At 29.2% G+C, this 72,089-nt stretch overlaps 2 protein-coding genes and 1 long non-coding RNA gene across 6 annotated transcripts; 1 reads left to right on the plus strand and 2 right to left on the minus strand.

Annotated features, from left to right (window-relative positions):
* The first annotated feature begins 500 nt into the window (after positions 1 to 500).
* LOC111309206 (histone-lysine N-methyltransferase ATX4-like) lies at positions 501 to 11,891 on the plus strand. Of its 4 annotated transcripts, none has more exons than XM_022908178.2 (23): positions 501 to 2,337; positions 2,450 to 2,505; positions 2,588 to 2,801; positions 3,199 to 3,327; positions 3,420 to 3,488; positions 3,589 to 3,657; positions 3,767 to 3,858; positions 4,058 to 4,150; positions 4,607 to 4,742; positions 5,155 to 5,260; positions 5,359 to 5,458; positions 5,893 to 6,017; positions 6,299 to 6,444; positions 7,141 to 7,245; positions 8,553 to 8,617; positions 8,716 to 8,926; positions 9,361 to 9,447; positions 9,570 to 9,626; positions 9,707 to 9,796; positions 10,693 to 10,779; positions 11,155 to 11,229; positions 11,381 to 11,481; positions 11,594 to 11,891. In XM_022908178.2, the coding sequence occupies exons 1-23, from the start codon at positions 1,372 to 1,374 to the stop codon at positions 11,682 to 11,684; spliced, it is 3,270 nt and encodes a 1,089-aa protein (XP_022763913.2). In that variant the 5' UTR covers positions 501 to 1,371; the 3' UTR covers positions 11,685 to 11,891. The 4 variants fall into 4 exon arrangements, 3 of the variants coding, with proteins under 3 accessions (XP_022763913.2, XP_089621816.1, XP_089621817.1); XM_089765690.1 differs by having other exon boundaries at positions 793 to 2,337; positions 9,570 to 9,649; positions 9,739 to 9,796; XM_089765691.1 differs by lacking the exon at positions 4,058 to 4,150 and having other exon boundaries at positions 793 to 2,337.
* Positions 11,892 to 12,959: 1,068 nt separating this feature from the next.
* On the minus strand, positions 12,960 to 20,617 carry LOC111309220 (uncharacterized). The gene is made up of 5 exons (XM_022908198.2): positions 19,621 to 20,617; positions 16,192 to 17,092; positions 14,563 to 15,931; positions 14,394 to 14,477; positions 12,960 to 13,726 (listed from the first exon to the last, which is right to left on the minus strand). Exons 1-5 carry the CDS (start codon positions 20,144 to 20,146, stop codon positions 13,046 to 13,048), a joined length of 3,561 nt encoding a protein of 1,186 aa, XP_022763933.2. The 5' UTR covers positions 20,147 to 20,617; the 3' UTR covers positions 12,960 to 13,045.
* Positions 20,618 to 57,242: 36,625 nt separating this feature from the next.
* On the minus strand, positions 57,243 to 58,791 carry LOC149516751 (uncharacterized). The gene is made up of 2 exons (XR_016345381.1): positions 57,935 to 58,791; positions 57,243 to 57,826 (listed from the first exon to the last, which is right to left on the minus strand). It is a non-coding gene; the product is annotated as an uncharacterized LOC149516751 (long non-coding RNA).
* Between the last annotated feature and the right edge of the window lie 13,298 nt (positions 58,792 to 72,089).

Consider the following 72,089-nt stretch of genomic DNA (forward strand, 5'->3'; position numbering starts at 1 on the left):
ACCAGTGGTTCAACATGGCTGCCTTTATTTCATCCTTTTTCCTGTATTTCATTTGCAGACAACTTTTTCAAACAAACCATATGCATCAAGTCATCAACATCCTCCTGGTTACTTACTCTGTCATTATCAAATGAACAAAAATTTTATGCATGAAACCATCATCGACCGAGCATTGGATGACCCATCGCATCAAATTAATTACGCTATGATGAATTACATATTTAAATTCATTGAGCTTACGTGAAATAATATCTAAATATAAATAAACAAAAAGTGAAGCAAGAAATTCATATATTAGTTGTATGAAATCGCTTGAAGCAACAGTATCCGCAGCGTCCAACCTCCATCTGCGAATACCCGAAGCACCCCTCCAAGCAAATTGTGGTTATATCAAAAACCAATTCCAGAGCTTGCTAGAATTACCAATTCTTGATGCGCCATTGAAAAAAAAAAATCAAATCCAAAAACCCAACAAAAATCTATTACTACAATTAAAAAAAGGTACGTACATATTTACAGTAAAGTTCCAACTTTCTTGGAATCAACCTTCCAAAATCCCCTCTGCTCAGAAAATCATACAAAAAAGCTTGAAAAAACGTAACAGGAAAAAAAAGGGTGTTGTTACATGTTAGCCATAACCAGAATGAACTGCGAGTCACGAACCGAAGGAGGAAGAAATCGCACCCAACATTATGCAAAGGTGCAAGTTAGCCATCCCTCACTCGCATTGTACACCCCCAGCCCACGTATTCACACAAAACAAATATTCCTCTCTCTCTCTCTCTCTCTTCTATTTCACAACATAGATAACGCCGACCCCGCTTTCCTTTCTCCCTCTCATTCAACTCTCACAAATTTTTTTTCCAGAAAACAAAAAATTGTCTCCAATATTAGATAAACTTGTTTTTCTAATAATGTTTGGGAAATTTTAATTAAGATTATATATCTTCTGTTTCTCTCTTACTCTAATACTCTGAAGCAGTTTTAGAGAGAGAGAGAGCTTAATCGAAGTAGATCTCCATTCCATCCAATCGAACCCACCCAAAAATTCTGATATTCTCCTCTCCAATTTCTGATTGGTTTCTCGTTAAATTTCCCCTCCTCCTTTTATCTCTTCATCTCTTTTCGATTCCTGCGTTTGTTTACAGGGAAGGGAAAAAGAGAAAGGAAAAGTAAAGGTCCAATTGTTTTCTTTGTTGGTGGAAAATTGAGTTTGTAATTAGGGTTTATGGGTGTTTTGGGAATTGGGTTTTCCATGTGAAATCTTTGCTTGGTCTAAGCGTTCCTGAACTGGAAGAACGAAGAACTGAGAGTTTTTTTTTTTATATTTTTTTTAAGTCGATGAGAAGGGATTGATTGATTAGAGAAAATATGATAATCAAGCGCAACCTCAAATCCCAAATGCCGAGTCTAAAACGGTGTAAACTCGGCCACTCAGTAGGTGAAGATGATGATAACCCGGGAACAACTCGCAAGAAGCGAAAAATCAACGGCTATTATCCTCTGACTCTCCTCGGAGAGGTTGCCGCTGGCATAATTCCATTTAGCCTCCATCATACTATTGCCTCCGGCGAGGCCGAGAAGGGTTTCGCGGCTTCAGGGTGCACCGAAGTCTCGTACTCTCCTGATGAAGTGGAGTCCAAATCCAAGGGCTCAGACTTGTCCAAGTCCAAGAACCGAACGGTGGAGATTGCTCGGCCACCGCTTGTAAAGACGTCGAGAGGGCGAGTTCAGGTACTTCCTTCACGGTTTAATGATTCTGTTATTGAGAATTGGAAGAAAGAAAGTAAAACTAGCTCGCGTGATTATAGTTTTGACGACGACGACGATGATGATGATTATGAATGTAAAAAGGATAAATTCAGTTTTAAAACACCTAAAAACTGCAAGCAAAGGATGAAAAATCGGAGAATCAAAGAGAAGAATGGTTTTAAAGGGAGAAAATATACTACATTGTGTGTGGAAGATGAAAAAGAAGCAGGGCATGGTAGGACTTTTATTATTAGGAAGTACTCGAGTTCCAGGAGTTCATTAACTTCAGTACATGAGCAATTCATTGAGGAGGATGAGAAGTACGCGAATGGGGTGGACATTGTTGATTTAAGAGCTGAGGAGCGAGTTTCGCGGGAGAATGTTGAAAGGAAAGATGGTTTGTACGGGCCAGAGGATTTTTATTCGGGGGATATAGTGTGGGCAAGGACAAGGAAGAGGGAGCCGTTTTGGCCGGCTATTGTTATTGATCCAATGACGCAAGCTCCTGAGCTGGTTTTGAGGTCTTGTATACCTGAGGCAGCGTGCGTGATGTTCTTTGGACATTCTGGGAACGAGAATCAAAGGGTACGGATTACTTTCTATAAAAAGTTTGTTTATGTAAGTGAACTTGTGTACTTGTGTGGTGGAACTTGTGATGTGGTCATTAATTATGGTTACTTTTAATGATCATGGACAGGATTATTCGTGGGTCAGGCGGGGTATGATTTTCCCATTCATAGACTTTCTAGACAGGTGTGTTGTTTGTTTAGTTCTACGTGCAATTGAATTTTCATTCCGTAACTGCTATGGCTTAGGTAGAGTCTGCTTAATGTAGGTTCCACGAGCAGCCTGAATTGAATAGGTGTAAGCCTAGCGATTTCCAGCTGGCAACGGAAGAGGCTTTTCTGGCAGAACAAGGGTTTACAGAGAAGTTGATGCACGATATAAACATCACAGCTGGGAATCCAACTTATGACGAATCTGTTCTTAGATGGGTTCAGGAGGCTACTGGTTCAAGCCAGGATCAGGATTATTACCTTCCCAACCAGGCAAGTTGCTTTAAAAAGTACCATCTTTTTTCTTTGAAAACAAATTTATTGAAGTTTCAAAAGCCTTTTCTTACCTCCGCTTTTGTGAGTCCAGCCACCAGCAGGGACGTAGGCGCCTTTACTTTTTGGGCTTGGGAAATCCTTTTGTGTTCTAACTCTATTGTAACCTGAGTTCTCACTCTCTCTTTCTCTTTCTCTCTCTTGCGGAGTGGAGGGTGTTTAGAACAACTTTTTAGATTTGGATAATTCATTGTCTGACCTGGATTATGTAAAAATTCATTTTCCATCTCCTTTTTATATGTTTTTCTAAAACAATTGGAGCATTCAGGTTAATGGTTGAACAATTTAAGTTGTTTCTTCTAGTCTTCAGAGTTTGTTTAAGTAAATATATCTGCAGGGCTTGTTTGGGAAATATAAGGATGCGAGACCCTGCGAAGGCTGTGGCATGTCCCTCCCGTTTAAAATGGGAAAGAAAATGAAAGCATCAACTCCTGGAGGCCAATTCTTGTGTAAAACATGTGCTAGGGTTTGTAGCGACACCTTTTCTGGATCTTAAATTATGTTTCCTACTGTTTTATTCTTTTGTTATTTTTCACAACCACATGCAATTTTATACAGTTAACAAAATCAAAACATTATTGTGGCATTTGCAAGAAGATTTGGAATCATTCAGACAGTGGGAGTTGGGTAAGGCAACCTAGAAACTTGAGTTTTCTTTTTTTTTTTTCTTGCTGCTATAGAACAGCTATTTTACTAATTTATTGCTTCCTTATCTACACTGAGTTAGGTGCGGTGTGATGGTTGTAAAGTTTGGGTGCATGCAGAGTGTGACAAAATTTCCAGCTATCATTTTAAGGTCTGTATGCCATACCATTCATCTCAATTCCTTATTTTGTTCGACTTTCTAATGAAGCCAATGAGTGAAATTTTAGATTTCCTTGATCAAGTCACATTTGCTTCTCCAGGATCTGGGGGCCATTGACTATTACTGCCCTACTTGCAAAGCAAAGTTTAACTTTGAATTATCAGATTCAGAGAAGTGGCAGCCAAAAACTAAGTAAGTCTTTTCTATTTTGAAATCTATATTTGTCTCTGTGTGAGTATGTATATTACGAATAGGGCAGTATTACTGCTATACTGACTTACCTAGTTTTATAAAATATACCTCTATGTATCAGAAAAATTTTGAAGGCATTCTGACTGATCCTTTATTCTTCACCTCTGTGTATCTAATCCTTGTAAAACTGTTGATGCAGATCAAAAAATAACAATGGTCAATTAGTTCTGCCTAACAAGGTTACTGTTCTCTGCTGTGGTGTTGAAGGCATATATTACCCAAGCCTCCACTTGTAAGGAAAAAAATTTATTAGTGAATAAATTTCTTTTCCTTTTTCCATTTCGGATCGATGCTTTTTTAAAACATCTTCAGTGTTTATAGACTTCTTTGTTTGTTTCAAATTGTTCAGTAAGCAAATATGTTGGTAGAAATTTATTTTCTGAATGCTATTGAAATGATACCATTGCAATTTAATACTCTATTATTCCATTCAAGAAAATTTGAGGCTGCAACTTCACTTAAATATTACATTTTCAAACACATAACCTTACAATCCTCTTAATTGGGATCTTTATTCTCTATCAAGGCAAAATGAGTTTAGTTTTATTTCTTTAGCATACAAATAATCATGAAGTGCACTAGGTGAATTTTATTTTGAGCTCTTAACTTGTTCCACCTGGGAAAAGGAATTTAGCTTTTCTGAATTTTGACTGGGAGTCTTTATTCATTGTGACATCTTCTGTTTCAGAGTTGTCTGCAAATGTGGTTCCTGTGGGTCTGAGAAGCAAGCACTTAGTGAGTGGGAAAGACATACTGGTTCCAGAGAAAGAAATTGGAGGATTAGCGTGAAGGTGAAAGGTTCCATGCTACCATTAGAACAATGGGTATGTACAACTTTTGGACCTTTCTTTTTCCTTTCAGTTCTATATTTCTTATCTTTCCTCATAGTTCATGTCTTTAAATGTAAAAGATAGAATTCTGTTAAGAAAAATGGATTCCACATAAGACCAATAACTATATCATGTAGAAGATAGCATTTTATTCTATATCCGTGTTTCTCGTCTTCCTTTTTCCTAAATTTTTGGTGGACTTTAAGTTGAACTTTAGCATGGACAGGGACTATGTTGGTTCCAAATTCTGAAACCTTTATATCATGCTTTTTTTCCTCTTTATATTAAGACAGGAGTCTACTTCTCAGTAAGATGCATCATTACTTTCCTTTTATTACCCTTTTTGGCATTGCAGTGCATCCTTCTGAAGATTTATACATTGATAGGTTCTTGTCTAACTTTACAGATGCTTCAGTTAGCAGAGTACCATGCAAATGCTACGGCCTCTACTAAACCTCCTAAACGACCATCAATACGAGAGAGGAAGCAGAAGTTGCTTGCTTTTTTACGGGGTATTCTTCTAGGCATTGAATTAGCAATTTCATGAGTGTGCTTATTGTTTTCATTCATTGTCCTTGGGTTATGCTATTTATTACATTTGTTGTGACAGAAAAATTTGAACCAGTTCATGCTAAGTGGACAACCGAACGATGTGCTGTATGTAGATGGGTTGAAGATTGGGACTACAACAAAATTATTATCTGCAACAGGTAATTTAAGTAGTATTTTTCGTTTTGTATAATACTAGATTCATTGTTTTTAAGGATCCATCGTTTGGTGTACTTAAATTCATTGTTGTATAAAGGCAATGAGTTCAGGTTCCCTTAAAACTGTTTTCTTCTGACATATAATTGACAGTTAAAAGCTGTCTCCTGCTTTTAAAATAACATTGATTTTAAGGTAATTAAATCTTAAAAGTATAATACAAATCCTTTTCATACTTTTATGTCTCTTTGGTATGACCATAAGAGATCTACACTAGTTTTTGATTGTTGGCAGTGAATGGCATTTGAGTTCCAACTATCCATTTTTCATCATTATTCAAGAGTTACAATCGCATTCTTGCTAGACAAAGCAAGATCTCTTTGTCGGTGTTTACCCTGGAGCAAATCATATTTATTATGGCCTTGATTTTTTTAATCAGATGTCAAATTGCTGTGCATCAAGAATGTTATGGAGCAAGAAATGTTCGGGATTTCACTTCATGGGTTTGTAAAGCTTGTGAAACACCTGAAGTTACACAAGAATGTTGCCTTTGTCCAGTCAAAGGTATGGTCTGTAGATCATCTCCATTTCTTCTCTTTTTGTTCAAGCAGGTTTTACAGACTGTCTCCCTTTTTCATTTTTTTGAACAGTGAGGTTGTGTAGATAATTGTAGCTTTCCTTCCACTCACTTAGAGATGCATTTCCAACTTATTTTGAGAGCTTCTGACTTTTTAATTATCTTAGTATGGGTGGCTTTATTGCATAGGAGTTAGTTTCAACATCTGTTGTATTGAATTTGGTCTCTTTTGTTTATTATTAACTTATGTAGGTTTCCTACATTTCAGGAGGTGCTTTGAAGCCAACTGATGTTGAGACATTGTGGGTTCATGTTACTTGTGCATGGTTTCAACCTGAAGTATCTTTTGCAAGTGATGAAAAGATGGAGCCTGCTCTTGGAATCTTGAGTATTCCATCAAATTCCTTTGTGAAGGTAGAGTTGCTCTTATCATCAGTGCATTTTGGCTCTTGCTCTTCACTCCTTGTATCATGAAAACTTCATGATATATCCTATTCCAAAGGACATATCCTATCCTTACCAAATATTAAATATCCTTTGATCCTTGTGTTCATTTTAATTTGAGCATGATCTGAGGCCAGTCATCTGCACATCATTTTACATTTGGTGGGGTGGGCAGTGGTTGCTGCATCATGAGAAACTCAAGGATTTCTTGTCATGCAGAAATATTAGTTGATATTCATTAAATAGCGGTCAGCCTGGAACGAAGGGTTTTCCTTTTGGCACAGAGATTTTAACCAATTGAGTCAATAATATCAGTAACACGATATTTTATAAGATATTTTTGCAATTTTATGTCAGTTCTTTATACAAATTTTGTTGGCAGAAGAAACAATGCTTTACATATATATATATATATATGCACGCATGCATGCATGTTTGAGAAGTGGTTCCTTTGAACATAATAGAATTTTCTTGGCATAAATTGACTAGATCTTACTATATATGATTGGGATAATAAATCTGCTAAAATATATCCTAACTTATATTTTTGATTATTTTTGTTATGGTTATGTTTGTCTCTCAGTTTTGGGTGTGAAGATGGCATTAGCTGGTTTGCTATTCAGTAACATAAGCATTATAAATGTGCCTTGTTTACATGAACCACAGATTTGTGTTATTTGCAAGCAAATTCATGGATCTTGCACACAATGTTGCAAGTGTTCAACATATTACCATGCCATGTGTGCATCAAGAGCTGGTTACCGCATGGAGGTAAGTTACTTTTAGCTGATCTTTCTACCTAATTTCGCTGCCATTTTCTATAATTAACACAGCATGCTCCCCTGTTTGGTATCTACCTTGAATTTCCTCTGAATATTATTATATCATTCAATTGGATGGATCATGAATAAACAGTAACTTTGAAATTTTAAAGATTTGACACCTAATTATCACCACTAATTGAAAGCAATGAATCACTTGCAGTTTTGAAAAGTGCAGTTGAGCTTAGGAAAAGTAATATGTGATGTACCCCATGCTGCAGGAGCTGTTTAGTTTATCTGTACTTTTGTGGTGTACGTCCCTATGTAGTAAACGGTATACTCCTAGGCTATGAGTATTTTATGAATGATGAATCTTTGGTAGAGGTAGCTCATTTCATTTGTCCAGCAGAGAAAACTGAAAACACATTGGACCATCAAGATTCATTCAGTTATTCTTGTAGCTGCGGAATTGATAAATGCAAATCATCTTAATTGACCCATATTTATGTTTCAGTGGTATCTCATTTGTTCATGCTGAAAAAGAAAAGATATCTCATCTTTAGGAATCATGATTTAATTCCTTTTTGGTGCAAATCAATAAATTGTAGCCAGTCAGTACAAGATCTAGCTGGTTTTAGATCAAACCTTAAACTTAATTTTATCTCAATGCTCTTAGGAACTTGCACTTTCCTAAAACTTTCCAAGTTCAGATTAGAATTTAGAATGTTATTACATAAAAAACAAAAAGTCAAAAGGTTCAAGAAAGCCCTTGAACAAAAACGCAATAATCATTTAAGCCCAACCTTTTATTGCAATCAACCAAGCCTTGAAGTTTTTATTTCGAATCATTTGAACCATTAAACATCTATTTTCATCCAATTGAACCCTTAAATATCTATTTTTACCCCAATTGAGCCCTTAATCAGACGGAAATCGGTGTTGATGGTTAACCAATTTTCGTCTAATAAGGGCTTAATTGATGAAAATAAATGTTTGAGGGCTTAATTAATTGTAATAAAATGATAGGGCTTGGATGATTACTAAATATTTGCTCGAGGGCTTTTTTAACCCTTTAGCCAAACAAAAAACTAATAAACCTAAAAGAGAGAGAGAGAGAGAGAGAGAGAGAGAGAGATTTGGAAATCCTTTGAAATATTATGTGATTTTCGTAGATAGATATGTTAAAATGCTGCAGAATTAGTATGTTAAGATTGATTGCTTTTCATGTGGATTTACTTTGAATATAATTTGTTAAGGATCATCCAGTTGATCTATTGTTACCATTTCATTGCTTTATCTTTTCTGTTTAAATTGCAGTTGCATTGCTTGGAGAAAAACGGCAGACAAATAACAAAAATGGTGTCATATTGTGCTTATCACCGGTATGCTTTAGGTATACATGCTGAGTTTCTTTTGTTGAGCAATTTCATATGCACTAATCTTTGGTTCTTGTTTTTCCCCTCATTTCAAATTTGTGCAGCGCTCCTAATCCAGACACTGTTTTAATCATACAGACCCCTCTTGGGGTCTTTTCTGCCAAAAGCCTTGTTCAAAATAAGAAGAGTGGGTCAAGGCTAATTTCATCAAGCAGAGTAAAAATTGAAGAGGTTTCAACTGTGGAAACTACTGATGTTGAACCATTTTCTGCTGCTAGGTGCTGGATCTTCAAAAGAACAAACAATAATAGGAAGGTAAACTTACATTGAAGTTAAAAATGTTCTTACATATTGTCTTGGGGTATCAGTTTGCCTGAATTCATTCCTTGTATATCTTTGGCTATGTAGTTGTCTAAGTTTTTGCCAGATTTTTTTTCCCCTCCATTTCCTTGCCCAACTGTGATTAGCTTGAAGTCTGTTGGTTTATGAGTTAAAACTTTAAAGCTGCCTCTGTTGGTTTATGAGTTAAAACTTTAAAGCTGCCTTTTGTTTTTAATGTCAAGGGAAAAAGTGAAGGTGGAAGGAAAGAAAACCATCAGATTTTGCTTCCTCTCCAAGTCTATTCTTTTCCTCAATGTTGCTTTATGTATTTGTTTCTGAATCACAACAAGGAAAATGGTTCTAGCTTCTCTCTCTCTCTCTTTCTTTTGATATTATTTTGATCTAGGTAATATTTTATCTTTACCTAGAGAACTGAAGAAGAAGCCATTGCCCACCGATTAATGAGACCTTGCCATCATCCTTTAAGCACTATACAGAGTTTGAACGCATTCAGGGTAAATTTCTCTTCTTTCTACAATCTATGTTTTTGTTTACACTTTTTGTCCTTCGAATTTGAATTCCAATAGAAATCAATCCTTTGTTAATATTCATTATTTTATTTCATGCCATTTAACAGGTAGTAGAGGAGCCTAAAGGTTTTTCATCTTTCAGGGAACGACTCTACCACTTACAGGCAAATCTCAATCCTTTTTCCTTGTGAGAACTTATATTCTGATCACTTTACTAAATCAGGTTTGTGCATGATGAATACAGAGAACTGAGAATGATCGAGTTTGCTTTGGTAGGTCTGGAATACATGGGTGGGGCCTCTTTGCCCGTAGAAACATTCAAGAAGGAGAAATGGTATTTATGAAAAGCCTTTTTTGGTTAATTTATTTTTTAATTCCTCAGGGTTTAAAAAGCTATTATCTATTTTGTCCTACAAATTGATTATACGAAGATCCATAGACTGGTGGCCTGTTTGTAACTATAATGGACATTCAAATGGCTCATTCTGTTTTGGAAGCATTGGAATGCATGAGTTTATTTTCATTTGAAGTGGTCATTTACTATCACAATAACTGATATTAAAAACTTAAAGTAATATTTTAGTCCTCTATAACTTACAGTAATATTTGTAATTCTACATTTATCTTGTGGTTTAAATGAAATTCTAATTCCAAATGCCATATAGAGCACCATTGCAGTTGCAAATCTGAAAAGGAAAAAATTTGTAGTATTTCTTGTATATTAATATTATGTTCAAAGCAGTATAGATAAGAGATGAAACTTGGTTAAAAAGAAAACAGCATCTAGAATGTCCTAAGAACATACAGCGAATATGCCAATGCGTGCTCTTACGTAGAACATTCTCAATACACCTGAAACATGCATATGCGAACATTTGGATAAGTAATGTTTTCATTGTAAAAAAAGGTATAATGGTAATTATATTAAAGCTTAAAATAATGTTTGCAATTCTATATTTTGTCTTGCGTGTGGAATGACATTCTAATTAAAAATGCCAGATAGAGCATATTTTCATATAGCAACTAAATTATTCTAACAGGATATTGGACAAACTTGGTATGGGGGAGTAACATTTTGCATTGTACAGAATACCTGCAAACTTTACTTAAAAAAAAAAAAAAACCTGCAAAATTTGCATATCTGAAGGTTTAGAATATTAACAATTTCTGATTTTATGACAATGGAAATTAAGCTTTTACATGGACCAAGAAACTTTTGTTTGTCTTCAGGTCCTTGAATACCGTGGGGAACAAGTGAGGCGAAGTGTTGCTGATCTAAGAGAAGCACGCTACAAAGTAGAAGGAAAAGACTGCTATGTAAGATGACTTTTCCTTAACTATACAATTTGCAAATGTTTCTAAGTATCTCTTGATGTAAAAGGTTTTGGGTTGGTCAGAAGCATTCAAGTCAAATTGTTTTGGCAATTCTCATGCCGAATGTTGTCTAGTGTATTTTGAAGCATTTGAAAGCGCCACGTCTTTGGTCCTTGTATCTTCCATCTCTCTCTCTCTCTCTCTCTCTCTCTCTCTCTCTCTCTCTCTCCCCCTCCCCTATTGGTACTATAGATAAGACAAGATCACCAATCATCAACAACATATTCTTCATTCAGCCAAAAATCTTTCAGTTGTTCTTTAGCTTTCTGCATCTATGATATTTTTGAGACTGAGTTGCGGGAACAACATATGTTGCAGTTGTTCAAGATCAGTGAAGAGGTGGTGGTGGATGCCACTGACAAAGGGAACATAGCACGCTTAATAAATCATTCGGTAAGTTAGCATTTTGTTGATGGTCTAACTGCTTTTTGGTTTTCTATTGGCTGGCAAGGTCAACAGAGGAAAAATATTTTTGGCCAAACCAAGTTGTATCTCATACAGTTGATCTTTTGGCATCTATATTATAAATTGATCACTCTTGCAGTGCATGCCCAACTGCTACGCAAGGATTATGAGTGTGGGTGATGATGAGAGTCGGATTGTTCTTATTGCCAAGACTAATGTGTCTGCTGGAGACGAGCTGACGTATCTCTCTCTCTCTCTCTCTCTCTCTCTCTCTCTCTCTCTCTCTCACGCGTCTGAACATACACAGTTGATTGTTGGTTGAAATTCTTAATGCTTTGCTTCTAATTGGCAGGTATGATTACTTGTTTGATCCTGATGAACCAGATGAATTCAAAGTTCCATGTCTATGTAAAGCTCCAAATTGTCGAAAATTCATGAATTAGGATACACACACAGCACAGCCATTGTTTATCCTCAAGGACCACTAACCCAATTCCCCAATGCAAGGGGAATCTCACAGTCATTATACACCCAAAGTAGTAATTTTTGCCAGAAAAAAAAAATGCATCTTTCTTTTTTTTTTTTTTTTGTTATTTTTCTTTTTTTTACAAATTTGATGCTTAATAAAACTATAGATTTGCCAGCTGCTATTCAAACGTTCGTTTATATTTGTTAACGCTTACTTTCATCATAGTTGAATGATAACCCATTTTTTGTATATATATATATACGATTTTTTTTTTTATGGGGGGTGGGGGAGTATGTGTAGGTGTCTTATATTGGTGAGAAAAAACCCACTTGAACTTTGATGTTGAATTTGGTTGGACTTGTGCCATGCTAGCCTATGAAGGACACTGACAACTAACTCCAGGTCCAGGGTTTAAGCCCAACCCATCCCATTGTAAAATTTTGAATTAAAATAAAATCATAGTAATAAAAAATAATATGACAAAAAAAGGATGCATTATTAATTTTTGATGAAATAGTACAATTATTGCAAGGCCCCGTAACTTACATCTTGGGTTATTACTTCTTTGTAAATTATTGATACAATATATGTTATTCAATAATTTGAATCTAAAATTAAAAATATATACAATTAATGCGAGTAGTAATTTATAAAAAAGCTGTGAAGCCCAAAAGCTTATTGTTCCACAAGGACCCTAGAATCTGTCTGTTCCGCCCCATCAACGCTCAAACAAACATGCTACTAGTATTAATTAATTAATTAATTAATTAAAACGCCATCTTATTAAATTTGTGCTCATTCTTTGGCAGTTGAAGAATTACGAAAAATTGACCAAAAAAAAGAAACTGTTAACTGACCAAACTAAAAAGCATCCACCTAAATAAGCCTGTGAAACGTTAGAAATATTATAGCAGCCTAATATTGAGATTTTCACGAGTCAGGCTCACTTACCTCTCCCCACAACTATAATCATAGTGCAAAGATAATAGCATGCACCATTAGCAACAAAAATGCCAACTCATAAAAGATAAACGGTAAGTTCATTTATCTGAACCAGAAATAGGAAGACATTAAAACAAAATCATAGCAAGACAACTAGAGCAGAGATGATTCAGAGGGCAACTTCAAATGTTAGATGCATCCAAACAGAAAGTAGTACGTGACGATGATCAAGAATCAAGATGCAAGGATGCCTAATCCAGGAAACCAAATGCCATATCTCATTTTATTTCCTTAATAAAGATAATGATAGGCAACCAAAAAATAATAATAATAATAAAAGGCAATAATAAATTAACAAAAAGCACATTAAAGAACAACAATATAGAAATTGTCTCAACGTGTATTTTCAGGAGAATGATGTATCCGACTTAATATTACGGACTCAGACTCATTTGATCCAGGAATCAAAGCCCCAGATATCTTAGGAGAACCATCTGACAAAATTAAGGAACCACTAATTGCATCATCAAAAGCCTGCCTTTCATTGGCATAACAGACAGACTTATCGCCTTCAGTTTGGTCTATTTCATTTGAATTTTCACCATCAATGGGCATAAGAACAGCCTCTGATGCATTATCAACCAACCTGAAGGAATCCCCAACTACATCCCCTGAAATCATCTGCTCAGACTCGATCTTTTCCACCTCATTGCCATTCAAAACTGGTTTGGGCACCTCTGGGCTCCTATTACCAAAATCAGTATTTGGCAGTTCTGATTTCTCTGGAGAAAGGCTATCCATATGATCTGGCAACTCTCCACTTTGAACTGAAACTAGCAGTTCCATATTCTCCTCAGAAGCAGCAGTTGGAACAGCTTCTCCTTTATGCTGAACTGAATCCAGCATTTCAGAATCAGAAATAAAAACTGGCTCCTCTGCTTCCACAACATGATCGGAACTTTGCTCCTTCCCCTTCTCCTGATTGGACCCTGAAATAAATGCTAATATTCCACCATTGATATTTAGGATAGCACCCATTTGTAGCCTCTGCTTCTTGTAAAGGTCCATGGCTTTCTGCAAGTCAGAAAACAAATGTGAAACACCAACATTAGTTTAGAATCAGAAGTTCAAAGCCGAAATAGAAATTTACTATGTTTGATCTGGGGGAAGAAAAAACTCTTTATCATTCCAGAATGAAGCTGATGAATATCATCACTCAAAACTATAAGAAATATTAGAAATTAGAAAGGGTCTGTGGGGCCAAAATAGGGAAAAAAGCTGGAAAAGGAAGCATTCCCCAGGTCAAATTTTCAGTAAACTACCTAATAAGTCATAATCCTATTCCCCTCCCATACTTTTTGTGTGATCACCGACTTCCAGATGTACTACCCCCTCCCTCACCCAAACACCCTGTTTCCAAAAAAGAAAGAGAAAGAAAAACAATGGAAAACCAAGCATGAAAAAAAAGAAGGGCAAATTCGGAGGCTAAAAGTAGAAAATAGAAGAATGTAAAGTGTTTATATTACAGATCAGTATTCAAAATAAGGAGTAACCACCATATAAGATCTTCCATTTGTCTCCTCCCCCCCACCCCTCCCAACCAAAAAAAAATGCAAACCTAGCCCCTAATAAAAAAAAAAATGTAAGCTTCACTGTTCCCACCAAAAAGGTAACATAAAAGAAAGATCTTAGATACATATATGCATACATGGCCATATACATACATCAGTTTCCCAACTACCTGAAAAACAGAAGCATTAGTTGCAGGAATGAGTGAAGGGCTCAGCATAGCAATTGAAGCCTTTTGTACTGCTTGTCCACCATTCTGATAAAATTCAAGAAAAAACATATATAAGTCAATGCTAAATTAGATATTGAGATAACGAATTACGTAAAAGAAGGTTTTCTACCTTCAAATTCACAAGCATTGTTAAATCTTTAATCAAATTTTCACTTCGCTCCACATTCAGTAAGCTCATGCACCGATCAAACAACTCAGAACCAGCAAGTTCTGTTGAAATGTCAAGCTTAGAAAGATAAAACTGGCAATAATGAGCAGCACCATCATCACTTGATATTTTGGAAGAATCAGGTGATTTGTGTGGAATCTCAGGTGAAAATCTAGAAGATTCTTTTACTGGTGACATGACATCAGATTTTATTTCAAGGCATTTCACCTGAACACCACTATTGCTACTTTCATATTGAGACCTATAACGTTCCTGTCCATTATAAACATCATCAAGAGGGGCCTGCACAGGATGATCCTCTTTCTGAGGTGTTGAGGGCAAGTCAACATCACCATTTTGTCCTTTCCACACATCTGAAGTGGTATCCCATCCCTGACCATTCACTGGATGCCTATTCCGGTCCCATTCAGAGTCCCCAAACATGTGTGCTTCATCCCTAAAAACTACATTATTTCCATCCCAACCATGCAAATGGGCTGGACCAGAGCCATCCATCATATTCTGCCAGCCCATTGGGCGCAAATGGTTGGAAAACCTTTCAGCATCAGGTATATGATAAGGAATCCCAGAGTGATTAATTTCCATCGAGGGTCTAATGCCAAACAGAGATGGAGAAGGAAACTGAGGCATCATAGGTTGAAAACCACCATGGGGCAGCCCAGGTTCGAATGGGAAGAAGCCATTTGGAACAGGTGATGGCCAGTTTGGGGCACCCTGCCAAGGATTTGCTTGCCCTCTTCCAACATTCAAATCACCACCCCTCTTGTAACGGCCACTGATATTAATTCTATTATCTTCTTCCAGAGAACTCATGAAAGAAGGGCTACCAATTCCAGCTCTGAAACCACGTGGATGTGGAATCAAAGATGTCTGACCAGCTCTATTATAAAAGGCAGAATCTGCTTGAGAGGATTCATCCAAAAGAGGCTTATCAGGAGGTAAGTCTTGAATTAGTCTATCCTCAACAGCAGATAATTCTCTGCCACCCATGGAGGCACTGCTCCTCCATCCTGTCTCCTCCACGTCAAGGTTCCACCTAACACCACTTCTATTCATATATTTACGCTCAAGACTTGTTGAAGGAGATCTTTCCATCATACTCATTGGAGAAGCTTTTGAACTTGAGGACCTCTCAATTGGTAACTCCCCAGAATGGCCCTCATCCACTCTACTTGATTTCTCCTTGGATCTGTACTTAGCACCTTTTTCAGATGCTCCAGAAAAACTAGTTGCCTCTCTTGATGATGCTGCTTTGGACTTCTGCTCTGTCATTGAATCTCTATACTTTGAATCTTCTTGCTTCAAATGTCTATAAAAGAAAATAACTCTATATTATACTCTCAACAAAGCACTTGGGAGAGTGGCATGGGGCCATACCCACAAGCACCAAAAATAATTAGAATGCCCACATGTAGTGAGAAAATAAGATCAGCTTAAATTGTCAAACAATAAATATGAAATCTGAGAGAAACTAACAGATACCATACCATTGTTTTTTCAGTTTAAAATTGCATTCATAGATTAAGGAATCAACAATATTGAAGGAGATTTGATAAAGAAACAAAGTACCTATACTCATCAGTCCCACCAGGGGAACTCGAGCTGGAAGAAGTCCTCCTTTTGTTGCTGACCATAGCAGCATCTACGTTGGCTTGGCAAGACTGAGACCTTCCCCTATCAGCATCAAACTCAACTCTACCACTAGTCAATGATTTGTTTTCTATGTCAGTATACTGTTCTTTGGTACCTCTAAATTTAGTATCATTACCATCATCTCGATCATCAGGAGATCTCTTCCTCCCCCTGCTATCTTTGTATCTAGAACTCCATTCATCATGTAACCCATCGCGGTCATGATCAAGATCTCGGCCATAGTCACGATCTTGGTCTCTAACCTTGTCCTGACCATTGTCACGATGATTATGATCTTGATCTCCATCCCAATCACGATCACGGTCATGATCACGATCACAATTGCGGTCACGTTCTCGATAATGGTCACGATCACGATAACGTGCACAGTCCCGATCACGTCCCAAATCTAAGTCTCGATCCCGATCATGTTCCCGCTCCCTGTCACACTCACGCTCCCTAATGCGATCACGGTCACTATCTTGAAACTTGGACTTCTTCTGCCGAACTGCCACAGCATCTTTTTCATCCTTTACATGCCTCTCACTAGACTTACTATTAGCATAATCTCTTGCTGGTCGCTCTTCTCTCAATTTTTCATCTCGGTACTTGTCTTTGCAGTCCATGTCTTCTCGATACTTGCCTTTGTATCTCTCATCCTTGTGCTTCTCATCTTTTACTCTTCCATCCTTCCAAGTATCATTCCTTAGAGACACCTGTCTATCCAAAATACCTCTATTATCTTCCATATGCTTATCCCCATCACCAGAACCATCTCTCCTTTTCCTAACTCGGCTCTCTGATTCAGGACTTTGCAACCGATCTGCTACATTCAACTCTGGAATAACAAAGATAAAAGATATAAAGAATAATTTCACAAGACCAAGTAATTGATAATTAGTATTTCCCACACAACAAAAAGTATAACTTATACAAGAAGCCATTAGATAAAAAATAAAACTCATTTAATGAAAATGACAAACTTCTGGTTTCATTGCATGAAAGTAAAAATAAATTAAGTAATAAGTAGATGTTACCATGAATATTTATTAATCAACTATTTACAGAGGAAGACTCAAAAAACAAAATCTCAATAGTTTAATTCTCATTCCAGCCAACACACGTTGCACATCATCTATCACCAAAAAAAAAAAAAAAAATCAAAAACTAAAACTAAAAACAAAAAAACTCTTCTGGAAATCCCACTTGAAAACGACCATACAGTTTATCAATTTTCACAAATAGAAGAGAAGAACCTAGGGGGAATGCACAATTCAAGATAAGTAACAAAATACCAAGCAGCTAGCAGATCCATATAACACTGATAACGTATAGCATCCAAGCTCAATAGGAAATTTAAAAACAAAAAGCAAAGTGAAAGATTGCAAGCTAAACATTAGAATTCATAAAGCATACAAATAAGACTTAAATAGTCTACTAAAGAGGCAGCAATCACTTTTAAATCTCTGTAAAATCAGAAATCACGCAAAAGCATCAAATTCGTGACACATCCTAACATAGCACTGATATTATTTAAGCCAAAGCATCAAAACTCAACCTTTTATATTAGGTCTGAAACAAAAGTCAGCTCACCACACCGACTAAAACAACCTATTCAGGCCCAAATATAGGTGAATAGATGACCATATTCATAGTGAGATGACTTACCATTGAGCTTATGCAAGAAGGAACATTCTTTGATTACCGGTTGAGGATCTTGACATTGTATTTATTGCCAAATATTTTAAATACAGGACTATTAATAAAAAGTTAGAATTCCCATAATATTTTATTAACCTTCAAAACTCCCTTGAAAGCTCCAACATACCATTTATTGATATCGGAAATACCATCAATTTCAATTTAATGTTGAAGATACCAAAAAACAGTAGACCAGTAAAATGGAAAATGCACTGCTGAAAACTAACCAAAATTTTCAATTTAATATTGGAGATAAAAACAGAAAAAAAAAAAAAAAAAGATAAGCAACCTAATTGACCTACAAGTGCCCATGTGCTATTGCTCTGGTACCCAAAAAAAGGGAGAATGTCAGTGCAGAAAAGAATAATGCATTAAGTTTTAAGGTCAGACATTAGTTGCCTTCTAACAATAATGCAGAAGGGTATAAAAACAAAGCAAAAACCACAGCTTCCAAATATCATAAAAACAAATTTATAGAAACAATCTTCTCCCACTAATTTTAACTATGTCAGCTACTCTTTAAATTCCTCAACCCAGCTTCTCATCCCTGCAAACACAAACATCTACTTTTCTTCTTTCTCTCATGCAACAAATAAAATTCCTAAATCACCTAACTCTTAACACTTAAGAATTATGTAGTTTGAAGTTACACTTCCTTATATAAAAAATCCCATATTAATCTCTTAAACAAATAAAAATAAAAATCAACTTCAAATGCTTTGTGAGAGTCAAAAAAATATAAAACCATGGATGTGTTAGTGAGACATTAATTAAGACCAGCTTTCTTCAGAAATATATATGTATATATATTATAAAGTTAAAAATAGTTGAAATTTCAATTTTATTCTTTCTACTGATTAACAATGGATAGTCATTAATTACAAAGGCAAAACCCAAATTATAAAGAGTTTTAAAGAGGATTTTTAAGCTAATAGCAGAGAAAAAAAGGTCTAACAAACAAAATAAAATATAATAGCATCCTATCACTCAACAAGCATTATGCCACTTATTACAAGATCTTAGTTCATCATGTAACATTGGCAAAATGTTATGTCTATGAATGCAATCCCACTGATACAGTCAAATTGGATTGCTATCATGAAGATACAAGACTATAACAACAAGCAAGTGCGAAAAGTAGAACTTGATCATGATATCCCAAAAACTCAAAGTACATTAGTTTAATTCACTAAGAATATGTGAGGAAACCTACGGCATGAACTTACATACATACTGGTACATAGATTGAAAGCAAATGCACAAGAAAGTCAAGCAAAGCTTTGGGTGGAATCAGTCTACTAGGACATAAAACTGCTAAGAGAGCGAAATGATTGCAAACATAGTGGAAAATGAATTGAATAGTAAGTGAAAATCTGGACAAAATAGGCTACATTATAACAAAAACAGCTTTACCGTCCTCAGACATAATTCGTTTTCTTTCTGACAACAATTAGAAACATAAATATTTTACCCTTTCAATGCATAATATGTTAACTTCTTAAACCAAATAAAAAAAACAAGTCTACTAACTGGGAAGAAAATAAGATAACAATCAATCGCAATATACACTACCTAAAAACAAACAAAAAAACAAAGCACAAAAACAATTAGAAATGCACATACGTTATTGCAACTAACCAACCAACAAACAATAAGTTACCTTACCAGTTTTTTCAGTGGATTGTTTTACAGTGCGGCGTTCTTCACTCTCAATCAACCTATCAATCTTGCCTTCTTTACCTTTCTTCTCTCTCTCCCTTTCCTCCTTTCTACTGGATTCTCCATGCTTCCCCTCACTCTTTCCCCTCTTTGCATCATCTCTTTCCACATCCCCTTGTCTCTTACTCTTTGATTCACTAGAAGCTTTAGACTTCTTGTCTCCTTTACCATCATCCTCACCGCCATTCCACCTGTCGCTTACTCCATCATCTGCCTTATCTTTGCGCCGCTTCGAGGAACTGTACTCTTCCACATACTCGCCATTCCCCGAACTCCAGAGGTCCTTACTGGTCTCCTTCGAATTGAGCTTTCTCTTCTCACCGGATCCCGACTCCTTCGAAATCCAGCCACTGCTCTCCTCCTTAGTCTTCTTTTCCTTCTCCTTTAATCCCGAATCTTTCTCCGAATCTGAGTAGTCCCTAGCATCACTTGAACTATGCTTGCTAGATTTGTGCCTTGAACTTCGCGTCATCACCGGAGCCAACTACGAAAACTCAATAAAACCCTAACTGGAAAATAAAAATAAAAAGGGGACACAAAACTCTCCGAATAAAAAGTCAAAACCCTACTCCCAAATCAACATTCAATATAAAAAACCCTAATTAGAATCTTCAAACAGAAAACTAACGGCGATTGTCGAAACGGGCAAAAAAAAAAATACTGGAAACCCTAATAGCGCAGAATAGGAGTGAAGTCCGTGTGAACCCTAACGAAGAAAGAGAGGGAAAGGTTAACGTAGAGAACAGATCAGAGAGTGGAGGCGGGGGCGGTTGGGGAGAATGGGATCGAAAATGAGGGAAATTACGAGGGAGCCAGGGCAGGGAAGAAAGATTTTTGGGGTTTTGAAAAGGAGATGGGGTCGTTTTGGGAATACACGTGGAAGAGAAAGTAACTTTGAAGACGGGAGAAAAAGAGGTGCACTTTGTGTGTTAATGGCCTTTTTTTTTTGTCGTTTATTGTGTCCGAGTTAATAAATCGCTGGGTACAGGTGGGAAAATTTTGTCAATCTGACAGGATTACCCCTCCATGGTTACTCGTATTACGGTCTTATCCTTGGCTTTGCTCGGCTGGATGCGGTTTTCCAATCAATTAATTTTTAACCGTCAATAATCGGTTTATTTAACCGAAAGGTTATTTTGGTATCTTTGACAACTAGTTTTTTTTCCCGTGTCATGTACAGAATTTTTATTATATTTTTAATAATTTAAAATTTTAATTGATATTAATTTTTATATTATATATAAATAAGTAAAAATATTTATAATCATCTACAATTTATAATTTAAAATTACAAAAATTATCTATATATATAAATTATTATAAAAAAATTTAAATAAGCATTATGAAAGTTTGAATTATAAAAATAAAATTACATACAAATCTCAATTAAAAAGTTAATATTTTGTTTACAGTTACATCTACTCTTAAAAATATATAATATTTTAGTATAAAAATTAAGATTTACATATGTGATATGTCATGAATGACTTTTTCATATTTAATTTTGAAACTTTATCATGTTTAACTTTTCTAATAAAAATCTAATTATTTTATTTTTTATTAAAAAAATATGGACTGTGAGAAAGAAATCACAAATATATATTTGATAATTATTTAATTTTTAAAAATATAATTTATTCAAGTTTATTATTAAATTAAAATAAAAGATGTTAATATAATTTTAAATTTAAATATGTGTGTAATTTTAAATTGAGATAAATAATTTTTTTATTTTAAATCAAAAGAAAATAATGTTTAAAAAAATCTTAAGAAAATAAAGGCAAAAAAAATGATAAACATCGGTGCTTCAACTACAATTTTATTTATTTAAATTTATATGAATATTGATTTAAACAATGTATAATTTTTTATGACTACTAAAATTTAGAGATTTAACTTTCAAAAGCTATTTAAATTTTGTATTTCATATATATGAGCAAAAGTGAAGTATGAAATATGTTGTTTAGGTTTAAATTAGGATACTTATATACTTTGAAAGATTTAGATAAATGTAAATTGTGAAAGTTTAAAATTTTTAAAAATTGAATAATTGATTAAATAAATTTATTTAGAACTATCCTATGTGTCAATAATATGGATTATTTATTTAAGCATCAATGTAAATAAATATTATCAAAATTTTATGTATGTTGTAATATAATATTATATATGATATATAATATATGATAAGATATATAACATCAATGCAATCATCAAAATAATTTTATTATCAAGATGTTTTGAAATCATTTTTTTATTAATAATCACTAATTTTTAAAAATTAAAAATTATTTTATTTAATATTTTTAAAAATTAAAAATTATTTTATTAAACTTATAAAAATAATCATATATATTATCATAGTTACACAAATTAATAATTTTAATATTATTTAAAAATAATTATTTATAAAATATTAATAATATTTTATTTATTTTATAATTAAATATAATTAAATTATATATACGAATAAATATATTTATTGATAGGTAAATAAATTTTTATAATATAAATTATGTAGAAAAACATTTAAATTAAAAAATTAAATTAATTTATTAAATTCATAATAAAAGAAAAATAAAAAATTTTATATTATATAAAATATTTAAAAAAAATTATTTTTAATTTTTTACAAGAAATATTAATTTGAAAATTAAAAATTTATATAATATAAAATAATTATAATTTTAAGAAAAAAATAAATTTTTAATTCACATATTAAATAAATAATATTAATTATTATTAATTTTACATATCATTTTATTTCGATAATAAAAATTTTTACACTTTTGTATAGGAATTAAATTACTTTAAAAATAATGATTCTATCACTTTTGATAATTTAAAATCATCGACACATTGAATTATGAATATCTACCTAATATAATAATTTAATTACTATATATAAATTATAATAAATTTTAGAATAATTACTTTGTACCTAACACTCTTTAAAAAACTTATAACAAAGGAAAAATACGAAAGAATATGGATTTCATGTAAAACAAAATATTGCAAGCTGAATATTAATTAATGGTTAATTGTCATTATTAATTTTTGAAAATCATCCCTAAATGCCATGCTTTGAACGTGCGAGGTCAAAACCAACCCAATTACATGAGAATTTTCAAAACTGAATCAATAATTAAATGCTTAATGAGTTTCAATAAATTCAGTTAAAAATGAAACTAAAAACATTTTGTAAATCTATTTTCTATAATTTTATCATTAAGTTTTTTTTTTATAATAATAAAATGCAATGATAACAATGAAAAAAAAAAAGGGTAGGCACAGAGATTTGTCTCAACGAAGTGGATTTGCAAATTTTTATTAAGAAAAAGAAAGTCTAAAATTTTGCTGGTACGTCTATTGCAGAATAATAACCTATAAAATAAAAAATAAGCTAAAATAAAAAAATGTAAACTTTAAACTTTATTTTAGATAAATTTTTATAATTTTATTGCATTCAAACAAATTGTTAATATTTAATTTATATATAAATAAATTTTTAATTTTTAATTTTGATTCAAATAAGTCTTTAAACTTTTAATTTGTAAATAAATAAACTCATAATATAAATTATTTTTTATTTAAAATAAATTTTTATTTAAAAAAATTTAAATATAAAAACTTATTTGAATACAAAAAAAATATAAAAATTTATTAAAAAAAATTCAAGAAATTTTTAGTATTTTAACCAAAATTATAATTCTGAATTATAACAAAATGAAAGCGCTGACATGACAATGATGTTGGATCATGAACGGAAAGATACCCGAAAAAACCAATTGGTGAGTAGCTAAAATGGAAAAAAATGTTTGGAGATGGCAAGGGAGAGAGAGAGTGACATTTGTGAGGACATGGAGTGATGGTTTAAATCGAATTTAATTTGATTTTTTAAAATAATTTATAATATTATAAAATTTTAAATTTTAACTAAAATTTAAACTAATTTTTTATATTTATTTGATTTTATCTGAATTAAAATTTATTGATTTAGTTTGGTTTTTTTATTCTTAAAATTTAAAATTTAATTATTTATATATTATTTTAATATATTTAAATAGATTTGGACATAAAATAAATTTTATTTTATAAAAATTTAAAATATTATAAAAATTAATAAAATATATAATTTGATTAGGTTTAATTTTTTTTTATTTTTCATTTCATAATTTTAAATTTGATTTGAATCTAATATATCCATTTAATACATAAATTTAATCTAAACTAAATAAAAAAAATCGATTAAGAACATTACAATTAGATCTGATAATTTTAGATACGATATGATGACATGTTATGAAAACAATACATAATAAATCATGTATGTGTTTTGTATAATCATGTTTCATATTTTAATAGCATTGACACGTTTAAGACATGATGTTGCACATGTTGTGTTTCGTGTCTTACACGTGTTATACATTTAAAACACGACTAATTAATTAATTATATTTTAATCATATTATCGTGTTAACACATATAAATGACACGTTTATAACACGTATATAATTGTGTTTTAGTGTTTCTATTATATTATCATTTTGATTTAATGTTAAATTGTTGATTAGATATTTTAGTATTAATCGTGTTAATCATGTATAATCATATTAATCGTATTGTGTCGTGTCATGTTACTCATTTTAAAAATAAATTAAAATATAGTAATCGTATCGTATCACGTGTAATGCGTATAACAAACGTATCACATTCGTGTTTTACTTGTTGATGTCATTTAAATATTCATATTGTGTTCGTGTTAAAATAATTCATGTAATATTTAAAATCGTATATGATATAAAATACGATACAATAACACAAATTATCAAATTCATCTCTTAATCAATATTTGTGGTAACAAACAACAGGACGATGGATCTATTTTGAGCTTTTTTGAAAGATTACCCATTTCCATTATAAAAGTGCCCTTTAATTAGATAGTAACGACGTTGTTTTTAACCTACTCCGTAAGTTTTATAATCTTAATTTATGACATGGAATTCAATTAGAAAAAAAAAATCATATTCAATAAATAAATAATAATTTGGTTTCAAATTATTTGGATGTTATTAACTTTCATTAAGTTTAAGACAAAAATTTTAATTTTAATGTATTTAATATTAAATTTTAAAATTTTTTTATAAAATTAAAAATTCATAATTATTAATGTTAAAAAGTAAAAAAATTAAAAAATATATAATTTTAAAATATAAAATAAGAATTTTAGATGTTAAAAAAAAAGAATATAATTTTGAAATATTTCAAAAATAAAAAATGGATAAAGAAAATGTGATGGAATGGGTAAAAAAGTTTAATATTTAATACACTATTAGTACAGACAGAGATTTTATATAACCTTGACCTAGTGATAAAGAAAAAGTTTTAGAATCTTGAGATTTTAGGTTTAAGTCATAATATTTAAGGTTTTGGTTGTTTAGTTAAGTTCTAATTTGTTAGTTGATTATTAAGTGATGTAATATTTGATTGCAAGTGAAAATTAAAAAAATATTATATATTATCAATTAATCAAACAATAATAATTCATTAATGAAATTTTAAAAAAATTAAAATTTTTATTATATTTATTTTAAAGATTAATAAAATTTTATGTTTAATTATTAATGGAATAGATCATGTGTACAATTATACAGAATGACAATAAGGACAACTTAACTGTCAACTTTTCGGCTATCACCTAAAAACCAAACTTTGCCTTACCTAAAGTTATAAAAATATTGCTAATTTTTGGGTTTGAAATCATTGCTTTTATATCTAGTATTGGTTATAATTCAAAAAACATTGTGTATTCTTAATAAGAGAGAGAAGGATTAAAGATTTATGAGATATTACATTGTTCAAAAAATCGTAAATGCTGTTGGAGTAAAAGATTGTCAACAAGGAAGTTTCATGGTAAATGCATCACGTATATACTCATAAATAAATTTGAATAGAATAAAAAAAAAAAAAAAAACATTTCCCGGTTATTTCATGGTGGCATTGGAGAGAAGAGAGCAAGTGACATATAAAAAGCAAGTGAAGTGAAGAAATGTGGAATGTGAAGGAACACATGTTAAGGGGTGACGAAGAAGAGAGAGCAGAAAGCTTTCTAGATGAAGAATCTGAAGGCTTCAGGTCTTTCTCTCCTACACGGGTACTCTTTCTTCTTCATTCCTTTTGAACACTTAAAATTTCACTTTCTTCAGAATTCATGTTTCCTTTAGTGATTCAATCTGGGTATTTTTTATATGGAGCAGAGAGTGTACACATTTGCCACTTGTTTACTTTCGGGTCTTGTTCTTATATATGTTTCTGGTATGATCATTGAATTCTTTTTCCTTTCTCTTTTTTGTCATTTGAAATTCGAATGTATGATTAAAATCTCAAGTGGTGGACTCCAAGACATTAATGGTTCAATGGAAATTACCATCATTGATCTTTAGTCTTTACAGTTCAGGAATTTTAGAGACCTTGGGTTGTAGCTCTTAGGTGAATGGGGTGCCTTTGATATAATTTATGGGTTCATCTTGGAAAACATTATAGCTCAGTTGCAATTATAAAGTAAGTGCCTTAAAAAATTGTAATACTGATAAGTTTATGACATTATCTTTACAACTTCTTGTTTCTTTTGCAGTCACTTATTATGTTTGCCAAACCCATCAAATTTGCAGTGTTGTTCACCTTCGGCAATGTCTTAGCAGTTGGAAGGTGGGTTGAATGATTCCGTAAGTCTAACCGGCTTTTCAACATTATACTCTCAAACAAAAGATTTTGGTTTAATTAAGTCAAGGATGCTACTTCTGGACATCATAACAAAAGAATAATGCTTCAACCTATGAGTGTTAGCATAATTGGTGTAAATCTGGGTCTTATATTTATAGACACTAAATTTGTTTGAGATTCAATGAATTGGGGCTTTCGATTTAAATTTGTAGGCTTGAGCTTTTAGGTCAAGGCCTAATTTTGATTTCTTGAGCCCAGAGCCCAAATTCATTATTAGGCCTAAACCCATTGTTTTATTTTTACTTTTATTTTTATTCTATTATTTAGTTTTATAATTAAATATTAAACAAAATATATAATTTTTTTTAAAAAAAGAAAAAGGATAAGACAATGGTGCCGTGCATGGCAACATTAGCCTCTTATCCTAGCCACTTGACCTTGAGCCACACCTACCTTTAACAATCCCTTGAGACCCTACAACCCTTGAACCCTAACCCTAAGCTGCACCTACTCTTATACCTAGCCATACCTTGCACCATGCCTTAAGACCCATACCTTATAACCATTTACCCTAGTAGTGGGGGTGTATGACCGGAGCTTTATAAATAGAGTTCCATGGCGGCAAACCAAAAAAGAAAGGGAGGAGACTTTACCTTAAAAACCTTACCCAAAAATACCCTGCCAAAAAAATACCACGAGAAAACTTTCCAAAAAAAACCAAAAAGCCATTATCAAAAAATTTGCAACTAGAACAAAAAAAAAATCCCAAGCTAAACAAACAAAAAAATAGTTCCTTGGGAACGAGGAACCCCAGTGCCAACTTCACAAAAAAAGAAAAAAATAAAAAAAAAATTTAACCAAAAATATAAAGGTCGATCTATGAGGTTTATGGGTGTTTGAGAAGAAAATGAGGCTAGATCGAGGTAGAGGAGAGTGTGGGGAGTTTTTTAGTTCTTTTTTTAGGTTTTTTAATTATCGGCATGGTGATCAACAACAGGCAATGAACTAGGTGACGGCCAACACAGTGTTGGGTGGTTAGCTTCTGGGAATTAGCTGGCCACCTAGTTTTTTGGTTGGGAGAGTTTGAATTTTTTTTTTTAAATAAAAGACGAAATGAGCTAAAAAAATAGAGCTTTTATATAGGAGAAACATGGGCCAAAATGATGTCATTTTAAACCCAATGATTCGTGTGGTAGCCCGTAACCTGATTTAGGGTCCGCGTAACGATCTGGCCACCTACCTCCTTCATCAACCCTTAACTGGTTCAGTTGAACCACTACTAAACTGTCACCTTGACCAGCCTGATCGAATTACTCGTTGACCAGACCATGATCAATCAGGTCCGGATATTTTTTTGTTTTTTTTCTTTTGTATTTTTTGTATTTTTTTATTTATATACTTTATTTTCATCATTTTAAGTTTTTATTATTATGTTTAAAATTTTAAATTTTCTAAGATAAATATTTGTTTTAATAATAATAATAATAATAATAATAATAATATGAACAAATAACAAAAAAATAAAGTTTAAAATTTTCATAATTTTATTAGAAAATTAAAATAAACCTTATAGAATAATATAATAAAAAAATAACTAAAGATAATAACACTAACAATAATAAAAAATGGAAATGATTTCTAAACTTTTGATAATTTAAAATTTGGAGAAATAAAAAAGGAAAAAAAAAACATAGTAAAAATAATAAAAAATATAAAAGGAGAATTTTTATTCGATGATGAGATTTTAAGGTATTTCGAATAATGATACCTACGAAATTTTTAAGTGAGAAATTTTTTTTTAAATACTACCAACATATTGGAGTATTTATAAAGGATTTTCAATGCAATAAAAATTTTTCTTTTTTTCTATGAAATAAAATAAAAATTAACTAAAAATTATTAATAAGAATAAAAATTAACTAAAATTATTAATAACAATAATAACAAAAGGAAAAAGAAAATTTTGCCTTATGATGGGATTTTAAGATACTCTAACTATGTTTTTTGTTCATTTTTCATTTTATTTTTCTATATATATATAATTTTCAATAAATTAGGATATATTTGCATACATGATAATACATTGCACTTCATGCATAAGCTTTATTCCTAAGCTCAGCCCCTTATACGAGAAAGTAAAGTACATATACTCTCGTGAGATGTTAACCTCCGTAATGACAAGCGAAATACTTTTACTCAAATTAAACCCATTTTGTTTGTACCTTATAATAGGTGAGGATCAGGATGTCTTGCTAGTTCAATGTGGATGACAATGAGGAACAATTTAGGAACCTCTAGATATGTGTCAATCCGAACTAAGCATGTAATAAGATGGAGGAAACTAACTTTAGATAGAGCCTCGCCCGTATGGTTGTAGAAAATACCTAAGTCCAAAACTTATAAGATTAAAAGTTGTGTGTTAAAAAAAACAAAACAAAAAAAAACTTAAAAAAAAATTTTTCCAATCCTAAACCACATCCTCACACTAACTCAATTTTGTTTTTTTTTTCTTTTACATAAATCATATCATACAGTTTCACATTAAGGTATTTGCTTTAGGACATCTTTTTTCTTTAAAATTTTTCATAGATCTTATAAAACTACAGATTTATTCATCATCTGTGAGTATCCCATGTGAGTCATATAATGAAGTATATGTTTGGTTGAAAGAAGTCCAATAAAAGAATGAAGATTGTTTACCTATCAATTATGTGTCTGAGTTGCCTGAAAAAATGCTTTTGGCTCTTACACAGAATAATTTAGAAGACTTAGCCATTATCTGGGGTTAGTTAAGTGAATAAAGGAAAGAAAGATTTTGTAAAAAATATGGGTAAATTGTATCCTTTATTCCGGTAGTGATTAAGAAATAGTTAATTAAGGCAGCTATACAATTTTGGAATAAGTCCTATAGATGCTTCACTTTTAATCAGAAAAATGTGGTGTCAGCCATGGAAAAGTACTCATTTTTATTTAGGATAAAATTATAGTGTCCAAATAAAGTATTTACCTAAAAGTCAAAATCAGGTTATCGAAGAAAGTTGGTCAAGCTTATGGGGGTTAAAGTGAAAACCATAGATTCATTCGCAAAGCCTAAAGGTGAACCTATTTTTATCCATTGGAACTTTTTTTAGAATTTTGTTTAAGGGCATTTTGATAATGATCAAAGCATGGTTGTATTTGTTTTGGTATTGTATGGCATGATGGTCTTCCTAAAGACTTTGGGCTACATCGAGATAATCGTGGTGAATTTTTTGAGCAAATTGAAACCTAAGTAATTAATCTTATACTAGCAGTCTTCGCCAAAACCATCAAATCATTAAATTTTTATCAATGGATTAAAAAAAGATGTTTCATAGAGTGTGCACCATTATTGTATGTATAGGTTAAAAGTCATTTTCAAGTGTAAGAAAAGTGCACTCTTAAAGCCTTATCTTCAAAACAAAACTCCAATCGAAGAATTTTGTAAAAGCCAATGACCGACATCAAAGACTAAAAAAAAATGGATTTTATTCTTACAAAGGCTTATCGACGATGAAATAGAATGGATGGCACCATAGGTGTCTCGCATGCCTATATTGTATTGAGGAAATAAACCATGGATACCACTATTAAGACTATAGGGTGTGGTAAATTACACTCCATTGATGGTACTTAAGTAATTTGGTATAAAGTAGTTTGTTCTTGCCACTCATTGTTTGGCTCAAGTAGATTCACTTATTGAGATCTAATCCACCAAGAACATTGAAGCAGTTAATCCAAGTATAGAAAGAAATGAAAGATGAGATTAAGGCCTCTCATTGACAAAGTCACTCTTTACCATATTTGGAGAGCAAAGTGACTCAAAGACATAGTGCACTATCCTAATGATAGCTCACATCAATCGTATAACCCTTTGGCAGAAGTGCAATTATTGAAAGTTGAGATTGTTAGATAAGAAATGAAAGCTAAAAAAGAGGAAATAAAAAAAAAATTTAAACTTTACGATAAGATATGAAACATAGGTACCAAAGAATAGACTGAAGAAGGTCATAAAAGAACAGGATGTGACCAATAATGATTTCAAAACTCTATACTAAGAAAACAAAAAATTACGAGTCTAATTCAAGATTGGAAAGTTACCAAATTTTACTTTAGTCAATAATGTGAAATGGAAAGCTTCGAGAAGAGATGAATCAATGAAAAGACAAAGCTCAAGAAAAATAAGAAAATGCCACTAGAATTTTTTTAGAATGCCATAATAAAGAGAGATTATACTCTATAGCCAGCGAGATTGTGGAATGCCAGAAAGAAAATAAGAGGTTGAAGACTATGCTTGCAAAGAAAAGAAGAAAGCACATTGAAATACTGAATGAAAAAAAAAATCACTTCACTAGGTGATCCAAGGGTTAGAGCAACAACTGCAAGATCATAAAAATCATATTTTATGAATCATAGATAAATGGCAAAAAAGGGAAAATGATTAGATCTTTACATGTGACTCAAAAAGAGATACCCATATGAAGTGAAAAATAAAAAGCTTAGGGAAGCAACAATACATAGAGCACCTGACTAGTCAAGTTTGTAAGGCAATGAAAAAAGCATTAGAAATTGTTAAAAAGGTAAAGGCATTAAGGTAAGAAGTCAGTCTCATAAGAGAATATGAACAATGCCTAGTAAACTTTCTAGACAACGCTAAAGACCATTATAAGCAAGTCAAATGTTTTTATGGATATAATTCTAGAATGATAAATTTCATGTAATAAAAGTTGTTTGAAATTAATGAAAATTTTCTAGTGCTAAAATTTGTTCAAAAGTAAATATCTCTCACTTGCATTCATGATCATATGCACCATTTTTGTTTTAATAACCATATTTTTAAAAAAAATCAAAAAAAGAAGCTAAAAATCAAAATTTTCAACCCACAATATTTTTTTTGAAAAATTGTATAATAAAGGTTCAAGAATACCTCGTCCACTGAAAATTTTGACTTAACCTATTTGTCATTCATACAATACCAAGGCTCAAACAAAAATTATAGAAAAAAAATAGGTTGATTGATTTGAGAGAATTAAGAATGCATAAGAAGAACTAAAAAGAGATCTTAATAAGATAATGGATATGCTCAAGAATCTTGATAAAGAAATGGTAGAAGAAAATTCTAACTTGTAAAAGCAATCGTTAGACATGACAGATCCTATATACCCTTCAGGGTTTGAGCTTTTACCACCCCAAGCTTTTCAATTAGCTAAAATACAAATTTTTGCTCTTAAGGATATCCATATCCTTATCCATGAATGACATCCACACTCATTTTAAGACAATTTCAAAATTTTGCTAGTCTTGTAATGGTAGAAAAACCATCTGAGTCAATCTGATTTCTAACTTGGATGATCCCAAGGAGAAAGAAAACCTAAGAGTGAAAACATTTGAGAAAGCAGAAGATACGGTCATAATAGTTTTGAAGTTGCTGAATGAATTTGGAGATGAAATTAAAAAAATAAAAAAAATAAAAAACAAAATCACCATCAAACTTTTTTAGTTAGGTGCAATTGATCCTTTTAATAAAATTTTAAAATTAATTAAAATTTACTAAAAAAATAATTTTAGGGTCTGTAAAATAGTTTGAGTTCGAAAGTCAGTTATGCGTGGGAAAAGATTAGCACCCTCACAGCGCTCGTTTAAAACGGTACCAATTAATTACATGTTATCCATTTATCCTAATAAAAATAGTTTTAATTTTGGTGTTTCAAAAGTAATTTCCTTGACTTCCTCTGTTTATTGCAGTTTTGGTTTTTCTTTTTATTATTATTAGTACTTATTTTTAGTTATTTCATTTTATTCAAGAAAAATAAATTGAAACTCTTTTATTGAAATAATTCTCAAAATATTCTAGTACGTTGGTAACATTAGAAGAATTATTTTTTACCTAAAGATTTTTTAGGCATCGCTTCTCGAAATACCTTATAATCCAATTCTCGGAGGCTCGAACTTATTTTTAGTAAAAAACTATGTCATGCATACAATGCAAATGATAATACATTGATACACACATTTTATTTTACTTTCAAAATTTTTTGAAGAAAAGATGAATTTTTCTCATATTGAAGATTTTTTTATAAATACTTCAATACACTAATAATATTTAAAAAAATCTTCTCACTTAGAGATTTCTTAAAGCATCTCTAATAGTAATACTTTTAAAATCTCATCATGGGATAAAATTTTCATTTTCTTACATTTTATTATTATTATTATTATTATTATTATTATTATATAAGGTTTATTTTAAAATTAACAAAATTATCAAAAAATTTAATTATATATTTCATTATTTATTATTAATTAATTAATTATTATTATTATAAAATAACAAAATTTTATTCTAGCAAATTTAAACATTTTAATATGCATAAATAAAATTTAAAATAACAAAAATAATATTTTAAAAAATCAAAAAATTCAAAAAAAATTTTTTATTGAACCGAACCGGTTAACGGCTTGATCAACGTCGGTTTGGGTGAGCCAGTCAACAGCGATTTGGTTCGATGGTTAGGACAGACCGGTAGTCCAATAACGGTTCATTTGAACTAGTTTGGGTCTGAGGTAGAGGTGAGTCACGGGTCGAGTACACGAACCCTGGGTCTAGTGGAGGGCAGCACATAGAGCCTGAAAAAGTCAAAACGACGTCGTTTTAGTCCTTATTGAAATAGCATTGTTTTGAGGCTTAGTCTTTTATATAAAAACCAAAATTTTTTTCAGCTTGTTCTCTCTCTCTTTTCCAAAAAAAAAACTCTATTTTTTCTCTCAAATAAAAACTAAGAGAGGTTGGCCAGTTTTCAAAGATCGATAACTAGCCGCCACGTCAACCATCACCTATTTCATCATTAGTGATTGCTGGCCACCGTGTCGAACATAAAAAAAGCTCAAAACTCACCCAAAAACTCCTTTCACCTCTTTCTTTCCAGATTTAGCCTTCTTTTCTTTCGAAATAGCCTCGATCGATGTAGATCAAGTTTTAAAACTTTAGTTTTTTTCATTTATTTTTTTATTATTTTTTAACTAACATAAATGTTTCCCTTTTCTTACAGGGGCTCTAACTCTAGGTTCCTCGTTGAATCGATAGGGATTGTGTTGGTTTTTTAATCATTTGGTTTTAAGGTTTTTTTTTTTTTAGGTTTGGGTTTTCCTGAGTTTTATTTTTGTGGGAAGGCCGATTTGAGGGTGAAAAAACTTGGTTTAGGTGCGCGGATGAAGGAGTCTAGAATTGAGGCTCTTCGAGAGTGGGTGCTAGGCACCGATAAGGGAATATAAGCTCTAGAGGCTACGCTAGGATGATGTTACTAGGCTATTAGGACATGGAGACATGGTTCGGGGCTTGTGCATGGTTAGGTTGAAGGAGAATATAGGCGTGTGTGCTAGTGTTTGGGCACTGGGTGCAAAGCTAGTTGCATGGGGCTAGGCATAGGGAAAATGGATGTTGATGCTGAGTTGAGGTAGGATCCAAGTTCTGAGGGCTCTTTCTTCATTTTTTAAAAAGGTGATAGGTGACATTATAGGATTAGTTGGGGCAGATGGTGGCTGGTAAAGGTTCAGGGGGTGCTTATAAGGCTACAGTGGAATGGTTATCCAAGGGTGGTGATGGGCTATAGTGCTATGGTGAACAGAGGGTGGACAGGGGTGGCATTGGTGTTGTGCATGGCACCTACTGGCACCTGCCCCTTTATTTTTTATTTTTTGCTTCTTTGTTTTTTTATATTTTTTATATTTTTTGTTGTATTTTTTATGTTTAATTAATAAACTAATATAACTATCTAATAAATAAATATAAAAGTAAAAATAAAACAAAAAAAGTGGGCTCGAACCTGAAAAAAATCGAGTTTTAGCTTGTGAGCTCGATAAAACTCAAAAATTTAAATCGAAACCTGGATAAATTTGGTGTTTACAGCTACCTCTCTTTGCACATTGCTAAAAATCAGGAATAGGACAAAGATAAAGACATCAATTTTATTTGAAATAAAGATTCATAATTTTTCAAACATTTTTTTGCATTTTTGTAATTTTTAGTTTTTTTTATTATTTTTTTGGATTTTTCATTCAAAAACAAATTTGAAAACTCTTTTAAATAAAAACTTAATATCTTTTAAAAATAAAACAGGAGATCATGCCTGTAAGTCTTACAAATCTTGAAACTAAAATAGTTTCAGCTTGGAAGACTTACGAATCCTGCCTGAAGGACTTAGAGATTATACCTAAAGGTCTTACAAATCTCAAAATTTTGAACCTTCCTCATCTTAGAGGCATTGAAACTTTGAAAATTTAAAATGTTTTACCTGGAGATCTTACAAATCATGCCCAAATGTCTTAAAAATTATACCCGTAAGTCTTATAAATCTTAACATTAAAACATATTTAGCTCAGAAGACATACAAATCTTACCCAAAAAACTCAAAGATTATGCCAGAGGTTTTATATCTCAAAATTAAAACAGATTCTACTAAAAAAAAAACTTACGAATCTTACTTAGAGGACTTAGAGATTACCTCCAGAAATCTTACAAATCTCAAAACTAAAACAAATTTAGCACGAAAGACTTATGAATCCTACTTGAAGAACTTAGAGATTATGCCCAGAAGACTTACAAATCTTAAAATCTTTGAGTGCTCCTCATATCAAAAGTGTTAAAACTTTAAAAATATTTTACCCAGAGGTCTTAGAGATTGTACCCGAAAGTTTTAAAAATTTTAAAATCTTTAAATGCTCTTCATACATTAGAAGCATTGAACTTTAAAAATTAAAAATGTTTTGCCCAGAGGTTTTAGGATTGTGTGTAAAAATTTTAGAGATTATACCCAAAAGTCTTAAAAACTATGCTCGAATATCTTAAAAATCTCAAAATCTTTGTATGCTTCTCATACATTAGAGGAATTGAAACTTTAAAAATTTTAAATGTTTGCCTGAAGGTCTTAAAGATTGTGCTCAAAGATCTTAGAGATTATGTTCGAAAGTCTTACAAATCTCAACATCTTTAAGTGCTTCATGTATCAAAAGTATTAAAACTTTGAAAATATAAAACATTTTACCTGAAGATCTTAAAGACCGTATTAGGTGTCAGCTTAACTAAGCTTAAAATCTCAACTGTGTGCCAGTTAAATTGGGCTTAATTTGATTTAAGTGCTAGCTAAACTGGGCTTAGAATCTCATCTATGCCTGTTAAACTGGGCTTAATTATCATTGAGGTTTGGGTGCTAGCTATTATGAGTTTAGTCATCATCTGAATACCAGCTAAACTGGACTTAATTTGATCTGGATACCAATTAAATTAGGCTTAAAATCTTAATTATGTGCTAGTTAATCTGGGCTAGGTCTTATCTTGCATAGTATCTCACATTTCTTACTTATTTTTCAATAATCCCTTTGTTTTTTTTCAATCCATTTTCTTTAAACTCTTCAAACCTTTTTGACATTTTACTCTCTTATCAAACTATTTTTTTTCATCTTTTCATAATAGATTTCTTTTTCCCCTTTTACCCCTTTAATACAAAAGGCTTTTTTATAATGCAAATGCTAATGTTCATTTCATGTAGATGCCCTACAAATACATTTTCTATAATGCAAATGCCATGATGCAAATGCAAATATCTTTCTTATGATTCAAATGTGAATCCTTTGGTTATAATGTATATACGAATATCTTTTTCATGATGCACTGTAAGTTCAAATGCAAATTATATAAATGCGAATGTCTTTCTTATGATACACAGGCAAGTGATGCAACTGCGAGTGTCTCTTTTTTATTTTTTCAAAAGATCTCTATTCAAATTTTTAATGTTTACTTTTCACAAAAAATGATCTTAGTATTCTATATGAAATGCTCAAATAATCTCTAAACTTTTCAAAAGTGATAAAAAAATTACCCTACATAAAGTATCTTTGCAATCAATGAGAAAATTTAAAACTCATAAATTTTGAATCTCTTGAAAATTAATGATTACTATTTGGAATACTTGTGGATGGGAATAATTGATAATCCAATTTTTTCACTAGTAGGCATATCTCATGAAAGGCTTGACGAAGGTACAAAGATTTTTCTTGGGCCCATGAAAGAAATAATTTTCTAAAATACTTTTCTTTTATTAAAAACATGATACTTCAATTTGTGTCAAAACTAGCCATTATTTTTTAAACAAGATTTGGTAAGAGAACAAGGATAATTTTTCTTTATTTTCACAGTTCAATGAAATGCAAAGTCTTTGTTGGGTATTAACCCTTCAAAAAGTTTTGCATTGAGATTTTTTATTTTGGATAAAACCTTGGAACTCCAAAATTCTTTTTAGGGCCTCAAAAATAACTTTAGTTCTAAACTACACTTTTAAGTTTTCACCTTGAAGCTATATTTTCTAACAATGAAAAACTTGGTGAAATCTTACCAAATACCAACAAGTAAGTATATATAAATTTTCAAGTATATAGCTTTTCAATTCAAGTGTCCACATTCGATCAAAATAAATTTTTCAAGGTATGTAATGCAAGCCAAGGTTTGGGGTTCTGAAATAATAGATAAATAGGTTCAAAATATGTTATTCAAGGTAATTAGGCCAAGGATATGATAGAACATTCTCTAAATGAAAACACATGTGTCTCTCTTTCTTTGTTCTTTTTTTTAGCAAAACATCCAATTTTAACTTCAGCATTCTACTTTCTTGAAGTTTTACTTAGGATTCTGACTGAAATTTATTCACTTTTTACCTTGAATTCTTATCTTTGAGGGGCATGTTAGACACTTTACTTTCCTTGAAGTTGGTTTCTTGAAGATATCTTTATTTTACCTCCAATGTAAAAGATGATCATTGGCCAAGGTTTATTTTGGAACAAGAAATTTAACAAGCTCAAATGGGTAGTAAATGGATAATTTTTTGGTATGAGAAACATAGAGAAATATAATCATTTGGCATTTCAAATTTGATCACTTGGTTAGAAGAGCAAATTATTGAAGAATAAGATAAAATATGTTTTTTTATTTTTTTTTCTGATTGATGCCCCATCTTACTTTTCGCTCAAAGTTTTTATGATGATAAAAATCAAGTTGTTTGGGATGTTTTAGAATTGGTTGCACAGTTTAAAAAAGTTTATTTGGCTTTAAATTATTTGGCATTTTTTTGGTAAAAAAAAAAGAAAGGTATAAAGGCATAAAACAAATTGTCTTAGGCGAAAAAGAATTTTACTTCTTTTAGTCAATGTGCCTTAAAATGTGAAACAAGAGTTGCTTAAAAGAAAAAGTTCAGGCACTTCTTGTGTTTATGGTCATAGCAAAATTTTGACATACATTAAATTATCAATTAAAATTTTGCAAGAATATCTTACCTAATTTTTGAAATTTGAAATAAATTTTCAAAATTGACCTTTTTTGTTCATTGTCTAAAAAATTATTATCATCATTTCATGTCATAATATTATCAAGTATAAATTTAAACTCACATTCCCTAAAAGGCTATGGTTGATGAGTTAAATTATTTGAGTGATTGGGAAAATAAAAGTATTCAAAAAGGTGTAAAAGTATTTAATGAGCTCTTTCCTAATAGGAATCATTATTTTCTTTGAGAATCCTTCCATCTTTATTACAAAAGAAATTTTTTTTGTATTTTTTTTTTTGCAAAGCACTTTTTATTTTATGACTTTGAAAATTAATTATGTAAAGCTTTTATTCAAACAAATGCATAAAAACAAGATTTCATTGAAAAATTTAAAACATTCATTTCTTTTAAGATTAATTCGAAGACTCTTAAAGACACCATACACATATCATACACAAAAGGTTAAAACTTTAAAAAAAAGTCATCCTATCTTGATTTTTTAGTACTTAAAACCTCATTTCACATTTTAACTCCTCACATTTCGTAATTGTATAGAGTCAACTTCCATTATTCTATTAGTCTTTGAGTCACAATACTACTTTTGATGAGATTTTTAGCCTTTTTCCTTCAGTTGTTTACATTTTTCAATCGAGTGACCAATTGTCCCTATATGATAATAACACTTACCATTAGGATCATAACTCTTTACCAATGAATTAGGTGTTATTTTTAGAAACACATGAGTGAGGTATCAACCTTCTATTAGCAAAAGTAAAAGGTAAGAAATAAGGATTAACATTTTCTCTTAATCATTCATTCGCTTCTTTTAGCTCTTTATTGGTCGAATGGTAGGTTCAAGTGTAGGGACAAAATCATGAATGGTCATTTAAAGATGGGAATTTGCTAGAAAGCCCAAATGCTAGCTTGGTTGGCAAAGATATAGGTTTTGAGAGATATTACTTGTGACAGAGTGATAAGGTTAATGAAAATGATAAATATTGTATGGAATGAAGCTCTTTGGTAAATGCCTTTTCATTATGATTGCTCGCACCTCTTTTTTATTTTTTTGATGTACTTTTTTTCTAACATTTGTTGCATCTTTCAACTTAATTCTGCCATTCTTAATTGCATTTTCTATAATCTTGTCAAAAATCACCATGTCAGTAAAATTTTTGAAGACATTTTCGATCATTCTTTTATAATAATAAGTGTTTAAAGAATTAACAAATATAATAGCAATTTTTTCTCTAATAAGGGTGGTTGTACTTAGGTTGCCATGTTTCTCCATCTATGTGTATATTCTTTGAAAGTTTCAGTTGACCTTTTCTCCATGTTTTGCAAAGATAACTTATCTGGCACCATATCTTCAACATGCTTATATTATGCTAGAAAGGCCCTAATCAAATCATTTCAAAAGTAAATCTTATTTCGATCCAGCTAAGTATACCATCTTGTTATAGATCTAGTGAGACTATCTTAAAAGTAATGGATCAAAAAACTTATCATCATAGGTATGGGCTATCATCTTTCGACAGTACATGATGATTTGTGTTGAATGGCATGTTGTTTCATCATACTTTTCAAAATCTAAAGCTTTAAATTTTAATGAAATGACAAGATCAAGCACGAGACTAAGTTCACTGACGTCAACATTCTCGTATACATCATGGCCTTCAATTGCCTTTAATCTATCTTCCAACAGGTCATACTTATCTTTATCCATTATATCTATTAATGGATCTAGCACTTTTTTTCAATTTCTTTAATTCTTTAGGATCATCCACATTAGGCACAGCACTAAAGTCATAAGGAGTAGGCCTATGATTGACATTAGTCTAAATTGAGGGTAACTCGATAGAAGTGCCAGTATAAGGTTGATAAGTTGCTTGAGGTGCTTGTAGCATATGAGGGTTTTGAACATATATGAACCTAAATGGATTCAATGATGCTTCAATAGCTATGTATTCCTTTGTTTTATGTGTTTCAATAGTTCTTTTCCCTTTTGTCAACCCTACTAACATCCGTTTAAATTATGCTAGCTGTTTGTCCATATTTTGTTGCATTCTCATTATTATTTCCTTGATTTTTTATTTTTACCATTCTGATTCCTACCAAAACAGACATTTTATTTTGAGATTTAGACCAAAAATTTTATATTATGACCCTTATTAAATGAATGCCATAAGAAAATTTCTAACTTATATGGTACACAGAGCATGTTTATAAATATGACAATTATGCCTAAAGGATATCATGAAACACCAAAATGCCTAAGATAATGAATTTTCATACGTACAAAGCCCTAAATGATAAAAATTTTGTCAACCATGAATGTGTATGCAAGGAATGTAATGTTATATTGCAGGGATTGTGGGATATGAAATGCAATGCATGTTTCATAAAACCCTACTATTCATGGATCAATATGCATGAAATGCAATGACATACTTACATGAGTGATGAGATGTATTCCTATAACTAATGCAACATGATTGTATGAAACGTATGAACCTACTGTGTGCATGAGATATGTCTATACAGAATGCAATGCATGTGTTGTATTGGCTTAATGAGGTAGACACTACATTAAGATATACATTAAAACAGAATATATGCACTATCTATTAAGATATGTATGAGATGCATGTACTATTTTATTATTATGCGAATGGGATGTGATACATATATTATCTTATTATTATTTTTAATGATAAAAAATTACATGCAAAAAGATCAGATAAAAATGTAAAAATGAAACAATATTCACATTTAATTTAGCTTTTTGAAAAAGAAAAACACATATATATTTTTTATCACACATAATAACTATGACTCAAAATTTAATTTTTATTTGGCCAATAAACAAAAAATTTAAGAAAAACCTTTAATTTTTGAAAACTTTATCTTTTTTACGCTTATTGGATAATGTTAAAAAAAATTTCATCTTATTTTAAAATATTTTATAAAAATGCAAATTTTAGACAACTACCAAATGAATGAATTACATGTTAAAAGAAAGAAAAAAATTTTCAAGAAACTGTTTTTATTTTACTATCTATTTCTTTTTTTTCAAAATTTTATTGTATATTTCCGATAAAAAAGGCAACGCTTTATCTAAGGCTAATCCCTTAAGGTTCACTATATGCTAAGTGAGGATTTGTTCATTTAAAAATTTTCAAATTGTTCCTTATTTGCATCCACATGGACTAGTAAAGCATCTCAATCATAACCTATTACAAGCTACAAATGAAAATTATTCAATTTGAGTTGAAGTATTTCGCTTATCATTACGAAAGTTATCACCTCACGAAGGCATATGTATTTTACTTCTTCCTATAAGGAATGGAGCCCGGGTATAGAGCTCATATATGAAGTGTAACATGTTATTGTGTGTGCAAGTGTCTCTTAATTTATAGAAAAATAAAATAGGAAATGAACAAAAAGCATAGTAAAAAAAATGTCAGTGAAAATTTTCCTTTATGTTTTTTTCATTTTTGGTTTGTTTTTCATTTTTTTATTGATTATTTTTTTGTTGTATTTTTTAACGAAAAAAATCAGAATCTAGGAATTAAAATTAAATACCAATTCAAACTATTTAAATCAAATTTTGAGGATAACATGTAGTTAATTTTGGCTTGACTCTTGAAAACAAATAGTGTCCCTAGTGAAATTATCAAACTATCGTAACGGTTTTAAAGTTGCCCGACAAATTTAGAGACGAAATTAAAAACATAAAAAAATAAAAAACGAAATCACCACCAATATTTTTTAGTTATGTGCAATTGGCCACCTATTAAAATACATCATTTTAATAAAATTTTAAAATTAATTAAAATTTATTAAAAAGATAATTTTATGGTCTACGAAATAGTTTGGGTCAAAAGTCTATCATGCATAGGCAATGATTAGCACCCTTACGGTATCTCTTTAAAACGGTACCAATTAATTACATGTTTTTCATTTATCCTAATGAAAATAATCTTAATTTCAGTGTTTAAAAAGTAATTTCTTTAACTTTTTTTGTTTATTACAGTTTTGGTTTTTCCTTTTATTATTATTATTACTTATTTTTTTGTTATTCCATTTTATTCAAGAAAAAAAAAATTGGAACTTTTTTATTGAAATAATTATCAAAACGTTCTAGTACGTAGGTACTATAAGAATAACTCTTTCTCACCTAAAGATTTCTCACGCATCGCTTCTTAGAATACCTTATAATCACATTCTCGGAGGCTCAAATTTATTTTTCATAAAAAATTATATCGTGCATGTAATGCAAATGATAATACGTCGATGCACATATTTTATTTTACTTTTAAAAATTTTATTATTTTTTATTTAAATTTTTGAAGAAAAATAAATTTTTATTATATTGAAAATTTCTATAAATACTCCAATACACTGGTAATATTTAAAAAAACTTCTCACCTAGAGATTTCTTAAAGTATTTTTACTCGAAATACTTTTAAAATCCTGTCATCGAATAAAAATTTTATTTTCTTGCATTTATTATTTTTTTTGTAAGGTTTATTTTAAAATTAACAAAATTATCAAAATTTTAACTATATTTCATTATTATTTATTTATTTATTATTATAAAACAATAAAATTTTATTTTAAAAAATTTAAACATTTTAATATACATAAATAAAATTTAAAACAACAAAAATAATATTTTAAAAAATTAAAAAAAAAATTTTACGTGAACCAAATCTATCAATGGTTTGATCAACGCCAATCTGGGCAAGCCAACCAACAGCAATCTAGTTCGATAGTTCAAATGGACCAACGGTCCAACAATGGCTTAGTTGAACCAGTTTAGGTCTAGGGCAAAGGCGAGTCGTAGTAGTGGTATAATCGATCGAGTTTAAGTCGATACAGTATTAAGTTCGAGTTAGAGCTCGATTCAAAATTTGAAGCTTGAAACTCGACTTTAACTCGATTAATTTTTTTTTACTCGAGCTCGACTCGAGATAGAAATCGAGCTATTCAAGCTCGCTTGAGCAAGCTCGATTAATATGTAAAAATAAGCTCAATTCTTATAGTCGATAAAAATTTGACTATTTATGCTCGAGCTTAAGCTCGAGTTTGAGATATTTTTTAAAATTAAAATAATAAAAATATATTTAAATATAAAAGCTTGATTAGGCTTGCTAGCTACTCAAGTCGGATATAAAAATACTCAAACTTGACTCGATCGATGAGTTAAACTACTCGAGCTCAGACTTTACTCGATAATAATCAAACCAAATTTGAGTTTTATTCAAATCAAACTCGAGTAGCTTATAAGAACTAATGTATCATTTACACCTCTAGGTCACGAGTTAGATGCAAAAAGGCTGGGTCGGGTCAGAGGTGGCACACAAATCTTGGAGGGGTCAAAATGACATTATTTTGGTCCTTATTAAAATGATGTCATATTGAGACTTAGTCTTCTATATAAAAACCAATTTTTTATAGCTCATTCTCTCTCTTTTCTCTAAAAAAGCTCTCTTTTTTTTTTCTTTAAGATAAAAACCAAGGGGGCAAGCCAATTTTCAAAACTCGATAATCAATCATCGCATCAACCGCCACCTATTTTTTCATCAGTGATCATTGACTGCTATGTTGGTCATCAAAAAAGCTCAAAACTCACCCAAAAACTCCTCTTACCTTTATGTTTTTAGATCTAGCCTTTCTTTTCCTCTAGAATAACCTTGATCAATGTAGATCAAGCTTTAAAGTTTTGGTTTTCTTTTTTTATTTATTTATTTTTTATTGACACTAATGTTTTCTTTTTCTTATAAGGGCTCTAGTGCTAGGTTTTTTGTCGGATTGATAGGGATTGTGTTGGCTTTTTTATTTTTTTTGTTTTTGGGTTCTTCTTTTTTTTTTGGTTTTTTTAGGTTTTATTTCTGTAGAGAGGTCAATTTGAGGGTGAAAAGACTTAGTCTAGGTGTGCAGATGAAGAGTTTTAAAATGAAGCTCTTTAGGAATGGGTGCTAGGCATGGGTAAGGGAATAAAAGCTCTATGGGCTAGGCTAGGGTGGTGCTACTGGGGTATGAAAACGTGGTCCGAGGCTTATGTGTGGCTGGGTCGAAGGAGAATATAGGCATGTGTGCTAGTATTTAGGCACTAGGTGCAAGGTTGGTTGCATGAGGCTATGCATAGGAAGCATGGGTACTGAGGCTGAGTTGGGGTAGGATCTAGGTTCTGAAGGCTCCCTCTTCCTTTTCTAGTAAGGTGTCGGGTGATTTTATAAGGCTAATTAGGGCAAGTGGTGGCTGGTAAAGGTTTAGATGGTGCTGATGGGCCTACAATAAAGTGGTTTTGTAGGGGTGGTGATGGGGCTACAGTGTTTTGTTAAACAAAGGGTGGCAGTGGTGCCGTGCACAACACCCACTAGCACCAGCCCACTTGTTTTTTTAACTTTTTTTATTTTTTTGTTTTTTTATATTTTTTGTTGTATTTTTTATGTTTAATTAATAAATTAATATTATTATCTAAAGAATAAATATAAAAGTAAAAATGAAACAAAAACAATGGGCTCGGGCCTAAAAAAAATTGAGCTTTGGCCTGAGAGCTCGATAAAACTCAAAAATTTAAATCGAGACCCGAACAAATTTGGTGTCTACAAATACAAATACCCAACAGAAGATAAAATTATTTGAAGAAAAACTTAGAACCATAGAAGGAATAAATTTTTATGACATTATGGAAGCAGTTGAGCTTTGTCTGGTCCCAAATGTGGTTATTTCACCTAAATTTAAAGTCTTTGAGTTTGAAAAATACGATGGCATGAAATGCTCAATAACTTATGTCATTATGTATTATCATAAAATGATCATGCATGCTCATGATAAAAAACTACTTATGCACGTATTTCAAGATAATCTTACAGGTTCTACAACTAGATGGTATCTTCAATTAGACAAGACTTGTATCCATTCCTGAAAAAAGCTCATGAGGGTATTCTTTACTCAATACTAAAATGTCATAGATCTAGCTCCAAATATTTATCTCTATAGAGTATGAAAAAAAAATAACTAAAAACTTCAAGAAGTATGCATAGAGATTGAAAGATATGATTGTAAAAGTACAACATCCCCTCACTGAGAAAAAGATAACTATCTTATTTGTGAATACTCTGAAAGTACCTAACTACGAAAGATTGATTGGTAATGCGATCAACAATTTTGTAGATATGATGGTCTCAGGTCAGATTATTGATAACACTATAAATAATGACAAGCTCAATGCATAAGAGATGGAACAGAGTAAAAAAGGGCGGAGCTTCCAAAAAGAAAAAAAATAAAGCCCAAGCAGTAAACTAAATGGCATAACAGATTAAAAGTTTTACTCCATACCCTACACCAATGTACCAAATCGATTACCATTCCATAAATAATGTTACATCCATCATTTGTCCATATCAGTTAGTACAATAACTAGCTTATCCACCCCATTTTCAGTTATCTTTTTGGATACCTACTTATGCATACAACCTTCTTGTTACAACTATTAGACCAGAATGAAGACCCAACCCAAACAGTGGTTCAAGAACCCCAAGAAATACCTAAAAAAAAACTTTTTCAACCCTATTTCCATGACATACACTGACTTATTCCTTTAGCTTGTTAAGAAACATTCACTAGCCCCTACTATTGCTTAACCACTAAAACCTTCATTTTTCAAATGGTATGATTTTAATGCTTACTATGATTACCATTATGGAAATTTAGGCCATTATATGAAGAATTACACTATTTTAAAGTGCAAGATGCGAGGGTTAATCAAGAAAAGAATGTTAAACTTTGATACCAACTAGCAAAGAACCTTAAATGTTAATGAAAATCCTCTACCAAATCATATTAAACCCACAATAAATGCTTTGATTAATAGGTAAGCATATTATATGAAAAGAGGTATAGATGAAGTCAAAACACCACTAGCTAAGGTGTTTGAAGCTTTAGTTAAGGTTGATATATTAAAATCAATAAAGCCATACAATTGCTCAGGGATGATTAACACAGTCAAGAGTTACAACTATCACAAAGGTGTTTTGAGGTATTTTATTAAGAATTATGACATCAAGAGGTACAAAAGTTGATGAACAGAGGTCAAATAGAATTTTATGAAAAAAAAAAATCTAACAAATGCTAAGGTGTCTACCATTGATTCAAAGATAAATTTTATGCATATACCAGTGAAGATTTATTGTAATAAGAAGCTGACCCTAACACTAGAGAAGCTGATATCTTGATTGACGGTGACTCTTAAAGTTTTTAGTCCTTTTTCATACCAGAATAACAAAGTAGTACCATGAAAGTATGATTGTAATATTATGATCAACCTAAATATTGTAAACATAATAGGCATGAAGGTATGACTTAGAATGGACAATGTTACACTCCAAAAATGCTAGAGAGAGCTAGGAAAGAAAAAACTAAGGTTGGAGAAAAAGAAAGAAGTTAGAGTAACCCTATAATAGTCTCTAATAAAGAATACCAAAAGTTAATATCTAAGAATGAAGCTTATGAGTTCTTGAAGTTGATAAAGCATAGTGAGTATAGTGAGATAGAATAATTGAATAAGATGTCAATTAGAATTTCGCTATTGTCAATATTGTTGAGTTCTTAATCGCATCATAATGCTTTACTGAAGTTATTGAATCAAGCATATATGTCTCACAATGTATTTGTTGAGTACATGAAATAACTTATCCGTAATCTAGTAATCTCAAACTATATTTTTTTTAGTGATGAAGAGATTCTTTTCGAGGATCAAAAAAATACCAAACTTTTCACATTACTGTAAAATGCAAGAGTTATATAATGGCTAAGGTTCTGATCAAAAACGGTTCATCAATCTATGTTATACTTATAACTATTTTGACAAAACCACCTGGTGATAGATCTTATATGAAACCTAATCATATGGCTATTCAAGCTTTTGATGGGATTAGAAGAGAGGTGTTGAAAGAAATAAAAATACCATTACAGATTGGCCCTTGCACTTTTAATGTGAAATTCTAAATTATGGATATCTCTCATTCATACAATTTCTTATTGGAAAGGCCATGGATTCATATGACAAGTGTTGTTCCATCCTTATTACACCAGAAAATCAAATTCATTGTTGATGGAAAGCTTACATGTGTAGTAAAAGAAAAAAAAATTATTAATAACCCAACCAGTAAATACTTTTTATGTGAAAGTAACAAACAAAGCCTTGGAATGCTTTTATAGATCTTTCAAGATTGTCAATGCTATATATATAGATAAAAGGTCTAAATTATATTCACCATACCTATATACGACTACTAAAATGGTCTTTAAGCAATTTACTGAAAAAGGATGCAACTTAGAGTCAAACTTGAAAAGAATCTACAATAAATCATGAAGTCATTAGCAATATTTGAAAAGAAAGATAGATTCAACTTACAGTATAAACCAACAAGATAAGATAGAATAAAAATGATGAATGAAAAAAAAGAAAAAAGAATAGCTAACCTCGAGTGATATGAGCTAGAATTGGGGTTGATGGTCATTTTTTACCTCTATAATTCTTTTCGTTCATGAAAATGTATCTATCCAAATTCACTTAAAGCTTCAAGTGTAAAATTGGTGGAAGCCTTTTCTAAGCTAGCCATTCAGATGGTGGATGGTGCTGTTTGTACGTCCTTACCCTCCAGATTTTGAGCTAAATAATTGGTAAGTCATAGAGCTACCTGTTATTTTTGAAACTTTTGAAAAGTAATGTATTATGAAATTTTAAATTTTTAATGCTTGTTCTATAAGCATTATGAGATCTTTTGTGGTGTTTTATATTTCTCATTTTAATAAAAGACTTAAAAGATGCATCTACATTTCTTATATTTACTTCATTTTCATTCATTCGATCCGTTTTTCTTTTCATTTTCTCTATATCATTTTCTTGCCATTTCACTGTTGTGTGCCAATATTCTTTTTATCTCACTTATTTGCAGGTTCTCAAATAATGAATATGATGATAATTATAACAATAATCTTAGATTCAATTTTGAAAACCTAATTCATTTTGATGACCTTGATAATGAAAAAGATTCAGATAATTACACATTACCTTCTGATTTGTTAAAACTAATAGAACATGAAGATAAGCCAATTGAGCCTTACTAGAAAATTATCGAATTACTAAATTTGAGGGCTAATGAAAATAAAAAAAAAATATTACAGTTGGTACATTCTATTCACCAGCTGATAGGCAAAAGCTAGAATAATTACTCTGAGAATAGGTGGATGTATTCGCATAGTCTTACCAGGATATGCCAAGACTTAGCACTGATATTGTAAAATACAAATTGCCTTTGAAATCAGAATACAAGTCAATTTAGCAAAAATTAAGATGTATGAAGCGAAAGATGTTGCTAAAAACAAAGGAGGAAGTGAAAAAGCAGTTTGATGTTGGATTTTTTAAGGTGGTAAAATATCCTAAATGGGTAGCCAATATAGTGTCAATTTTCAAAAATGATGAAAAAGTAAGAATGTGTGTCGATTATCAAGATTTAAATAAGGCGAGATCTAAAAATAATTTTTTTGTACCCCATATCAATACCCTAATAGATAATACTACTTGACATTTCACATTTTCTTTTATGAATGGCTTCTCAGGCTACAACTTGATCAAATGGCTCAAGATGATATGGAGAAAATAACATTTGTGACCATGCGGGGAACATTCTGTTACAAAGTCATACTTTTTCAGTTGAAAAATGTCAATGTTACTCATTAAAGAGCAATGGTGACTCTTTTTCATGACATGATACATAAAGAGATAAAAATATATGTGAACGATATGATTGTAAAATCTCATGAAGGATAGGATCATATAATCAATCTCATAAAGTTGTTTAATAGGTTGAAAACATTTTATTTGAAGTTGAATCCCACCAAATGAACATTTAGTGCTAAATCAAAAAAGCTATTAGGATTTATGATCAATAAAAGAATAATGAAATGGACCTAGATAAGATACATGCCATTCAAAACTTATCTCCTATTCTTTCCCTAAAAGAAGTATGAGGCTTTTTAGAAAGATTGAACTGTATTACTTATTTCATCTCTCAAATCACCTATAAGTGTGATCCTATTTTTAAGCTTCTTAAAAAATATGATTCAAGAAAATAGAATGATGAATGCTAAAAAGCTTTTGATAAAGTCAAAAAATACTTGTCAAGTCCACATGTGTTGGTGTTGCCATTTTTAGAAAAACCTTTAATTTTATACTTAATAGTATATGAAAATTTAATGGGATGTATGTTGAGGTAAAAAGATGAAACTAATAGGAAGGAATTAGCAATTTACTACTTAAACAAGAAGTTCATTGATTATATGTTCAAGTATTCACCGTTGAAAAAGATATGTGGTACATTAGCCTAGATAACTCGAAAGCTTAGATACATGCTTTATCACATTACTTGGCTCATAGCAAAGTTGAATTTCATTAAGTATATCTTTAAGAAGCCTTCATTGATAGGGTAAATAGTGCAAAAATAAGTTATGCTTTTAGAATATAATATTATTTATGTAACTCAAAAGGTTATTAAATGAAGTGTAATAGCTAAGTTCCTTGCTGATCGTGCGATTGAAGATTATGAATCAATAAAGCTTGATTTTTCTAATGAAGATGTGATAGTCATAAAAGAGAATGAACCTATTAAAAAGTCTTGAAATATGTATTTTAATAGAGTTGCTAATGCTTTAGGTCATGGTATTAGGGCAATTTTAATATTTTTGATGGACATTGTTATTCCATCACAGCTAGATTGTATTTCAATTGCACAAATAATATGACCAAATATAAGGCTTGTGTTATGGGTTTGCAAGCAGCAACTGAAAAGAAAATCAAAATGTTGGATGTGTTTGAAGATTCAGCTGTAGTCATACATCAATTATGAGGTGAATGGGAAATGAAAGATTTAAAGTTGATTCGTTATCATAAATATATCTTTGAGTTGGTCAAGCAATTTGAAGAAATTCAGTTTGAACATCTGCTTAAAAAAAAGAAACAAATTAATGATGCACTTGCTACTTTGGCTACAATGTCCAAAATAGATGCAAATATCGAGATCCAACCCATCAAATTAGATGTTAAAAATGTACCAACACATTGCTTAGGTATTGAAGAAGAAGTTGATAAGAAGCCCAAGTATCATGATATTCTGTAATACGTCAAAAGTAGGTAATACCCGGAGCATGCAATAAAAAATGATAAAAAGATTATCAAAATACTAGCTATGAGTTTCTTTCTTGATTAAGATATTTTTTATAAAAGAAAGTCAAGATTAAGTGCTTTTAAGATGTATGAATACAGCTGAAATAAAGAGGATTATGAAAAAATACATGATAGGATTTATGGGGCACATGTGAATGGTCATATGATGACTAGACAAATTGTGAAGGCTAACTATTATCAGTTATCAATGGAGAATGATTGTATTGATTATGCTAAAATATGTTATAAGTGTCAAATTTATGCTCATAAGATTCACGCTTCTCCTTCAATTTTACATGTGTTAGCTCTTCTATGATCATTCTCTATGTGAGGCATAGATGTCATCTGTTAGGCATAGATGTCATCTGTTTCATCGCTCTAAAAGCTTTGAATGGGCATAGATTCATTTTTGTAATGATTGATTATTTCACAAAGTGAGTAAAAGCTACATCGTAGCTAACATGACTTAATCAGTGGTATGCAAGTTTATAAAAAAAAATAATATGCAGATATGAACTTTCAAAGATGATTATTTCTGACAATACCAAAAACTTGAATAGTAAAAATGATGAATGAAATGTGTGCTCAGTTTAAGATCCAACATCGTAATTTGGCACAATATCATCCAAAGATGAATAGGGTAGTTAAAGTGACAAACAAGAATATCAAAAAGATCTTGGAAAAAATGATTGATACTTACAAAAATTAGCATAAAAAGTTATCTTTTGCCTTATGTACTTATAAAATATTAGTCCAAACATCCATTGGGACCACCCTATTTTTGCTGGTTTATAGAATGAAAACTGTGCTGCCAGTTGAAATGAAAATTTTCTCATTAAAAGTTCTGATGGAAGTCAAGCTAGAAAAAGTAGAATGGGTCTGAAATTACTATAAGTAGTTGAATCTCATTAAAGAAAAATGACTTACAGCACTTTGTCATGACGAATTGTATCAAAAAAAGATGATGAGAGCATATGATAAGAAAATTCACCCTTGTCACTTTTAAGAAAGAGATTTAGTGCTAAAAATTATCCTTTTAAATCAACATGATAATCAAAAAAAATGGACACCAAATTGAGAAAGTTCATATGTGGTGAAGAAAGCTTTTTTTTAGTGAGGCATTGATTTTGGCATAAATGGATGGAAATGATTTGCCTACTCTGATAAAATTAGATGCAATGAAAAGATACTTTACTGGAAAAAAAATAAGAAAAAAGAAGGATATATCTAAGCTGAAAACCTAAAAATGCTACTTGGATATAAAAGATAAACATCATCAAGATATGATCTCACATACAGAGGCAAACATAGTTTGACGAACTCTAAAGAACCAAGATGAGTTTAAGAGGAAGAATCCAAGAATAATTTGTTCATGATTATCTTATAATCATTATTTGGGTGCTTTTGTTTCTACACAAACACTTTTGTTGGCATGCACTTATTATTAGTTTGATGAAATATGTTGTCTTTCCTTTGAAAATAATGTCTATCCATTCCTTTATCTCATTCGCTATCTTTGCTCACCTTACAAATAAATAGGAGAAACAAGTGATTGCATATTATTTGTCTTGAACTTAAATGATGAAAAACCAATAACACAGAAGATCTCAGCATTATTTTTTAAAAGTTGATAAAAGTGGGTAAAAAGTGATGAAAAAAACATGACAAGACATTGATATTGCAGACTTTAGAAAAGAGAAAATATTATTGAGAAAAAAATGCAATGATCAAATGTTAAGAATAGATTAACCCTATGGCGATTGTTGAAAATTTTGATAATAGAAGCAAACCAGCTAGAGATTTTGAAAACTTTTTTACCACAATTGGAAGTGAATCATTATGATTACATTACATGCATTGTATCTAGAGCACTCAGTACATGCATCCATGAACAATTAAGATCACAAGTAATGGCAAGAATAGGGATTTTTCATTTCCTAATGAAAAAATGGAATTTTGACTTTTGGGTAAGGATAATGATTAAAAAAGAGACTTCAATGCTCAAAAAAGAGAAATTTGCTTTTTCAAAGATAAGATCTCAGTTTTGAAAAAAAATAAAAATTTTTAAAGTCATTGACCCTTAAAAAAGTCGTTAAGCCTCTACTTAAAAAAGCTTTTTTTAAGCTAAGAATTTTTAAAGTTATTGAGCTTTTATTTAGAAAAGCCTTTTCCAAAATGAGAACTTTTAAAGTTGTTAAACTTTTGTTTAAAAGACCTTTTAAAATTTTTAAAAAGTTATTGTGCCTCTACTTAGATAAGCCTTTTAAAGTTTTCAAAAGTTGTCAAGCCTCTGCTTAGGAGAGTTGTTTAAATTTTCAAAAGTTGCCAAACCTCTAGTAAGATGAGCATTTCAATTTGATCTTTAAAGTTGTTCAATCTTTAATGAATGGAGCTTTTTTATTTGCGAAAAAAATCCAAAAAAGAAAAAAACTTTTGACTTTAGAGGAAATTGTTATCTTTATCTTTACCATATTCCTGATTCTTAGTAATACATAAAGAAAAATAGTAGTAGACATCAAATTTGTCTGAAATTCGATAAATTGGGCTTTTATTTAAATTTGTAACCTGGAGTTTTTGGGTTGAAGCCTAGTTTCAATTTTTTGGGCTTAGAGCCTAAATTCATTATTAGGCCTAGACCCACTATTTTATTTTTACTTTTATTTTTATTCTTTTATTTAGTTTTATAATTAAATATTAAATAAAATATATAATAACTTAAAAAAAAAAGAGAAAATAATGGTGTTGTGCACGGCATCATTGGTATCTGATCTTAACCACACCTAAATCCTGAGCAACACTTACCCTAAACAACCCCCTAAGACCCTGCAACCCTTAAACCTTGAGCCACACCTACCTTGAGACCCAACCATTCCCTACACCAGCCTTGAAACCCATACCCTAGATCGACCTACCTTGGCAATGTAAAGGGCACAACCGAAGCTTTATAAATAAATTTCAATGCCGGCAAACCAAAAAAGAAATGGATTAAAACCCTACCCAAAAAGATCTATAAAAAAAAAAAAAAAAACATGAGAAAACTTTGCCAAAAAAAAAAAAGCAAAAAGCCACTATCAAAAATTTTGCAACCATAACCAAAAAAAAATCCTAAGCCATCAAAAAAACCAAACAAACAAAAAAAAAAGGTCCCATGGGAATAAGGAACCTCAGCGTCGGCTCCATAGAAAAGGAAATAAAAAAAAAGTTTTTGACCAAAAGTTTGAAGGTTGATCTACAATATTTAAGGGTATTTCAAAAGAAAAAAAGGCTAGATCGGGGTAGAGGAAAGCGTAAGGAGTTTTTTTGGTTTTTTTTAGGTTTTTCAATAATCGGTATGGCTACCAACGACCACCAACGATGTACTAGACGACTACTAACGTGGTGTTAGGCAATTGACTTCTGGGAACTAGCTAACCACTTGGTTTTTTGGTTGGGAGAGTTTGGATTTTTTTTTTTTAAACAGAAGAAAAAATGAGCTAAAAAATTAGAGTTTTTTATATAGAAGAAACATGAGCCAAAATGACATCATTTTAAATCCCAAGTTTCACGTGCCAGCCCATGATCTTACTCAGGGTCAGTGCAACGACCCGACCACCTACTTCCCTCATCAGCCCTTAATCAATTTAGTTGAATCGCTGCTGAACTGCTCCCATAACCAACTTGATCGAATCATCTATTAACCTATCCAATCCAAGTTTTTTTTTTTTTTTGTTTTATATATTTTATTTTCATCAATTTACATTTTATTATTATGTTTAAAATTTTAAATTTTCTAAGATAAATATTTATTTTTTTCTAATAATAATAATAATAATATAATAAAATATGAACAAATAATAAAAAAATAAAGTTTAAATTTTTTATAATTTTATTAAAAATTAAAATAAATCTTATAGAATAATGTAATAAAAAATAACTAAAGATAATAACATTAACAATAATAAAAAAGGGAAATGAGTTCTAAACTTTTGATAATTTTAAAATTTAAAGAAATAAAAAAAGACACAAAAAATAGTAAAAATAATTAAAAAAAATGTAAGAAAGAAAATTTTTATCCGATGATGAGATTCTAAGGTATTTCGAGTAATAATACCTACGAAATCTCTAAGTGAGAAGATTTATTTTTAATAATACCAATGTTTTGAAATATTTATAAAAGGTTTTTAATGCAATAAAAAAATTTTCTATGAAATAAAATAAAAATTAACTAAAAATTATTAATAAGAATAAAAATTAACTAAAATTATTAATAAGAATAAAAATTAACTAAAATTATTAATAAAAATAATAAAAATAAAAGAAAAAAAAATTTTACCCAATAATGAAATTTTAATATACTCCGAGTAGTAATGCCTTAAAATTCTCTAATTGAGAAAGTCTTTTTAAATATTATAAGTGTATTGGAGTATTTATAAAAAAATTTTAATATAATAAAAATTTTAAAAAAAATAGAATCTACAAATAATAATAGTAATATTAATAATAAAAAAAGCAATAAAATTTTTTAAATTAAAATAAAATGTGTGCATCAATATAATTATTTGTATTGCATGCATAATATAGTTTTTGTGAAAAATAAATACGAACTTCAAAAATCAATTTTAAGGTATTTTGAGAAATAATACTTAAGAAATCTCTAGATAAAAAAAAGTTCTTTTAATGTTACTAATATAATGAAACATTTTAAGAATTATTTCAATAAAAGAGTTCTAATTTATTTTTCTTAAATAAAATATAATAACACAAAAATAATAATAATAATTAAAAAAGAGAAAAACCAAAATTTCAATAAACAAAAGGAAATCAAGAAAATTATTTTTTCTAAACACCAAAACTAAGGTCATTTTCGTCAAAATTAAAGAATAACATGTAATTAATTAGTATCTTTTTAAATGAATGCTATGATTTTAAACGAATGCTGTGGGAGTATTAATCGTTTTTCACACGTAACGACTCCTATATCCAAATTATTTTTCAAACTCTAAAATTATTTTTTTCATCAATTTTAATTAATTTTAAGATTTTATTAAAATAATATATTTTAATAGATATCAATTATATCTAACTAAAAAAGATTAGCAACGATTTTTTTTTCTTTTACATTTTCAAATTCACCGTACGACTCTAAAATCGTTAAAAAAACCCTTACGACAGTATTGTATGTTGGCAAAGACCAATTATAAATGCTAATTGTCTTAGTGTCATCAACGCCTTGCCCTTAACTGTTTTTAACTGTTTATAGATGCATTTAACTTAGATTCTGTGTTATAGGACCGTTAATCTTGATCAAAGCAAAAGCATGTACCAGTGAACAAACCTGGTTGGTTTTATAGGATCTTGCATGTCATGGATATACTGGCATATCCATGGAACAATCTTCCCAAAAGCCGAAGCCCAAGAAGATCAGAGCCAATTGGGCCAAGTCACTGGGAACTTCAGCTGAAAGTCTTAGGGTTGGATTGGATTGAGGCCCCATTCTTTATGAAGGCCAACCTAAAATATGCCATCTCAGCTAGCCATATTGTCGACCATTTATTACAGCCCAATTCCAGTGGAAGACACTTTCAAAAGTTCAAAGTCGGCCTAAGAATCTACCAGCTAGAAGAACCAATAGTGTCTCAAAAGGGCCATCGAAAGCAGAAAAGGAGCTTAATCCTACTTGCTCAGTTGCTTGTCTTTTGCTTGCTGAGTAAACGCCGAAAATGACAAATGACATGTTTTTCTCCTCCATTGCGACAGCAAAAATACAAATACTTATCTGGAGATGACAGCTACTTCACACCAAAAGCACGTGAAATTCACGTACAACTACGATATCAAAAAAATGAGGCTTAACCACCAAAACTTATTCCCCAAGCCCATGAGACTAAGTTCTCTAACATATCAGCATCAGATTATCGTACCCAAGGCCAAGGCAAACCATTAATCCTTGACTGCAATCACATTCTGAGCATGCATGGACCAGGCTTCCGCAACATTATTTTGGAGTGTTTACACCCCAAGAATTTGACAGCACTCAGCTGTGGACCAAAATCTTTATCTGGTTCGATTTTTTACAATTATGGGTCCCTGCAAACAAGAGAAGAAAATGTCTTGAAAGCCACTTGGAGTGAAGATCTCACTGGAAGGAAGAAAGTGGAAATACAAAGGTGAATGAAAGTAACTGCGCCAGAATCTCAAGAAAGTGCACTGTGATTTGTCCAGTGAAGGTGTGGCATTTGGTTATTAATCACCAGCAAACGACCCTGCACCAGCCTCCCAAAAAAGTCCAAGAAGAAAGCTATTTTCCCTTGAATTTGCTATGAAGGACCAAGATCCAAAACCATAATAATTTTCAATTAATTAAGAGCTAATTATAACTCAATTGAGTATCTACATCAAAACAAAACTTAGACTTTTTGCTTGATAAAAAGGACGTAAAGAAATAAAGATGAAAATTTTGTTGATCCAACGATCAATGATTAAATTTCAAAGCAATAGAAAATTTGCAACCACTTTATTACTTTGAAAACTTAACCACTAATCATTATATTAATAAATTTTTTATTCTCGTTCTTTTTCATCTTCTTTACCAACCAAAGCCTATTGAAAAATCTAATGCCTTAATCTAGTCCTAGATAAACATCATCCTTGCTTTTATGAAATCCATTTTTCTGTGCAAAACACATGGAATTATTTAAAGAAAAGTTGGGTTTTGACAAATCACTTTGGGCATCTAGAGTGAAACTTCGTGCTGATTAAATAAACTAGAGATGAAATGCAATGAATTAGTATAATGGGTTGGTGGGATACTAGCAAATGGCAATAGTTCATCTCATAATGACTATAGGACTAGGTGGTCCAAGACATTTTCTTCTTTCTTTGTTAACCACTATTCTAATCAAAAGAAACTAGGAAATGAAACCGAGCTTTCTCTGCCTTTCCTTTTCAGTATTAGTATTCCCAGCTACCCACCAATGACAAATGGTCCATCCATCAACTTCCTTGCAACACTCAAATCTACTACCATCTAAAAAAGCCACCAACAACCCCCCAACCCTATAATTTAACACTTTATTGTTAAATCTTCTAGTACTGAATTTAAAATTTAAAGCTGAAGATTCCTTTCACCAGTGATTCTCCGGTCAAGCAAACAGTTTATTCTCCTGGCAATTGTTGATTGGTAGTATTTTTTATTTCCCAAAGGAATATTTAAATTGTTTAATTGGTCTCAACTCATGGCATGCAAATAACATAGGTTTGATCAAATCACATGTTTTCTGAAGGCTTTCATCATCAGGAGCTTTGTTGAAATCCCTTTCCCATAATACATACCAACCATCAAATAATGAAAAAGGGTAAGAAGATCATGGAATTGATCCCACTTCGCCAATAAACAAACTAAATTAATGTTTTTGGAATCCAATATGGATTCTTTCTCTACAATTTAAAAACTAAAACATAAACATAATGCAAGCATCTTCACGTGTAAGCGAATTGTTAGAAGACAAAAAGGCTGTCCGAAAATAATTTTTTTTGCTATGCTGTTATAAAAATGACCCATGTTTTCTCTCTACCTGTAAACTGATCAAACTGCAACCCTACACCTTTGCTTAAGACAGACAGAGCAGCCCCACTTCAAAGATTTTTCCTTTTTTTGACCTGACAGATCAACTCTTTTCTTTGTTTGCATTAGTGAGTTTAGATTTACGAATTAGGGCAGGCTTCTTCTTCAACCAACGTTACGAAGGGCTCTTTACCCTGTTGACTATTGAGTCTTGACTCTTGGAATCTGCTAAGGAGTATTGCTGAGGCCTCTTTAGCTAATCAAACGGCCAGCTTGACTTTTTTTCTCTCCCCATGCCAATCTCTCTCTTAAATTATACTACTATACCAAAGACAAAGAGTTGTAATAAAATTTAATTAAGAAGCGAACATGATTCAAGAATTATCAAATGAATTTCATTGACCATCTTGTAATTTAAAAGATCGAAACCATATGATTTTGCCGACAATCTATGATCTATGGCGTTCGCAGCAACTCGAGAGGATCGTGACGACTGTAACCCACAAAAACATGGTGCATTTTCAACCAATTCCACTGTCTCTTCCCAGTATAGATCTGACTTCTTTTATTTAAAATACCCAAAAGAAAAAGGTTCGCAATCTGCCCCCAAAAGCCACATTTTGTGTTTCAATGATCTTGATGATTAGTGCAAACTTTAATCGCTATCTAGAAAAAAAATTAACAGGTGGAATTAATTTGGGCGGTGCATGCGTGACCTATGCATCAATCTCGGAATATATCCCATGCAAAATGGTCAAAATTAATAGGGCCAGGTGTAAAATATTTTCAACTAGCTATACTAAAAAACAATACCAAAAATCCCAAAAGGGAAACATAAAGAAGTTTTCTCCTAAATGATTACGCTATGGTTTTTTTTTCTTTTTATAATATTGATTCAAATCCCTGAAATTTTGTTAAGAGGAAGGATTTTTGGTGGCTAAGCTAATGGAGTTATTAATAGTAGAATCTAGATAAGGTAGGTATGAAATAAATATGCAAAGAGAATTGTAAGATTTTATAAAGATTGAGTGCGTAAATATACCCCTAGGCATTAAGGTAGAGTACTCAATGAATGTGGATGTTTGATTGAGATTGTTAGAGACCGAATAAAAATGTTTGTTGATTTGTTTGGATTGAAATTGATTTATGAGCTGAACGTTTGAATGATATGTTAATGTGATTATAATTTTTTATAATTAATGATTTTTTTTTTGTTTATAAACATAGGTAAATTGAGTATCGAATCAAATTAAATTATTATTTTTTAAGTAAATGTTTTATTGTTCAATTAAGTTTTCGCTTCCTAGGGTGATTCTTACTAGGGCTTTGGCTTATAAACATGAGCAAATTGAATATCGAATCACATTAAATTAATACTCAAGGCAAATTTGACTATGATATCTTAAATTGATTATGATATATATTTTTTTTGTTCCATTACGTTTGTCTTTGTTAAGTGTTTTTGCTACTTGATCTCATCTCCATAGCAAAAGAAAATTTTGATAATTTAAAATATATATGGAAATTAAGTTTCACAAATCACGAATGTATTTGTTCAAATTTTATATTTAATTTATTTTTGAGATATCGTATACAAATATTAGAATACGTATATATATTTGATTCAATTTTATATTGAATTTATTCAATTATAAGAGAGTTCATTGAGTAATTATTTATTTGACTTAATTTATTTTATATTAAATACAATATTTAATTATAATTATAAATTTTTTATATAAATAAATTAATAAAAATAAAAAATTATAATAATTTCAGATCATTATCATGGCTAATGGATATAGAAATGTGGCGATTGATTTACCATGGAATTAGGTTCTCCTGTCTATATGGTCAATAATTTAAGGTACCATCTAACTTTGGGTATAACAAAAGAAATGTCCCAAAAATCTAGCTTTAGGTTTTGTCCCTCAAAGAACTTCCTCGCTGAATAAAAAACAAAAGAAAAGAAAAAGAGAAAGAATTATTCTGCAATAATTTAATATAATATTACGTGACAAACCAATATTACCCTTTAAAACTTTAAGCCATGCAATTAAATTTTCTGCAAGTTTTTCCATTAGAATTTTTAGCCCAATTGAGATTTTAATTTTATGAAGAAGATTCATGACAAGGGACCACCAAATATGGAAGTGTTTTGATCTCCACGTGAAACTCCCATTCTGCATGCAAGTTGGGTAGCGTGGACAAATATCCTTCCAGAATGCAGAACGCAAACAAATCAGATCCCTTATCTATTGCTCATTGACCCATTCTCCTATCATCTTCGTAAATACAAAACATGGAAGTTGGGTAATTTTATGGTAAAGCAAACCCAAGAAAAGAGTCCAGAAAAGATTCAAAAAATATTGGGATTTTTGTCTATTGTCTGTGGCTATGCATGCATGCGTTTATTCCACGTTGAAGCATAAAAGCCTTTGGCTTTCCATTATCCTTTTAAGGTATGTAGCGATCTAATTTTGTTATCTACATTTAAACTATTCGTATTTGATTTGGTTTTGTTTTGAAAAAGTTTTTGGCAATCGTATGATTCAGCATAAGACAAAAGAAAACAAGTCAGCCTTATTAATGAAAAATTAAACAAAACAAAACAATATTAGGATTTTGCCCCGAAATTATTGCCTACTTAACAAAAAAAGAGGCCTCTGGATTTGGTGTGTAGATGCTTACGTTGTTAGACATATACCCATCCAACACCTTTTCGCTTTATTAAATTCTTCCTTGATTACATGTTAAGACTAAGTAAAAGAAGAAATTATAAACATTAAAATTTTAGTTTTAATTAATTGGATATTAACGTAATCTTGAAATAAAAAAATTAAATTTATTAAATATTATTTTTTAAAAATAATTATATAAATTAACTAAATCATCATACAATAAACGTTCTCGAGTCGATACGGTATTGAATTTGAATTCGATTTCAAATTCGAGATTCAAAATTCGATTCAAACTCGATCAAATTTTATTTTTTTAACTCAAGTTTTACTCGAAATAAAAATTAAATTACTCGAACTTGTTCGATTAGGCTCGATTAACATGTAAAAATAAGTTTAATTCTTATATTTAATAAAAGTTTGATAATTTATACTCGAGTTTGAATTTGAATTCGAGATATTTTATCAATTAAAATATATTAAAATAAAAAATACGATTAGACTCATGAATTATTTAAATCAAATATAAAAATACTCGAATTCAATTCAATCAATAAATTAAATTATTTAAACTCGAGTTTAATTCAATAATAATCGAGTTAAATTTAAAATTTATTCAAATTAAATTTAAATAATTTATAAATATTAATATATCATTTATATTCTTACGTAAAACTAAATTATGATCAATTACAATTTATTTATAATTAATAGTATAACGTTTTTTTTCCTTTGTCGTCGTTGCTCTTTAAATATGATGACATGGCTTATTAAAATTTTAATGGCGGAGCTTACAAAGATGCTGTGAGAGAAGCCTTCCATCTTCGGCGTTTCCCTTTGGCCTTTTGTTCATCTTTCGATGAAAGTAATGCGATGAATTTCCTAATATAGGGAGCCATTACCTAGGTCTTTTGGCTCGGATTCATTTTCGTGCCTCGGCTTTTTGGTTCGGAACAGAGCAAAAGAAAATTATAATAATCAAAATTTATCATTTGTCTAAGAAAAGGTTAATTGGGTGGCTAATGATGCATTGAAACGTGTTAGAGTTTCTAGCCACAAATTGGATTTCTATATGTTGGAAAGAAATTTTTGACGCATTCAAGAAAGTCAATTTTTTTTTTCTAAAGTTTCTGTTAGGTGGTCTGATTCAGAATGACTATTTTGTTGGCATGTATCTGTTTGATGTTGAACCAAACTTTGAAAGATGGTTTTTGCTTGTACTTTTCTTTTGTTTAAAAATGTGGCTGATATGCTTCAAATTAAATTTTCTAGAATTAGTGAGTTGATTAAGTTGATAGATCCAATGATTTGTTTGTAATGTATAAGTCCAATCCATGCTGCCAATAATATTATTTTTTTTGGATGATTTTGTAAATTTAAGATTAAAATATTAAAAATATGCCTAAAATGAAATAATCTCCTCTCATCCAAACTTTTTTATAATAAAAATTTTCTAAAATTAGATGAAAATCATTGGTCTCATTTTTCAAATATTTATAGGATTTTTTTTATCACAATGACCCTTAATTTTTGCGTTAACTAACTGGAAAAAAAATATTTTTTACATAAGATAAAAATAATCAAAATTTAAGTTTATGTATATCTATCAATATTAAATGCAAAATAATTGTAATGAAACTTTCAAAAAGTTAGCAGCTACTTTTTAAAGAAGCATTTGGTTCTATGAATAGTTAAATAATTGATGGAAATCTTATTTTTTATAATTTAATTTTTTAGTTTAGTTCATCGAATTTAATTTTTAATAGTTTTTAAGATTTCTAACAATATCAAAAAAAGAAAGTAATAATCTTAAATAAAAAAACTCACATTTTCATGAGGTTTTCTTAAAATTTTGGCAAAATATAAAATTTATCTCATTTTTATCCTCAATAAGAATTTTTTACCGAATATTTTATCCTTAAAAATTAATGAATTATATGATAAATCAATATTCATTCTGACACGCAAAAATATATATCTAGCTACATAATTGGACAATAAGTAATGATCATGTGTAATTGAATTTTATAAATTTAAAATTTATTTTCAACTAATAAATTTTCAAAATGATAATGTTTCGTAATTATAAATGTAGTTGATCTTATACAAAATAAAATTTTAATCAATTCAAATTTTTTCATTTACACAACATTCATATGTTAGAAACATAATCATATATTATAATATATTATAAAAATTAATTATAATAAAAATACTTTTAAAAGAAAAACATAGTAAATTATTGAAAATTTTTAGTTTTGAATTTTTTATAGTTTCAAAAATACTAAGTTTTTAACGTATGAAACGTAATTAATCGTAAAAAATAAAAAAAAAAAAATTTTATATTTTTAATATCAATATCGTTTTTTAATATAAAAACGTAATAATTAATAAAACATAGTAATTCAGGAATGAAAGTGATTTAAGAAAAAAATAATCTTGACTTTATATTTAAAATTTAAGAATTTGTAGAATTTAAAGATGTTTATAAGATAAAAACACAGTTTTTGTTGAAAACATAAAAAATATATATTTTCAAGATTTAACAAAAATAATGTTCTAAAATAAAAAATATATTTTTTAGAATTTAACAAAAACGATACTTATAAGATAAAAAAAACATAATTTTTATTAAAAATATAAAAAAAATTTAGAATTCAATAAAGATAACGTTTTTAAGATAAAAAAACATACATTTTGTTTAAAATTTGACATTTTAAGATAAAAAAATAATTTTTATTAAAAATATGAAAAAAAATTATTCTTCAGAATTTAACAAAAACAATGTTTTAAAGATAAAAAAAAATGCAATATTTATTGAATAAACGAATTTCTAAAATGAAAACATAATTTTTTGTTGAAAACATAAAAAAAATATTTTTCAAAATTCAACAAAGATAATACTTCTAAGATAGAAAACACAGTATTTATTAAAAATATAAAAATATATTTTTTTAAAATTCAATAAAGATAATGTTTCTAAAATAGAAACGGCATTTTTTGTTGAAAAACAACATTTCTCAGATAAAAATATAATTTTTATTGAAAACATTAAAAAAATATTTTTTAAAATTCAACAAAAATGACATTTTTAAAATTCAAACGTAATTTTTATTTAAAAGATGACTTTTCTAACATAAAAAATATAATATTTGTGGAAAATATGAAAAAAAAAAATTTTACTTAATATTATTACATATAAAATCTAAAATCTATTTTTTAATATTATTATACATAAAATTTGTTTCAAGCTTCGCCCGAAAAACCCCAAGAGGGAGGTTTACTACTCTCTTCCAAACCTCACATCAATCTCACCGCGAAGTTGGTTTGTGTGTTTTTTCTTCGTAAGGCCAATCAACATTAAAATATTAATTAAAAGTATAAAATCATATTTGTTGAAAATATAAAAAAAAAATTTTAAAAATTTTTTAGTTTCAACAAAAATAATATGTTATTCACGTATTAATATTATTCATGTATCATCAACGATAATATATTAAAAGATTTTATTTAATAATCTTATGTTTCTATGAATCAAATACAAAAAATTTATATTCCTTAAGTTAATAACAATCCAAAAATCACTAATTCTCTATGATATCATTTTCCACCTAAATTACTTTTTTTTTCACAAAATCTAACAATCCGTGGACCAAGTTTAAAAAATGATATTCTTTAATAATATTATTAATTAATTGATAAATATAGATTTATTGGTGGAAGAATAAAAAAAATCCAAACCTGTCGTTTTCAGTTTTTAGTCACCTGGAACAATGACGTACCAATATATAAATATTTACTTAAGTTTTAAAATTTATTGGCCAAAAAAAAGTTTTAAAATTTGAAATTATAGGCAAAGTATATATTCAGTTCCAAAGATTCTACCCCACCAAACAAACTCCAAAGAGGTCTAAAAACAACCAATTTGACTTCTATTATTCTACGAATATTCAAAAACAATTGTTTTATATATGTAAGCCACTGCTATTAATGGGTTTTCTTTGTTTTATTAATTTTTGTGGTTGAAAAAATAATTACGCAATGTACATGAATCCTATTCTTTCTTTTTTTTTGGCCAAGATACATGAATCTTAATTTCATCATCAAAAGCTTAAATTATTAAGTTATAGAAATCAGCCTTCTTTCGTGCGATCAATCTGATCCTCTTACCATGAAATTTAAATTTAATTCTCTGACATTTGATTTGATAAAAGAGGAAAAATGTTAATGCTTGAGTTATATCAAGTTGAAAACTTGGGTTTATTTTTTATTAATGAAATATCTCTTTTTTCTCTTATATAATTCAAACATTAAATTAATTTTTTATTGTTTTTTTTTTTTTACCCAACAGATCTGAATCCAAATTCTTATGAAGAAGACGACCTTAAAAACGTTAGTTATTTTATAATTGTTAGCTTAAATGTCTTCCAACAATTAAGGTGTTCAAATTTTGATTTTAATCAAATTAGTTGATATAATTAATTTAATTCGATTAATCAATCAAATATTTAATTCATTTCGGTTAATTATAAAAATGATTTTCAAAAAATTTTAATTTTTGATTAATTTGATTTAAAAATTGAATTAATCAAAAATTTAATCAAAATATAATAAAATTCAAATATAAAATTAAAAATATATTAAATAAATTATTTTATTTTAAAAATTGTTAGAGTTTTAATTTTATAATTTAATATTTGAATATTTTATTAAATGATTTTATTTATTTTATTTTAAATATAAAAAATTAAAAATATAATATAATTTAAATATATTTATTATTTGATTAACTAAAAAAATTAACACAAATAATCAAATTTAATTCCATTAATTAATTTTCAAAATGAACATACTTTAATTCGATTAATAAAAATAATTTAATTTAATTTAATTTTAAATAATTCAATTTAAAATTAATCAAATCAATCCAACATCTACCATCATCATAGCTTCTTTGGAAATTGACAAGTAAGTTCACTCCCCAAAAATGAAGTGGGCATTTCCTTTTTGGAGGAATTGGAAAAGTGTGGAAGGTGGCTAAAAGAACCTATACCTTCCACAAACCAACAGTCTAATTAAGTCTAAATTCTAATCTTTTTGGGGCCCCATTACACATGACCCCAAAGGTTAAAAAAATGAAAAGGTTTGGAGAACAGGTTTTTTTTAAAGGCACACGTGACTCCACCCCTTCAAAAATTTGAATCCTTTTCCCGAGCAGTAGCTCGCCACAAGCCACTGCACTACCTAACCTCTTATATGATATCCTTCGCAATCCCGTGAAGCTCGTGGTCACATTTCACGCCGGTTAGAAATGTGCGGGATGGATTTTACTTTCCACTTTCCACCATATTTTTTTTCCTTCAGGAATCTCACTTTTGTGTTTTCCTTTTACAATTCAAAAGGAAGGAATTGCATTTCATGTGTTTTCCCTTTCTCTCCTTCTTTTAGATTTTGGATGAGAAATGCCCGTTTTTTACTCCTATTTTTCAGTACTCCATTTTATTGTTATTTTTACTATTTTTTATTTTAATTTTTAAAAAGAAAAATACGAGAAATAAGTAAATTGTTAAAATAAAATATAAATTCAATATATAATTTCTTTACATAAAAATAAAATAAGGCATTTTGTTATTCATTTTAAAATTGGATGACTACAATTTTATAGATCATTGATAAAATTTTTAAATTTTACAAAATTTTAGCATATATATTTTTATTACATTAATAATTTAGTATTTTTAAAATATATTTTAAATGGGTATGAATAAGGAACTAGGGATATTTATCATAGACCTTTGAAATTTATTTTGTTGGAAAATTGACCTCCACTTTCCAGTTTGATTCCAAGTCGCGTAATGTTGGTTAAATTATTGCAGAATAATTCTTTCTCTTTTTCTATTCTTTGTTTTTTATCCAGCGAGGAAGTTCTGTAAGAGACAATACCTAAAGCTAGATTTTTGGGGCATTTCTTCTGTTACACCAATGTTAGATGATACCTTAAATTATTGAGCATATAGATAGGAGAACCTCATTCCATGGTAAATCAATCATCACATTTTCTATATCCACTAGTCATAATAATTGTCTGAAATTATTATAATTTTTTGTTTTTATTAATATATTAATAAACTAGATTATAACACCTACAATGTACGAAATAATTTTATTTATTTAATATGAATATATATATATACAAATTGGTTTCTTTTTAAAATTATATTCAAATTTTGAAAACTCATAACATATATAAAATTTATATACATTGATTTATCATTAAAAAATAAACTTTCTGAAAATAACAAAAAAAGATTGTGTCTTTCCTTTGGATATTTTGTTTACAATAATATTTATACACTTATAAAATTATATAAAATAAAAATAAATTATTTCTTTTTTAAAAAATAAAAATATATATTACTGAATGATAAATTAAATAATAAAAAAAGTATTAGCACACTTTCACTTTAGTAATATTGACTAAATTATTATACGAAATATGAAAAATGTTAGAAAATATGTGAAATAAATAAATAAATTGAAAAAAAAAATTTCATAAGAATGAAACTATAAAACAATAAATATATCTTAGAAAAAATTTATAAACAAAATAAATAAATTGCAATAGTAATAGAATATTACTTAAAAAAAGTTACTAAAAAATAAAAAAATTGATTTATAACACATTACATTTGTAGTCTTAAATAAAAGAAGTATTAACACACTTTCACTTTAGTAATTTTGACTAAATTATTATACAAAATATATAAAATATGTGAAAAAAATTATTTTTCATAAAAATGAAATTGTAATAACAAAAAAAATTTATCGTAGAAAAAATGTATAAACAAAAAAATATGTAATAGTAATAAAATATATCTTAAAAAAGTTACTGAAAAAATAAAAAAATTAATGTATAACATATTACATTTGTAGTCTTAAATTTGTAAAAGAATTCATTAGTGTCAATTAGAATTAAATAGATAATTTTTAAATTTTAAAATTGATATAATAAGTGACAAAGATAATATTAAATTTTTTAAATTTATTTGCTATATAAATTAGATAATTAGAGTTCAAATGGATATAATCATTTTAATAATCTTATATTTAAAGAATTAAGATGAAAATTTTTTTAATTTTCAAAATCTCACATAAAATTACTTGAAATTTTAATGCCTTACGTTAATTTTTTTTTAAAAATAATTTTTTAAATCAAGATAAAAAAGATTGTTGAAAGATTTGAATAAACTTAATCTTTGTAATTTTTAAACATGTTTGAAATATTTTGATAATTAAATAATTTTTTTAAATAAGGTTATTTGGTAAACAACTAAAATTATTTATTAAAAATATAAAATCCATATTTCATATTTTTAATTTTAGAATATATATATCTCTAAATTAATTTGATTTTCAATTATAATTTAAATAATTTAAATATTTAAATAAATATAAAATGATTTAATTTGTAATTAAAATAAATTATTTTATTTAAAAAAAAATTATCTTATATGTCATTTAAAAAAATTATTGAGATAAACACTTATGTGATAAATTTATTTATATATGTTATTATATAATATATATATATAATTTAATATAAAATAAATTAAGTCAAATAAATAATTACTCAATAAATTCTCTTATAATTGAATAAATTTAATATAAAATTAAATCAAGTATAATATTTGAATATGATATCTCAAAGATAAATTAAATATAAAATTTGAGCAAGTACACTCGTGATTTGTGAAACTTGACTGATAAATTGTCAAAATCTTCTTTTGCTACTGATTTTTTTATTTTTTATTTTTAAATTATAATATAATTTTTTATAAAAAATATAAAATAAATATAAAAAATTTAATACTTTATACGACATAAATATATAAATAACGAAATCAACATTTATATCCCTACCTTACATCGAGGGTTTTTACATGGAGGGTCCTTTCCTGTCAAATGTCAATGCATCAAACAAATTGTGAGTTGGTTGTTTGATTTTTTGTTTAAATCAAACAAAATTTGATTTTATGTTAATTTATTTAATTAATTTCTTACATTAAATTTTTTTAATAATCGAAATTTTAATTAAGAACTTAATAAAGACAGACGTAATAGGACAGAAAAAGTAATTAACTACGGGAGTTCACTGGGGGACAGTTTTTAACGTAGGACCAAGGCCACGAGATCTGCTGCCCTTGAGCGCACTGGTGTGATGTAGATAGCGGTTTTGGGAGATTGACTGATGACGTGGAGTCGTTGAAATCTTTGTCTTGCCCTCTCACTGATACCGTCTATAATTTGCGGCATTCAGATAGACTGATCAATCGGTAATGTCCACTTACCGTAGCCTTCAGTTTGACACTTGGACGTTCGGGAATGTTATCCCGCTCTCCATCTACCTGCACCATTTTATCTATAATTTTTTATTATAAATCTATAACAATGGAATCACGTTTAAAAATTATGTAAGAATTTATTATTTATAAATATAAATTATATAAAAAATTCTAATATGTTCAACATAATTTTTAAAGTATTATTAATTAATTATAATATAATAATTGAGAATGATATGCTTCTCATTTGCCATACTCCTTAAAAAAATGCTTGTACTAATGCCAGTACTTACTAGTATTAATAGTGGTAGGCTGGTAGTACTATTATGATCTTCAAACTTTACAAAAAAAGATGAATAAAAAAAAGAAAAAAGTGAATAAAATAAAAATATATATTTTTATTTCTATATTTGATAAGAACAATGAAAAATAATATAAAAATTTTATTCATTATTTACTAAAATTTAAAATGGAAGAAACAAATTAAAATTTTATTAAATTTTAAGTATATTTTTAAATTTATATTTGATACACTATTAATTTATAAATTTCATAAACTATCAGAATTAGATTATAGCATATTATTAATATGTAAATACCAATTCTTAAAATTAATATTTTAAAATTAATATTTTTAAAAAAATTTATTTATTAATAAGATGTTAGTATTTGATTGACTATATTAATGAACTGATATCATCTCATTTATTGATAGTATATAAAAATTTTATTCATTATTTACTAAAATTTAAAATGAAATAAACAAATTAAAATTTTATTAATTTTTAAGTATACTTTTAAATTTATATTTGATACACTATTAATTTATAAATTTCATAAACTATCATAATCAGATGATAGCATATTATTAATATGCAAATATCAATTCTTAAAATAAATATATTAAAATAAATATTTAAAAAAAAAATTATTTATTAATAAGATGTTATCATCTGCTTCACTATATTAATAAGATGATATCATCTAATTTAATGATAGTATATAAAATTTATATATTAATAATACATCAAATATAAATTCATATATATCTTTTACATATTAAAGTAATAAGATAAAATCTAAAAAATTATAAACATTCTTATAAATATGGAGCACTTGATTAACACTTCTTTTATTTTCATCTAATTTTTATAATTAAGAGTGATGATGTGCTTTTGTAAATAATGATGAAAAATAATAATTTCTCTTTTTTTTTATATTTAAAAGTTTATATTTTTTTATATCTAAGCATGACATAATCATTAAAATAATGAGCAGTAGGCAAAACAGTAAGTCAATAATCAATAAGAGGACTTCGAAATCCTGCTCACATTCACCAACTCTTCGTCACAGAAGGGATGCTGGGTAAATCTGTCCAAAAAAAAAATCCGTCTAAATTTAAAATTTAAGAGAGTTTAATCACGTATTGTATATAATATTATATTATAATATATATAAATAAATTTGATAAAATTTATTTATGTATATGCTTAAATGGATAATATTTTTGAATGACACATAAGATAATAATAAATATTCAAATACTTATTTGAAAATGAATAAAATGATATATGATTATTTACTTTATTTAATATTATTAAAATTCATTTAAAATATTTAAATTTGTTTAAATTGATAAAAGCATGCATGAATTATTATTTGAAAATTTTGGTTTAAGGACTTAAAAATATCCATCTTAATATATTTTTTAAATCTTCAATTAAACAAACAGATTAAAACATATTCAATTATTTATATTTTAAAATATTTAATGTAGAATTGAAAACATATTAAATTTTTTCTGTTCTATTTTATCTAAAACTCTTTTCCCTACCCCTATTTATTCAAATGCTTTATCTAAAAGTATTTTTTTTCATTCATAGTTCTTTTTCAAAAATTTATTTCCTCCCTTAAATTTCTTAATTCTTATTTTCCTTTTACAACGATTTATATAATCAACAAAAATAAGCAATTGATATTTAAAAAAAAAAAAGCATTTTTTTTGTTTCCTTGAGATATGTGATTTATTTTTAAAAAGGTTTTCATTTATTGATTTTCATGTAATTTTTTTATTAAATATATATAAATTATATTGCTACTACTCCAAACAATATTCTATTATGGTGATAAAAATTTTAAATTTGAGTTTTTTTTATCATTTTTTTAATGAATGAAATTTTCTAATCATAGGTGCATGTATTTATGGAGAAGATAAATATTTAGGGGATTAAGAAATGATTTAAAATTTGATTAACTTCCTAAATCACATTTTTTCTTCAATTTCAAATCCTTCTATTCTTTTAATCGACTTCATTATTAAATTTTAGTTGCATTTTATCTTAATCATCAATTTTTTTTTTTTATAATTTCATGGGATCTATAAATACGTACTACATTTAAATTTTATGTAAACATTTTTTTATATAGCAATCTCTTTTTTACCAATTAAGCAATCAAATTTATGAAATGAATTTAATTAAAAATTTCAATGTCTTAAATATTTACTAATATACATTTCTAAATTAAGATAAAAGTAAAAAAATTATTTAAAATTTTGTTGATAAATTATATTTTTTATTTTGAAAATTTGTACTTTCAATTTATGAAATTAAAAATCATATCAAAGATTTTAACATTAAATATACAAATTTAATTAAAAAAAAAAAGAGAGAAGGGACAAAAATTTAGTGATAAAAACAAAATTTCTAATCTACACAAATTTTATGTAGATTTTTAATGAATTAAATTAAAGATTATTATAAATATAAAAATTTCATGCATTTATAAGGGTAAAAAACAAGTTTTAGATATATTAAACAGGTTTATATTTGAATTCTAAATTTGTTTAAAAAATAGATTGGATTTTGGACATAAAATTTAAGGCTTAGGCTCAACTTGATCTGAATAAATTATATATATTTTTTTATATTTATAATTATATTTATATAAAAATAAATATATAATTAAATAATACATGTGTTCATATTAATACTATATGTCTATATGTACTAATTTCATTTAAGCATCAAATTAAATTAACAGTCATTTTTTGAGATTTTATTTTATTGATTTTTTTTATAGTTAACATTTATTATAAAGATTAAACTTTTTAAATTAAAATATTGGACTTTGACAGATTTGGATAATGCCTTTTAAAAATGGGTCGGACTTAGATAATAAAACTAAGTTCATATTTTGAACCAAATTATCCGAACAAACCTAAAAATTGTCAATATTATGCATAGATTCAATCTAAATCCAATCCAATTCAATCCATTAACTAATTTCCTAGAGATGTACTTGTTAGTGTTACATGAGAAAAATCCCTAATAAAATCGAGTAAGACATCTTTCGTTTCTATCTTCCCATTGAGTTCATCTAAAATTATCTCGCCTAAAAACATTTTTTTTTTTTACGAAGTTACATATATTTATAAGAAAACTTACGTAGTTACGCTCATATGAAAATTATTAAATAAAAAGAATATAATTAGATAAATTTAAATAAAAATTTATATATGATAAGATTTAATTGTATTTATAAGAAGTTAATTAATAACTCATA

This window comes from Durio zibethinus, chromosome 9, assembly GCF_047325235.1.
Source record: "Durio zibethinus cultivar Kanyao isolate XHJ-2024 chromosome 9, ASM4732523v1, whole genome shotgun sequence".
Lineage (NCBI taxonomy): Eukaryota > Viridiplantae > Streptophyta > Magnoliopsida > Malvales > Malvaceae > Durio > Durio zibethinus.

What these genes read in the sequence shown, in the direction of transcription:
- LOC111309206 (XM_022908178.2), top strand. Translation starts at nt 1,372, where the DNA reads ATGATAATCAAGCGCAACCTCAAATCCCAAATGCCGAGTCTAAAACGG. An exon ending in AAGTGGCAGCCAAAAACTAA is followed by an intron (nt 3,859 to 4,057) that starts GTAAGTCTTTTC and finishes CTGTTGATGCAG; the next exon opens with ATCAAAAAATAACAATGGTC. An exon ending in AAAATTATTATCTGCAACAG is followed by an intron (nt 5,459 to 5,892) that starts GTAATTTAAGTA and finishes TTTTTTAATCAG; the next exon opens with ATGTCAAATTGCTGTGCATC.
- LOC111309220 (XM_022908198.2), bottom strand. Translation starts at nt 20,146, where the DNA reads ATGACGCGAAGTTCAAGGCACAAATCTAGCAAGCATAGTTCAAGTGAT. An exon ending in ACAATCCACTGAAAAAACTG is followed by an intron (nt 17,093 to 19,620) that starts GTAAGGTAACTT and finishes TTGTTATTCCAG; the next exon opens with AGTTGAATGTAGCAGATCGG. An exon ending in CAATGCTTGTGAATTTGAAG is followed by an intron (nt 14,478 to 14,562) that starts GTAGAAAACCTT and finishes GAATTTTATCAG; the next exon opens with AATGGTGGACAAGCAGTACA.